The 60,948-nt window shown below is 42.3% G+C and overlaps 1 protein-coding gene across 4 annotated transcripts; it reads left to right on the top strand.

Annotated features, from left to right (window-relative positions):
* The first annotated feature begins 17,092 nt into the window (after positions 1–17,092).
* On the top strand, positions 17,093–31,754 carry rnpc3 (RNA-binding region (RNP1, RRM) containing 3). Of its 4 annotated transcripts, none has more exons than XM_078291394.1 (16): positions 17,093–17,237; positions 18,264–18,420; positions 18,613–18,660; positions 18,778–18,887; positions 19,072–19,161; positions 21,343–21,454; positions 22,176–22,244; positions 22,372–22,511; positions 22,951–23,076; positions 23,449–23,600; positions 25,749–25,934; positions 26,731–26,825; positions 27,082–27,140; positions 28,239–28,371; positions 31,238–31,315; positions 31,700–31,754. In XM_078291394.1, exons 2-15 carry the CDS (start codon positions 18,268–18,270, stop codon positions 31,304–31,306), a joined length of 1,542 nt encoding a protein of 513 aa, XP_078147520.1. In that variant the 5' UTR covers positions 17,093–17,237; positions 18,264–18,267; the 3' UTR covers positions 31,307–31,315; positions 31,700–31,754. The 4 variants fall into 4 exon arrangements, with proteins under 4 accessions (XP_078147520.1, XP_078147521.1, XP_078147518.1 ...); XM_078291395.1 differs by lacking the exon at positions 31,700–31,754 and adding an exon at positions 31,413–31,693 and having other exon boundaries at positions 25,752–25,934; XM_078291392.1 differs by lacking the exon at positions 31,700–31,754 and adding an exon at positions 31,413–31,693.
* The last annotated feature ends 29,194 nt before the right edge of the window (positions 31,755–60,948 follow it).

Genomic DNA, 60,948 nt, shown 5'->3' with positions numbered 1-60,948 from the left:
AAGCTTGCTACCGCATTAGGAGACAGCACCTTAGTTGACAAAACCACACTTGCACATGATAAAAATTTCAAATTTAATGTTCAAAAATTCCTAAAATCGATACCTGAGTACATTTCAACCCGCTGTAATGAGTGCTTGGTTTGTTTATGAGATGCTGGGAGCCCAGGTGCGTCGCACAAATATCCGGCGCATTTTTTTAAAGCAATGATGTTTAATGCAATGTCCGAAACTTTGTTTGGTCGTTGGCCATATAGTTCACTATGTGACAAACACTGCATAGGGAATAGTGAGCGAGTGAACGCAGCTCTGGGCTTTTTGGGAAACTGAAGTTGTAGAAAGGCTGTGGAGACAGAGAGAAGATAGAAGAAGTGTTAGCTGATATGGAAGATGGTTGTTGAAGATAAAATCTGCACCTTTTCACTTCAGTTAGCGATATCTGCTAAGTTCACTACTGTGAAAACAAGGGAAGACAGACAGGTTTTCAGTTTTCAGATGGAGAACGATGAATCACTGCTGCAAGCTGACAGGCTGCTGTCCAACCTGAGGGACTCACCTGTGATTGGAGGAGAGGAGACGCTGGCTGACTGTTCACATGAGAGGAGGAGACGCTGGCTGACTGTTCACATGAGAGGAGGAGATGCTGGCTGACTGTTCACATGAGAGGAGGAGACGCTGGCTGACTGTTCACATGAGAGGAGGAGACGCTGGCTGACTGTTCACATGAGAGGAGGAGACGCTGGCTGACTGTTCACATGAGAGGAGGAGACGCTGGCTGACTGTTCACATGAGAGGAGGAGACGCTGGCTGACTGTTCACATGAGAGGAGGAGACGCTGGCTGACTGTTCACATGAGAGGAGGAGATGCTGGCTGACTGGCTGACTGTTCACATGAGAGGAGGAGATGCTGGCTGACTGTTCACATGAGAGGAGGAGATGCTGGCTGACTGTTCACATGAGAGGAGGAGACGCTGGCTGACTGTTCACATGAGAGGAGGAGACGCTGGCTGACTGTTCACATGAGAGGAGACGCTGGCTGACTGTTCACATGAGAGGAGACGCTGGCTGACTGTTCACATGAGAGGAGGAGACGCTGGCTGACTGTTCACATGAGAGGAGGAGATGCTGACTGACTGGCTGACTGTTCACATGAGAGGAGGAGACACTGGCTGACTGTTCACATGAGAGGAGGAGACACTGGCTGACTGGCTGACTGTTCACATGAGAGGAGGAGATGCTGACTGACTGTTCACATGAGAGGAGGAGATGCTGGCTGACTGGCTGACTGTTCACATGAGAGGAGGAGACGCTGGCTGACTGTTCACATGAGAGGAGGAGATGCTGACTGACTGGCTGGCTGTCTGCATGAGAGGAGACACTGGCTGACTGGTTGGTTGTAGAACACCGGCTGACTGGTTGGAGAAGAGGAGGAGACACTGGCTGACTGGTTGACTGACTGGTTGGTTGGAATTGAGGAGGAGACACTGGCTGACTGGTTGACTGACTGGTTGGAGAAGAGGAGGAGACACTGGCTGACTGGTTGACTGACTGGTTGGTTGGAGTAGAGGACGAGACACTGGCTGACTGGTTGACTGACTGGTTGGTTGGAATTGAGGAGGAGACACTGGCTGACTGGTTGACTGACTGGTTAGTTGGAGTAGAGGAGGAGACACTGGCTGACTGGTTGGTTGGAGTAGAGGAGGAGACACTGGCTGACTGGTTGGCTGACTGGTTGGTTGGAGTAAAGGAGGAGACACTGGCTGACTGGTTGTTGGAGTAGAGGAGCCTGTGGTTTTCAGATGGAGCATGCAGGCTAAAGCAGTGGTACGGAGGAGGATCAGTGCCAGCACAGATTGGATTGAATTGAAATTGAATTTGTCTGCTCATATTGATTGGTGATTTCAAAATGAAAATTTGTTTCATAAATGAATAAAAACATTGAATTTGTAAGCCACACTTGGAAATTGAATGCAATGGCTTGAAATTGAATGTGATTATTATTGAATTAACCTTTTTTTTTTCTTTTTTTTTTTTTACAACTGGCAGTAATCTCTCCCCATACACAACTGCAGAATTAGATGTCATTTTTCTTCTTCCTCCTATAAATGCTGAAAAATCTCCTCAGTCCTTTGCGCTTCTGAAACAGAAGGAAAGAATTCCTTTAGTAAGAATATAGCGCTGCAATTTGTCTTTGCTTACCAGAAACTCTTAGCTAAGAAAAATAAACATAATATAAATAAATATATGCTTCAGTACTAGTGATGATCTAGAAGAGTTGACTAGGAATATTATTATAATTTTGACATGGACTGTTGGTTTATTTTGGTGACCAAAGTATGAAGAATTTTTTACACTATGTCACTAGTGTTTTCATGCCTACTAATTTGATATAAGCCAATAAGGCCTAGATCTATATTCTGAACCTGTACTGCATGCTATAGCCCATTCAGCTTTTTTTGATACCAAAGTTGCCAAATCCCACCAATTTTATAAAGGTTCTTAAATCGGTCCTACCTGAAAGATCTTTTACATTTCTCTTTTCCCTTTTAAATAAATTGATAAGCATTTTAACTAAAAAAAAAACGCACAGTTCTTCATGCTTTTTCATGCTGAATTTAAATATAGACCATTCTAGCTGACTAAATGTTCGGACAACACACTGACTAGTCAACCTTGAACAAATGGACTTTTGCACAGTAGGTCTACCTTGCTCACAGGTTCAGTCTGGCTGGCTTGGTTCACGACTTTTGTCTCTGGAGCAGCTGGTGTCTCTTTCTGCTCAGTCAGTCTGGCTGGTTTCTCTCCATGTTTTTCTCCATGGCTCTGGCTCAGCAGAGCTTTTTCTCCCTCCAGGTCCGTGCTCATCCCGGTGTTTCTCTCCATGCCTCTGAGTCAGCATGTCCAATGCGAGGAGAAGGGAGTTAAAACTTCTCCCTTTCTCTCTCTGCTCCAACATCAGTCTCAGCTCAGTCTCTCTCACCCTCATCTCCGTCTCCTGTGTGTCTCTGCTGTGACTCCCCAGCAGCGCTGCAGAGAGTTCTTCTCACAGACCTCCACAGTGAGAGCTTCGATGGTTTCCATTGCCTTCTGCAACTTCTCCTCCATGTTCTCCTGCTCTCTTTTCAATTTGTCCTCATCTCTGTCGGACGTTTTTGGTCTGCTCTCGGATTCAGCCAGAGCTTTCCTGAGGCTTTCCAGTTTCTCCTCCGTCATCCTCACCTGTGATGCCCACCAAACTGAATCACTCCTTTTTCTCTGCTCCATCTTCCTGATGGTGTTCCTCAGGGTCACATTTTCTTGCTCTTTGGCTCTGAGTTGAGCCTCCATTTTTATGTGTTGATAATCTCTGATGGTTATTTGCTTTCCTTGTTGCAAGTTGCAAGCTGTAGTTCACTGCTCAAACGTTCATAAAGAAATGAGAGAGCTGTAGAGTTCCATCAGTATGTACAGTGACATCACTCTACATACAGTATCAATAAAATACTCAAGTTTTATCAGCCAGGGAAGAGTAGCAGTAGTAATATGTTGCTTTGGCAATAAGTACCTTTGTATTTCATGCCAATAAAACCCATTTGAATTTGAATTCAAAATTCACGATTCAGTACTTTATTGTCATACCAACTTGATTGCTAGGAATTTGTCTGTGTGCTCAAAACAGAACAAGGACATCAAGCATAACATAACACCCCACCTCATAAAAAAGTGCATAAGTCCTTGGATGTAAGACTTGAAAACCCACACAGTACAAGAATAAAGTCCAAGTAGCAGATCACATTATAGGTATAATAAGAGATGTATAGGTAAAATAGAGATGTAGAGGGTAAAGTGACGGGTGCATTGAAAAGACCATTGTCTCAGTGCATTGTCAGTTGACATAAGGTGCTGATGTATGATTGGGGAGCCATTCAGTAGCTGGATAGTCTTACAGTAAGTGCTGTTGAGGAAACGGATGGAGTTGCCAAACATTTTAAAACATTTTTATAAACAGCAAAAATGAGCATAGGCCTATAAAGATATTTGCCAAGAAGATGCCAAGCAGAATATGAAAGCAATACATGATGTTGATCTATAACGTTAGCTAATGTTAGCAGTCAGCTAGTAGACACAGCTGTCAAAGAAGCACCACGAGGGATATGAAGCTTAATGTTAGAATATTACAAATAGTTAACATAAAGGCTGTTTATGCTGACAGAATTAGACCCAGTTTGTTTGTAGACAAATGTTGACAACACGAAGCAGCTAACTGCTAACATTAGCTAATGTTATGAATCAACATTATAGATGTTCTCAGCTATTTGGACTCTTCTCCATGATGATATTGAGGGATAATAAGGATAGGGTTAGGGTTAAACAATACAGTTTACTGTGCAACCTATTTTTGGAAACAAAAACATTCTACCTTATCGGACTATTCACTTTTACTTATAACAACTGACCTGTACACCAACATCACAACAATCAGGTCTCTTTTTCTAGACTGGTTACATTGGTTATATATTTAGACATTATTTGCACACATCCAGTTCTCCGCTGGACCTCCATGATGGAGCCACACATGATTGCTAGGAGATTTATGATGCAATTACAAAGCCTCTATTATATGTAATCACCATCAACTCCATTTTTATTTCAACTTTAATCACTTGCTGCAGCTGAGAATATCACTAGCCATGTCATTGAGATGCAGACTCTCACTGTGCAACATGAATAACTCTGTCTAGAACTGAGCGCTGATTTCCATTCATGGGTCTTTAACATGCAGTGGAATGGGAGCTGCAGTTAACTCCTCTTAATTCTTTCATCACATGATTACATTAACAAGTAAATTGCAAAGGCACTTACATCCATGATCCATGATCCATTTTCAGATATTTCCATGATATTAGACAGTTCAAAGTCAAGAGAGACAGGAAAGATTGGGAGAGAGAGGGGGATGACATGCGACAAAGGTCCTGGGCTGGATTCTAACCCAGGATGTCGTGTTTACATGGTATGCGCCTTAGACCACTGAGTCACCAGGACGCCCCCATGATCCATTTTCATTCATTGGTGTGTTTTTTTTACATTAACAACTTAAGTCTATTCCGAGATTCTGAGAATCAGTCAACATCCTAATATTACATTTATTGATTTTGATTAAATAAGATTTGTGACTGTGATCTGGTAATTTCTCTATCATATATGGTTGCAGGCAACTTGTACTGTCTGGTGATATACACATACATTATCTAATAGATGTTCATGATCAAATCTCCAAAATCTATAAGTAAAGGGGTAGTGCAGATAGTCCCATTTATATAATGTTTTACAGGTTTTAAAAACCTATTATATGCTTGGAGGACACAAAGTGACCAGAATACATTCTAGAAATAGAAGTAAAATGAATTGGCAATGCTGCAATTATGGACAACACAACTGTGGGTCTCTCTGTGGAGCTTAATGACGTCTTTGCTCAGCAGACTGTGCTAAATTATACGCAAACTCACAAACTAATCTAGTGCTGCTGAGCTGCAATCATGGTCTTAGAACTCACCAACTTGTTCAAACATTATCGCCTACAATCGCACGCTGCAAGGAATTTTAATTATAAATCCCTGGTTGGACTATCAGTCCCGGTGTGTGTAAGCAAACTCATTGACTCGCTGTCAGGGGACGGTTTCAAATGGGATAGGATATCATGCCGACGCTGTGTGCAGCTGCCCCATTTTGACCTTTGACCTCTGAAGGGGTTTGGGGAAAACGTGAAGAGGTCGCAGCATAGCTCGAGACGATTCATGTGGCAATCACCTCCAGCGCTATGGGGCTGCCTGTTTCTGCACTGCTCAGACCTGCGTTGCCATGTCAGGGGCTCTGGCAAGTCTTCCAACACAAGCCCCCGCAGGCTTACTTTCAGCACAGACCCTGAGTATGCTTGGGTATGCTGCAGAAAAGCGTGTGTGTGTGTGTGTGTGTGGTGGGGGTGAGGGGGGTGTGGGGGAGGTTGGTATTTTCAATGAAGAAGTTTTTGCTCTTGCAGATTTAGACAGAGTAGCACAGCTCTGTCTTTAATTTTACACATTATTACTGGCTAAATAATCTAAAAAACAAGAGGCACATAAGCTGCGTCATCGCCTCCTCAGTGTAACCCAAGAAAACAGTATTGCCTCTGGATTTCATCAGCAGAAGGAAGCGGATGGCAGTTCCCATGATTATGTGGGAGCTAAGGCCGTGGTTGTTCTGGCCAGGTTAGATATTATTCAGACAGTGGCCATGGTCACCCTCAAGACATCATGACATCAGTTATGACTTGTTTGAAATATTATCCCTATAGTTAACCCAAGAGTTGTGGAAGTTTAATTTGAGGCACGATTTGTTTCAAGTGGTTATCCACGAAATCCTGATCCTCATTGCTGTGGTGTTTCAGCACTGCACTTCCCAGAGATCACCTGTCAATCAAACAGTGTGTCCAGTACTGTGATATCTTCTTCGTTGGATTTTCTGTTGATGCAGTTTGAGTTTCTGTAGGTGGCGCTCTTTTCTTTGTCTGTTCAGCCATGGTGGCTATCGCTGTTCATGCTAACTACCTAGTTCTTCTTCTGTTCTTTCCAAGCAGAAGAAGAAGCAGTGATAAGGCATATGAATGAAAGAAGCTAAGACATACTGTACAGTGAGGCTGGAAAGCCAAAGTTTGTCATTTGTAAACTGGGTGTTGTAGATTACTCAGCCACTTAGGGATTTATGGTCATATTTTATTTATGTCTGGTCAGAGAGGCAATTCACACAATTGAGTACTGTATTCATCTTCAAGAAATAAAACAAGTGTCCTTGTAAGATCCTCTCTTATAATTAGACATCTTGTCTAAACTTACTTAAACTTTCATTTTCACCTCAGTTGTAATGAGAAATAATCACATAACAAGAAAAGAGGTTCAAAGAAGTTGAGCAGTATGGACGCTGACACAATGAACCTGTGCATGATCCAGACGAGCAGTGGTTTTGAGTGTGGCTGTGAAACATTCTCTGGAACCACTTAGCGCTGTGAATGGTCTCCGTATGTGGAGTCCTTTTGTTACCGATGCCATCGCGCTCTCGGCGGGTAAAGTATTTGGCCCGCTCAGATGATGTCAGAGGAATGTGTAGGGTTTCTTTTATTATTTATTATAAGACCTTTGTTATGAGACCTTTCATTGTTCGATAAAAGATCAAGGCAGTCTGCATCCCATACGGATCCAGTGGAAGGAATTCTTTGTAGGGATGGTAATGACTGGGCAAAGCCAAAACCAAATATATCATGGTGAGCTGACGGTCTTTGAATCTTGTCAGCTGTTAAGCACATACGTAAGGTTAGTTCAGAAGTAGGCCATTTGGAGGCAATGTCACAGTTCACCAAAGAGAAAATAAGATTAGTGTCATCTTACATGGAAATTTCTCCTGCACCCAGAGCCCAGACAAGTTGCAACCACATCACTAAACAGCTACTGCTATTAAGACATCTTTTTTAGTCACAAAGGGGACGAAAGCCTAAAATGTCCCCAGCAAACATCGTTCCTCTCCAGGATAGTCCCTGCAGTGAAGAGCGGACGACCCCTGTTGTGGTCCAGCCGCGTGGCACCGTTCACCATGTGGTCCAGTCAAGCCTAGGGTGGTGCCCGCGCATTAGAGAGATAATTTGCAGTTAGCAGAGGGCAGTTCGGCTGAACTGGTGGATTGGGGCGAGGTGGAGAGACAGAACATCAAACGGCGCGGCAAAGGAGAACACAGGGCGCAGGACTCCTCGGCAAAATTAGTGATTGAGGGATCTTTGAGCTGAAATAGAACAGCTGTGTCAAAGCATATACATTATGGTTTCTGTGAAGAGAGTGCTTGCTTGCTAACTTTATAGGAACTTGGGTTCAGTTGAAAGCTGTTGCAGTTGCAAGGAGGCGTGTGTTTGGTTCTCATTTTCACTGCAAGAGAGGCAAAAAATAAAAAATGCCAGCTGACAGTGGATCCATGAGGCACGCAAAACAGCTAAATCCTTCTCCGGTGTGGAAATGACTTCTTCTGTCAAACGATGCATACAAATCATTTGCAACCTCTCTGAGAATTCCAAGGAGATATTGAAGTTTATCACAAAAGACAGCAAAATCTAGGCTTCATATAGATTTTCAAGGGGGTGGGGGGTGGGGGAATGACAGGGCCACTCCCAACCCCCAGGATACAGATGAACTAAAGGAGTGTTGGAAAGATGGGAGCCTTATCTAAGCTATGAAGCATCAGCATGTCAACACACTCCCACTTTCAGTCAAACTTAACATGCATCAAATCTAAAATCTTGCAGTGTACTTACAATGGAATTTGATCCTTGAACTCTATTTATTGCCTGTAATGAACTTATTCTACTGTTGTAAGTAGATCTGAATATGAGCATCAGCTAAATGCCTAAGATGTAAAATGCAAAATCAAAACAAAGTTCCTCATTTGATGAGGCTGTATCACTTGATTGCAAAGTGCAAATGTCTACGAAAGACAGTGGACATGATTTCTCGAACTCCTAAAACAAATCTCTTCTCATGTACCTGGCTATATGAGTGTCATATTCCTGGATATATGAGAGTGGAAATGATTGGCTGTATGAAACCACAGACCATAAGCTTCATACGCCAGGCCACAGTGGTCTCCTCAAACCACATATAATGGTATCTAAGCAGGTCTTTAAGTACACGGACATGGCAGAATGTGGAACAATAATTTGCTGAGTGGTACTTTGCGTCACCTGAGGTAGAGAACATCATCTATCATGTTCAGAAGACGTTTGCACAAATAAACTACGGAGCGTCTTCACTGCAGAGCTGTCCGGTGACACTCCCTAAAACAACTTCCCTTCATTTTGCACGGTTATGCTTTTGGACCCTGACACTCGGGTAACATTACTCATCCTGTAACTTTGACCCTTAGCCATTACTCTGCAACTCCTTAGATCATATCTGTCCGTGGTCGCTGGGTTTCTGCGCTCGGGTCTGCAGGCAACATTCCTCGCATTCTGCCTTCGCGCTGGATTCCTGACCTCCCGTCACCCTCGGCGGAGTCTCCTTCCAGAGCGGGTGACACCGTGTTTGATCCCTCTCCACGTTCCTACCTACCTCCACCCAGCCTGTTCCTACGTGGCCCGGAAGAGAGCGGACAAATAAACACATCCAATGGTTTAAGTCGGTCCATAAGGAGAGCGGGTTACACTAACAGAGGCCCCTCATCATCATTAATCATAGAGACCAGTGAGACGCAGAGGGTCTAGCACCGTCCAGCCGTAAATTGTCCAGGGAGTTGGAAATCTTTGTACCTGCATCCCAAAATGGAAGAGTTCCTTCTTAAAGACTGTTGAATTCTGCGTTAATTTCCACCTGTAGAATTCCAGAAGACTGCTACTTCATCTTCTCACACAGAACTTTCTGATCATGAACAGACAATGATTGAACGCAGGATATACAATAGACCCTTTTCACTAACATACTGACGTACATCCGCATGGTGAGAACCGCAGATCGGTTCTCACCATGGTTTTCTTACAAACAAATCTTGCCTTGTGCAGCTTTAAAGAGCTTCTTCAACTCCTCTGCTAATGTTTGATGTGCTAAATTAGAGGATATATCACTATCAGTACATCGACATTTGATGTTGAACCTGCATGTCATGTAAACCTAAGGTGTTGAACTTGGCTGCCTCCTCCTCTTCGTCGTCCGTCAAATGTTTGCTGGGAAGTACTGAGACAACAAAAATAATTCATATTATTTATGACTCTGCCTGGATTCTGATCAGCTGTAGAGACTTGAGAATTAGAGGTTAGCTCTCTGCCTGAGAGCCACCCTGCGCCATGATTATCTACCTCTGTCCTATCTGGTCTATGCAGCTGTAAGTACATGCGAGTATCTACATGGCTCCTCCCTTTTTTTAAGCATTGTTTAGGTTGAGAACAAAACAGAAATTATCTTGTATTCCATCCATGGTTTCTCAGCAATTTCATTTAGCAAAGAAGAGAGCAAGCAAAGGTAAGGAAACAAATGCACAAGGTGACAAGTCTACCTTTCTGTTTAACCCTAACCCAACAGAGACAGATAATGATGATAATGAAATCATTATAATGATAATGAAATGCTAATTATAAATTAAGAAATTAAACCCAGGATGGATTTTATTCCTCCATTCAGAATAGGGCACATCTGTGGGCCACATTGGTCTTGGAGCACTCACACTTCATATATCTTTTAGCTGGACTGAGATTGATTAAATACAACATGGATACAAGCCTTGTGTAAACAGCATGCCATTATATCCTGTCTATGTTCATGTAAATAGCCTGTAATGTAACGGAAATGTGGAACATTTCTACCCTATCTCAGGGAGAAAGGTGTTTATTTTATAGCAGTAGGCTATAATATAATAATATTTACACCTGTGGCCTCTCGTGCTTTAAAATTCTGCACTTATGTTATGGTAGTGTGTAACCAACCACCAAATAGCTATGATTGTTAGTTATTGATGGTTATACAAGGCTTTCAGGTGATGTAACAGACATTCTGGCGGCCATATTGGAGGTCCTCAGCTCTTGGGTAACAGCAGCTGTGGACAGGCGGTTGCGTTTCTTGATGTACAACTTTCCACCCACCACAGACATTTGTTAGATTTCATGTTTAGATCATGCCTGCTTGTTAGCTTGCTAACCAACACTGTCTTCTTGTAAACACATTTGATTTGCAAACAAGCTAGCATATCTAGTAGAAGCAAACATTAGTGCTAGTAGTGGCTAGTAGTTGCATGCTAACATTAACCAGGCGCTCGCTAAATTAGCCTGCTGGCTAGTTAACAAAGCCAAAAAACAACAGTTTGTTCAGGTTAACTGAGCTGACTCTTCTCAAGCTACAACTCAGAGTGTTTTGGAGTAGAGACTAGGGCTAAAGACAAGACAGTTTACTGTGTCACAGTAACATACATTTCAAAACAATCTACCTTATTGTCCATTCCCTTACTTATAACATTACTGATTGGACCTACAGTCACACCACAGCAAGCAACATACTTTTTCAGGCATCCTCTCTATTGATGTGACCAGTAACTGGTGGTATGCTGGTTCTCAGCAAATGTCTATTTTCTGTAACCCATCTGAACTCAGCCTTTCAGTTTTGGTCTCTAAAGACTGACTTGTTGTCCAGGTTGTGACAGACTAATACAATAATAATAAAAGCAAGTACACTGCAACTGTACAAGGGCCACATTATATCAGAGCAGTCGCAGGCATTGTGTTTATTTCACAAATAAACCTGGCCTGATGGCTCATCTCTTGGGAAGGTTTCTCAATTTGTGGAAGCCACTGTTCACAACGGCTTACTTGTGCAAACGTATAAATAGCCTGGTCAAACAATTCGCTCGGCTTGAATGCTTCTGTAACCAAGGCCAGTTACAGGCCAGTGTTGAAGGATCACTGGCTCTGAGAGGGAGGAAAGTGCAGACTTGAAACCCAAGTCACTATGCACTGGCATTCCACACCAATCCGAGAGATGGGCTTTGTCAAACACACACACACACACACACACACACACACACACACACACACACACACACACAGTCAAATAGACAGACAAGGGAAAAGTCAGGGATGCAGCTGCCTCCTGCTAATATTATTGGCAGTATAAAAACTATCTGGAGTCCCAATTAAATACATATTAGACTTATTTTTTATTATCCTGGATTTCAAAGGAGAGTTTTACTGTCCCATGATGGTCTAAATGCTGTTTCAGAGGCTTTTCCACCCTGACAATACAATTCTGGGTGAATGAAAAGGGTCAAATTTAAAGTTATTGCCTATCGGCACAAAATATTAGCAGCTTCAATCCAAAAAATATTGTTCACAGCCTTCAAAAACCCATACAAGTTGAACCCTGATACATAACAAATCACCCCCCCAAACTCCAATTTGCCAGGAAAATAAACCAATCCTTGTCTTTGACACATCTGTAGAGGCACAATGGAAGCGTGATATACTCAGGACCTGAGTGCTTGACTGCGTTTTCCATGCAGGTTGCTGGAAACACACACTATCCCACCACTGAGGCCCCACTGCCCCATTCAGAGCCCCAGTCATGAAAGGGTCCATTTAAAACCTAGGAGGCTGGACATGACCTGAGTTTACTGTCTAGGGTGGTATTAGCCTTCCCTCTCTGCCCAGGCAGGGAGTATATAGGCCATGGGGAGTTGATCAAGACTATAGGAGCCTGTTGAAGGTGCTGAGTCTTCTCTGAGGACCTTCTCTAAACCTCTTCTTCTAAACCTCTATAGACATCACTAGATCAACACCTCAGCGTATACTATACATTTTGTTCCTTAAAGGTTCAGTATTATTCAGTTTACATTACTTTGTTTTCAAGTATATTATGGCTCAGGATAAGAAAAATGTTCTTCAAGATTTCTGTAATTCTGTAGTGAGGGAGCCAATCAGGACCAAGTCCAGCTGTGATGCGTTGACTGTAGTTGGTCTGAAGCTGCCTGTAAAAAAGAAATCCAATTCAAACATTTAATAAAAAATCATTGCAACTAAAATCTGATTTTGTCTTCATTAAACATCGTTGATCGTATAAAAATAGAAGAATATTTGAATTCCTATAACAGGGCCCCTTTAAAAACAGACAGAAGCAACTTTGACCTAATGACGAATTACAATATAAAGGGATTATCGTGTTGATATATGTGCATACAGTATGCATGACAGACATTCTGTACAATACCGGCATGAAAACATGATGAGCATCACATAGATATTATTATTAAAACCAAACTCTTTGTTTTGTGCTGCTATATCTCCTTTAGAAAATACGAACAGAGAAAATAGAAACGTGGAATTTTCTTTTTTACCAAATTATTTTGAATGTGGGTGTTCCAATCAGTTAAACGTGAACACTTACAATTTGTAGCAACGAGATGTCATCCCATTGTTCTGCTGCTTCCCATATGACATTTGCGTTATTCCCACGACAGACATTTTGAACACTACTTCAACACGAGTGAGGACTTCAGATAGACCAAATACTACGTATAAACAAACTGCAGCAGTCAGTACTCACCCAGAATTTAGATTTTTGTCTTGGATGTTGACATCAGTGGATATTTACTGCTTGTGTTGACAACGCCGCAATTTGTGACGCCAAGTGGGAGAAATCGAAGCACGCAAAAAAGTTCCATTTAGCCTATATCCTACTTGTAATTGGTTGACATAAATTGTTTTTTCCCTGTCGGCAAGTCATATTTACCGTAAATCCGATACGACAAGCACGAGCAAATTAGCTAGAGATCTCAGAAACTACAATGACTGCTTGAAGGTTAGCTAGCTTACTAGCTGGTTAGCTGCTAGCAACCTATGGTAGATTCTGGTAGCTTGCTATAGTGGGCAAATATAACTGTGAGCCTATATCCCTCAGGATTCTTGAGATACATTCGTTTCTAATGTTTTTCAATGGGGAATCTGTGAAATGATAAATGTTTGTCCAATTCCCAATGTTTGTATGATGTGCATCTTGGTTACGGTGACCAGACGTCCCGGTTTGTCCGGGTTAGTCCGGGATTGTCCCGGTTTCAAGATGGGTGTCCCGAGTCCCGACAAATATCTGTAAAACACTAAAATATCCCGGTTTTCAACATTCACTACCAAATTGTCCCGGTTTTCACCACAATTAAAATAATAATAGTATAGTATTATTATAATAGTATTATACTTGTTTTCAGCGCTTACATAGACGTTTATCATGTTCTGTCCCACTCATTATTACCTAACCCAATCAAAAAACATAAACAATGCACCGCGCGTCTGAATTCAACACTGATTTGTCTGTATGTGTGTCAATCAATCAATGTGTCGTTGTCAAGGCTGTTGCTAGCCTATGACGCTTGTGGCTCTGTCTGACAGAATCTGTCAGTACGCTAACGGTTAGCTGTCATGCCGAAGAGAAAGTCGGTCTTTTCTAAAGACCTCCAGAAGGCTTACTCTTTTCTTCGTGAAGCAGCCGGCAACGAAAGTGCTGCGTTCTGCACACACTGCAAGAGTACATTTTCGGTCGCGCACGGTGGAAATGGCGACATAAAAGATCATATTAAGACGGCCAAACATAAGCGGTGGCTTAGCGGTGTTATAATATATATATAATATAAATAAACTATGTTTTGGTGGATTTTTGGAGACAAAACATCATTTTTCGTTAGCTGAGGCGCTGTCCATGGTGTTGAAAGGTGCAGTCACTAGGTGTGCTAAGAAATAATTGTCCCCCATCCTGATGAAAACGCCTATGGTGCGTGCATAAGCACATACATGTGCGCGTGCATGAACGTGCGGTACACTTAAGGGTCCCGGTTTGGGGGTTTGAAAATGTGGTCACCCTAATCTTGGTACACAGCAGTAGGACATAGCTGGGCTGTACTCGCTCTTCCCAGGTAGAGACTCCCACCCCGAGTGTGACGCAAGTTCAAAATGGCCGCCGTAGTCATAAGCTCTATGGTCTAGCAACCAAGCCAATTTCTAATACTGTAGGAAGAGCAGGTCTTCAAGGAGTTAAGTCTAGAAAGTCATTTCAGAAAGTAATCAGTTATGTGGGCTCACAACCTCTCAGGACATAAGTTGACAGACGAGGGAGAAGTAATTGCTAACACACCCAGACTCAGAAATAAGCCATTACAGTTTGACTGAGAACTGAACCAAACCAGCTATTAAGACACGTTTTTGAGTGTGAGTTTAGTGAGGCTAGAGAACTCCCTTTAAAGTAATAATCTGCTGAGTCATTTTCATTTAAAATTTTCATATAAATAAATATCTGTTCTGCTGCTCTCTATCTGATCGATAGAGCCAGTTCATGAAAGCTTTTATATTTGCTGTGTTTGTATGTTAGCCTTTCTCCAGTGAACCTAAGCCAATTTAGTTGTCTAATTGTCAAGCTACTGGGTTTTTGTGAAGTCAATTTTAAGGTCTGGAAAAAGCTACTGATGCGAGCGCCATCTAAATGACTGAACTACAAACGTCAATGTTCATCATGGTGACTGATTTGTACCTTATAATGTCTTGCTGACAGGATCAGAGGCCTTTCATTATTATTATTTTTTTAACTCTATCATTACCTCAGCTTGCCGACAGAGGCAGCAACAGCCGCTTGTCCGTCTCACCGCCTGAAACTCTGCACTTGTCCAGTTTCCACTCCCGGCTCTTCTTCTCCTCCACAGTCCAACCCCCTTTCCACTTCTCCTCACTTGTAAGGATAGACCGATATGTCGGGTTGATATTAAAAGTGATCCAGCTGTTTGATTGATTACATATTTATTGTAGAATTGATCAATACTACACTGGTTGTCTATGGGAAGACCTTAACCAGAAATGATTCTAATGAGGCATTTTGATCAGATTCCACACAAGTATGCAGGAATATGCTTTATTTTTACTATTATTGTTATTAGGAGTAGTAGTAGTGGTAGTAGTAGTGGTAGAAGTAGTATCCTGAGTTTCCCCTACCACTGAATAGGGGAGATGGCTCATCCTACCCCTGCTAACCCTAAAATAATTGGATTTCAGTGGAGTTTTAGTGCCCCATGATGGTCTAAATGCTGATTCAGAGGTTTTTCCACCCTGACAAGAATACAATTCTAGGGGAAAACACTGAATACATGGAATTGTTGTTTTTTAAAACACAAAATATTGCCCAATCCCAAACAAATCTCAGTATTGGCCTTGAGAAGCCGATATCGGTCGAACCCGAGTCTCCTCTCCCCCTCTCTCCCTGGCCGCCGCGCTCTCGATCAGCATCTCCCTGCCTCTTCCTCTCTCCCTCCGCCCGGCGCTTTACGTCCGCGGCGGGGAGGAGGATCGAGTGTCCGCCGGTCCTCCCATCACCTGTGAAATTTCAGAGCCGGGCCACGCTGAAAGGGGGCTATTGTGTCCCCCCGATGAGGAATGCCCCCGCGTCCCTCCTCAAAGAAAAGGCTTCATTTGCCCAGGAATTTGGAGGCATCTCGAGAAGTGTAGGGGAGATTTTTTTTTCGGGGGGTGCTGGGTGGGGGGTGGGGAGGCTGAAGACCTTCATCAGGCCGGACAGGAGCGGGACAGTGCTTCCCTAAGTTGGCCCACATTCACCCCATGATAAAAAAGAACCTTCCTTCTGTCTCCAGGAATTGATAAAGGCCTAGAAAAATGATATAAGGTTAATTTTATGCTCCTTTCACTCCTGTAGCATCTACTAATGTATGTAGAAAGTGAAAGAAGAAGGGAGAGAGAGAGAGAGAGAGAGAGAGAGAGAGCGACTTGCACCTGCACCTTCGATCGTCCCTCGCTAATCTAGAGTCACCTTTGTTCCACAAAACCCAACAATATAATTTGATTTTTTAATAAAGGTCGTTTGAAATTGTCATTGTTCACCAGGTTTAAAACTTTATAATGTGATTTGCATCACTTCACAGGACGTTTTGATTAATTCATGATTCGTTTTTTTAATATGACATTGGTTGAGGAGGCTAAGTGATGCTGAACAATTTGTTACTCAGCATAATTAGAAATGTCAGTCGCAGCTGTTATTTTGTGTGCTGAGGTTGACACCTGCTGGTGAAAAACAAGAACTACAACGTTGGTGCTCTAAATAATGGGTAACGTAATGCTGCATTCAAGTACTATGGGAAAAAAGGAATTGCAATCTTTATGTTTAATAGCAACGGTTTTTGGGGTCCATCGTCAAACCACATCAGGACTGCTGAGAGACTGACGCATATTCAGGCTCATGTTGAGGTAATTCTGATCTTTAAAGGAGGGCTTATTTAAGTCTAATGCATTTATACCTTAAATTTAATACAGCAATATTTCTTCTCAAAACAGCGGGTAGTATGCTTGTAGTTTTTTCCCAATTCAGTCCAGTAAGCTAAGCCTTTATGTTTTCAGCTTGCATGAAGTATTATTTATGAGCTGGAAGCTGAGGCGAACGGTATTTTCAAGGAGTATTTATTATTAGTGAACGTTGTTTTCTAGAAGGAAGCTGGTATCTACAGTTTTTCTCATAGGACTTGAATGTAGCATAAATAACCAATCATCGATTGTTTTGGGCGGAAGTTGCATCCGTGGGTTTGTTACCAGTTAGTTAGCTGCATGCTATTTAGCAGGCATGTATGTTATCAAATAAACCTAAAGCTCTTTAAATTATTTAGTATCTGAATGTGAGTTATCTGCAGCGTACTGGTAGCTGCATTTTCCAACGGTGAGAAAAGATAACGAGGTAAAGACAACTTGCTGCTGGCTTTGTGCATCATTAGCATTGAGCTAATATTAGCGATAGCATTGCGCCGAACTCTGTTAAAAAAATAGGAGTTTAATGCTACCTTTCTTATCGGCAAAGTTACATACCTGGTAGAACATGACTTACGTACTTTTACGAACTATTAGGAACCCCTCTTCAATTCGGCAGTACTAATTTCAATAAAAGCCGCATGTATTACTATATGTCAACTGTTATATTTGGTTCGCCTGCTGTTCTCACAATCTTCTTTGACCAAAATACCCCATGCAGTGTAAACCAATTCTAATTCATATCATAATTCCTAAAACCAATAATTCATATTTACCTACTTTACCATAAAACCCTAATGATTCAGAAATCCTATTGTTTTATCTATCTATTGTTGTAAGTCGTAATGTTATTACCATGTACTTATGCGACCTTAAGCTAACAGAATTTTGCATGGGGTACGGCGTGGAGCACAGAATGTATCGGCTAAAAAAACAATTTAATGCTAACATTAGCCTGTTAACGTATCGTTATGAAGGGCTAAGCTATATAAATTAAACATAGTTGTGGACTGTTATAACATTAGGAGGTTGGTAATAGCAGCAATACACAATAACTTAGTCCAGTGTTCCAGCAAAGTCAGTAACACACAGGGACATATGTGGCATTATAAAAAGCAGTAGTCATGCTTGCATCCACATTGAAGTTCTTCATGTATCCATGAATTCATTAAGTCAAACGTAGTTTAATAAGTGCTGCAACAAGGCAATCTTGGTTCCATTCCACTTATCAGTCAATTCAGTCAAGTTGGTATCAAATTTGAGAGTGGAAAAAAATGTGGTGCTCTGAATGAGTCTAAATACAATCAAAGCCACTATTGGGGCAACAGCATTTCAGCAGATGGTGCAATTACAGTTAGGGGCTTTAGATGTGGATTTTGAACGAATTCTTAGAAAATGGCTAGTAATGAATAAAACTAGTGGTGTTTAACTATGGTATTCCTCTGCCCTCCTGCAGTGAAATGGACAAGAATGAGGCACTAGTCCAGACAAAACCCAGCAAGACACTGCTTATCCGCCACTTACCAGCTGAGCTGAGCCAGGACGAGAAGGAGGACCTCCTGAAGTATTTTGGAGCAGAGTCGGTCAGGGCCTTCTCAAAGAGAGGTCCTCTGGTAGGTTGTGCCTGGCTGACACCTTGTGAGCCAGAAATTCATTTAAGTTTACCTATTCTGTTTACAGGTAGTTGCTTGAAATCTGTTCACATGTAGAATTAAATGACAGAAACAACCCACGCTATACTGGGCTGGCCTGGCTTATCATTTTGTGCAGACAGTATCATACAAGACATTTTTATATTTCCACAGAAACATGCAGCTTTTGCATCCTTCAGCAGTGAGCGGTCCGCAGAAAAGGTGAGTTTTGTTTTTATAGTGGTTGTAATTGGATTAAGTTTAAGACATGCTTGCATAGATGTATAGACAACATCACACTTAATCTGAATTGTGTGCTCCCCCTTGCATCTCTTTTAGGCTCTCAGCAGGCTCCATCAGCTACAGATTCTTAATCATACGCTTGTTGTGGAGTTTGCCAAAGGCCAAGATCATGTCACAGTATTGAAGGACCCACCAGTGTCAGACAGGTAACTTTCCTAAACCATCCAAAACAATCATCAAATGGAAGTATGACACTCTTGTTCTGCACAGGCTGTAACTGTCAGTCTAGTTTTTCTTTTTGCACCAAGATGTATGAGCTATGACCTTCATCTGAGATAAATCCAGATGTTGCTTTCATGTAGGAAAAAAATATTTCTTTCTTTTTCCCAGTACTAAACGTAATAAAGGAGAGCAGAAGAAACGGGAGAAGAAAGAGCCAAGCATTCCCCTCATAGAGACAGGCGTTGCGCCTAACCTTGGGTAAGTGTGGCATGTATGTGCATAGATTCAGTTAGTAACATATGCTGGTGTGATGTGTAACCTGTTTTGATTTCTGAACTGAGCGGGCTGTTTCAAGCCAGCAGGGTCAGCTGTCAAATGGCAATAAAATGTGTCTTTGGTGGATAGTTCAATAAGATTCACCTGCCACACTGGCCAGTAACTTTTTGAGAATATAACACTTGAATTCCTTGGTTGTATGCCTGCTCTCAAACTTTGTCCCTTCTTACCACTATACACATTCTCTGACTGTGAGCCAATCAAATCCAAGCAAAACAATGCCCCGTATCGATCAGGCTCCTGATTGGCTGCCTGTTAAGCTGCTCTACACAATGCGTCAGCGTCTGGATGGGTTAACTAGCCTAACGTTAATTGAAACTTAATGTGATTCCTGTGTGGTGACACATAGCAGGCACTCACACACTCAACCTTATGACATTTAGATCAGGTGGCTGGTGAGTGGTGCTGCCTGTCTGATGGTCCTGTAGATTTATGACAACATAGCCTGATGCCCTCTATAGTCACTGTTTGTGGGTTAGGACATCATTCTGTTGACATCTGAATTGGGTTTTGGACATTGGCACAAAACATTATCGGCAGCTTCTGTCTAAAAATATGAGTATCAGCCTTCAAAAACCCATACTGGTTGAACCCTAGAATGAAAGCTCGCCCAGGAATGTTTACATCACATCCCGTGTCTTGGTAATTGAACCTACCTCGATATTCCTCTGGGTGTGCGAAGGAAGTCATAATCCACCCAATTTCTCCCCCTCACAATCAAGTATGCATGTGCGACACATGCACTCCAAACCTGGTTAAAGTGCTGTCAGGTTGGGTATACACTGGCCTCCAGCTTGGCTGCTGCCTGCCTCGCTGCCTCCCCGCTGCCTGCAGGCTAGCTGACAGTGTAAGTCTGGATGGGAATCTGAGAGCTGTAGTCAGGAGCTGTCAGCGGCCTTGTGCCCAATTAGACGGCCAGGCCGCCACCGTGCGCCTGACAGGCCGTCTGTCCTGCCAGTTGGTGGCACCAGGTGGTCTTTGATACCCCTCGCTCCAAGGCTGACAATCTGCACTGCGCCAGCTACGGAAATCCAATCTCCTTCCCCTCGTATTAAAGAGCAGCATATTCTAATATTGGTTCCAACAAGGTTTTAGGTAAGGGAACGTGTCGTTTAGTTTAGGTTAGACCGACATATTGGGCCGATATTGGCCATGTACTAAAATTTTGATGTCAGCCAGTCACTGTCGTCCACCTCTGATATGATGCTGTTAGTTTGATTACATGTTTACTGTATAATTGATCAATACTACACTGGTCTATGGAAAGACTTTAACCTGAACTGATTCTAATGAGACATTTTGATTGGATTCCATACAAGTATGCATAAATGTTTTTTTCTTCTTCTTCTTTTTCTTCCTATTATTGTGGACTTCAATTGAGAGTTTTAGTGTCTAAGTGTTTAAATGCTGTTTCAGAGGCTTTTCCACAAAATTCTGGGGGAACCACTGAATACTTGTAATGTTTTGACATTAAAATAGTCATACCTAAAGAGGTTGGATATCAGAACAAAAGGCGGCAGCTTCAGTCCAAAAATATTGGTGTTGTTATTGGCTTTCAAAAACTCATATTGGTCGACTATTACATAATTAAATTGATTAAATCTAATGCTAACTGTCTTGTGACTGATAACTTTTGATTATTCTTCCCAATCCCAGCAGGATTGCTGTAACACAAGTCTCTCTGTCATCCCACATTACATCCACTGCACTCACACTTCCAGTCTGGGCTTATTAGACCTGGGCTGAATAAGATTTGTCCTCTTGTGCCGTGCCCAGACTTGGCCCATGAAAGTTATTATTACATGAGGACAAGCCTTGGTGCTGACGTGGCACGCTGGTCCCAATGTCCCTTAATGGCTGGATTTTACATTTTGGTTGCGGAGTGCTCGTCATTTGAAGAATAAGCCACCTAGCTAAAGCTCACTAGCCTGCTCACATATTCATGTGTCCCCATTATTTTGACATGTTTTGTGAGGTATTGTTCTTAAGGTAGCGAGTTGCAACTGCAGATTTTCCTGTAACCAACTCTCCTTTTTCCCTCTCCCACTCTCTCTCTCTCTCTCTCTCTCTCTCTCTCTCTCTCTCTCTCTCTCTCTCTTCCAGGTTGAAATTTCAATCAAATCCCACTTTGAAATATTTATACCCACCGCCTTCAAATGGAATTCTGACAAATATAACACATGCCCTCCTGAGTGTGCCAAAGTTTTATGTTCAAGTGAGTACATCCATTCATATTATTTTTAGTGCTCGGCTAATACCTGGAAATTTTGCATGTACAGATGTTGGTCACCTCTATGTCTTCATTGGCACTATTCATGTTTTGACACCGTCTCTGAATTCATTCTTTCCTATTTTTAACCCAATCTGAAAAGTGGGAGTTTACTAAAAATATGCAAATATGACAGCATTTCTAGGCTTCAGATTGAAATAGTAAAATGGAAATCCCATTCCAGAATAAGTGTCCCAGTGGTTTTTGAACTGCATCCAACCTCTTCAAGATCAAACAGCAAACATTTGCCTTGTAAATTTCAATTTGGGGAGCAAGTATTAATAATAAACCATAAGTGGGAGGCATGAGTTATGGGTTTAACATTTCCCTGGGAGCTGGGCCGCCTGGATTCTCACCGCTGCTACATCCTGCTTCGGTGTCTTGGTGGCGCTAGTGTGTCGCAGAGGAGCTGCCTGCATGCTTAGCCACACCAGCAGCATCTCCCTTCAGCCTCAGTCTCACCTTGATCCTTGTGTTGTAAATGAAAACGCAAAAGCTTAGCAATCTGGTTTACATATGGAGCCCAAGTTACATGCTGTCTATTTGAGATCAGCAGTGTATTTATATTACCAGTTCCCACACAGCTCTTGGTATAATTGAATTTACAGCTATAACTAAGCCTGAGAGTGGTATCACTGTCCTAACACTTGGCTCTCCTATTACACAGGTTCTTCATCTGATGAACAAGATGAATTTGCCGTGTCCCTTTGGCCCAATCACAGCTAGACCCCCCATGGTAAGCCCATATAATACCAATACCAATGAATTCCAGCTTTTAGAGAAACATTTTGTCTACAATTTAGTGCTCGTGAAATCTGTCAGAGGCATTCTCGGGCCAAGCAATGTTGCTCTGGTCCCTGCAGTTTCAGCTGCCCCCTGTGCCACCCATCCCCATGCCTCCCCCCTTGCCTCCCGACTACCCCCCTTTACCGGAGGAGGAGATGGAGCTGTCCAGTGAGGAGGAGTCGGAGTACGAGAGCGAAGACGACGAAAACAAAGAGAGGTGAGGCGCAAATAACCGCTGACATTAGAGAGGACTTGACTCCGTATGAGATTTTTCTTGGGGCAAAAGATTTGACGTTCATATTGTTTGGCGTCATATGGCAGCTTTCATTAGAGCCGATGTGTTCACGTGTCATTCACCAGTATTAATGTGTCTCAAAGCAAAAGTGGTTTAAACAGGCATTAAGTGGGAGTGTCTTGCAATTCCAATGGGTTGAAAGTGTTTGGGCCAAAACATTACGGGCTGGAAAGTGAGTTTTGAAAGCAAGAAATCTCAGAATCCTGCAGATATATTATGGTTATTTTGTGCTATGGGGCAGTAAAAATCTTACTTATTGCCCCTTTTAAACTTGAAGATAAATGCATGTTCAATATTCAGGTTGCGCTTGGATATTGGAGTAGAAATTGTTCCCTTTTTCCTTATGCTTGCTTTATTTCAGGATTGTTCGTTTGATGGGCCTGGTCAACCAAGCGTGCAAGAGACCCCTGAGAACAAAAACAGCCTCCAAGAGAAAGAAGCCCAAGATCAAGGATCTACTCTACGCTCCCAAACCAGACTCTCAGAGGTACGCCAAGGCACTCATGCACGTCCCAGTCCTCACGCACAGCTCCTCTTGAAGACACTGTTTATAAGCACACTAAAAAAGCAGGGGGCGAAAACCTCCAGACAATATGCCTCCCTCATAAAGATAGCCCTGTGTGACCTGGGGACTATTGTTTCTGCACGGCACATACCCTCCCTTAATGACAGCCCGTAACTCGGTTTCGAAACTATAAATACACACACACCCCAGTGTCTCTCGGCCGCGTGTTGCAGACTGGGAAATATCTCCGGTTGACCAGAAAACAAAATATCCCAACTCTTAACCCAGAGTTTATTGTGGCCGGTTTTAGAGGCCGGTGGTAAGGGAAGTGCTGATTGTCTCTGCCTCCCTCAGCGCTCCGGTGTTGCAGCCCTCCGACGTCTTTGAGCAGCCCCAACCCGCCGGACCAAAGAAAATTGAATTCCACATTTCGGCTCCAGAAGTGGCGGCCATATTGGAAGGCAGCGGTCCAAATCAAGGGGCGGAGTCTGCAGATGAGGGCGGAGGTAAGGGCTCCACTTCCCCAGCTTCACCTTAGATATTCACTTCCTTAGTTCATCATTATGAGTAAAACCAAGTTCTCCTCTGGCTTATGTGATACCGTATTGCTAGAACTAAACCAGCGGTCAAAGTCAAAGAAGCATTTCTATTTGCCATGAGTTGATAAGATATATTCAAACCTTTTAAAGATATTTATTTATGACTATTGCCATCCAATCAAATGTGATAGCACACTGTAATTCTAGCAACAATAAAGTGACATAAACAATAGTCTCAATAAGCTGATTAACACTTTAAAAGTGGAGGATCTAGGAGAGTTTGTGTCTGATTTGCTCCTAAATCTCTACACTACTTTTCAGTGGGCTGGTAAGTTTCTAAACCAACAGAGTGGAGAAAGCCAGGATTTCCAATGAAAAGCAGGTCCGTGGGTAGCAAACAAAAATTATAATGCGTCATATGGAACTCCTGTAGTACATTTAAATTAAGATGACACACTGTTGCTGCTGCATTTGGGCTGTATTCTGCCAAACAGCATGAGTAAGTGTGCCTAGAGATAGGTGTATGCTTCCACTGGCCTTGGATCGAATCCCGCCACAGCTCTCTGACCTGAGTTTCTCTCACTCTGTCACCCTTGCTGCTTTCCCACAGTCTAAATAAAGAATAGAAAGACTTACCTTGAGTGGACTGTCCACCCTCCTGGGGGAAAAAGCAGTATAAGGAAGAGGGGGGTTTGGGTATCACTAGCGTACATGACATTAATTATCACGATGAGACAGGAGGTGATTCCACACATTCAATGCTCCCGTTGACATCAGTTGAAGCCCTTACCGTGGGCGTAGTCAAAACAGAGTGTTAGACAGCAGTGTATCGCAGGGGGAACTTGCACTGTAAAGGCTCTGCCATTATCTGTACGAGGAAATTTCATTGGGGGCACAGTGCGTGTTACCCGTCAGCCGAGCAGCTCCCCGCTCGCCTTATCTCCCTTCTCTCTAGCTACCTGTTTCTACGACTTCACTCCCTGGCAAGCCCCTGAGAAGTAAAATAGATCTCAAAGTCAAACACAAAAGATTTCCTAAAGGCTCGGGAAAGATAAACTATGACAGGTGGCTTTTTGGATTAGTCTTGTTTTGGGGAAGTGGGGGTGTGGGATCCGATAAACAAGCTATTTAAATGAAAAAAAAGGGGAGGTGGGGGGAGAGAGATAAGGAGGAGGATAATTTTGAAAGGAGTGATCTAGTTCTCTGCCGTGAGTGTATCAGAAAAGCTTCCCAACGCTTCTTGCTCCGCTGCACACACACATACACCATATGTGGATGACAAGTTTTTTCCCCCCCTCTGGATTTGTACAGGCTCACTGCGCTTAGTAATTCCATCTACTGTGTGTGTGTGTGTGTGTGCACTCCTCAAAAGTCCGCCACCGAGTTATTTTCCCCACTGCCTTTCAAACTCATGTTTGCAAAACAGGAATGGATTTTGAATTGATTTCAGTTCTTCGTTTGAAGTAGACTGAATGCGTCAATAGTCCACTCTTTGCACAGTTTCTCCTTGATCCTCTCCTCTTTCAATTATCAGTGCGACCAATTCTCACATCTAGTTATGTTAATATTCCTACCAAAGGACAGTATCCATTGTATCAAACCATGACGAAACATCACCGATGGAGCTGTAGTAATCCTTGACCAGTTTCTAAAAGTGCTATTTGTAGCATTTTTAAACATCAATATATCATAGTCAATCTAATTGTGATATAATTACTATAAACACAAAGAGAATGTTGCTTCCTGCCCCCCATCCTTGGCGTCTCTCTCTTTACTGAAGAGGATAAACGTGTTGGAAGTGATTCTTCCATTGGCCTTTCACTCTCTTCCACCATCTGTCATCGCCCGAATCTCTGAAAGCGTTGGCTCTGCTTGTGCTGGAAGAACAGCGCCCTCTTCCTGTGTTGTAAAGCAATCCAGCAGATTTCCCTCCAAATCTGACTCGGTGGCTCACAATGTAAAATGGCAGTGTAGAGGCCAGTAGAGGCTGCCAGTCTTCTCAGTGATAGTCTTGTTTGTTTACAGTAATCATACTAATGTCTCAAAATTAGTGTGGTAATGATTTATTGATGTTAAAATGCTACATGTAGCAGCTTGTAACATTGTCTCCATCAGCAGAGGATGAGAGGGAGCCAGTCGCCAGCAGCAGTCAGGAGGTGCCGGGAGCTGAAGGCTTTGGGAAGCTGTACCCCAGCGCCCAGGCCTCCCAACAGCAAGAGGAGGACAGCGAGGAGGAGGAGAATCTCCCCTCCGACGTCATCTCCAGGAAGGAGCTGGAGAAAGGACGGCTGTCCAGAGACGGTAAACCTCACCTATGCAGGGGCATGGAATTCCTGGAATATCATAAAAATCTGAGAGGTTTATCAGGGGATTTGATAAATTCTCTGGGGAAGTCTGGGAATATTAGGGGATTTTACAAATTGCTCACACTTCAGGAATACATCAGAATGTATTTTACTACTTGTTTAACACATTTATTGCATGGCATGGTGGTTTTCAGCTGTATCCATAGCAAGCCCGAGTGGAAACCAGACTGTTCACGCTTTTAGAAATTTTATAAACTGAAAAACACTGAAAAACCAGAAAGGAATACAATTTTCAGTTCATGGAAGCACTAAGTTGCAACTTTTTCATAGAAATAAATGTCCCTTTTGATACTTTCTATCACCAATTGATACCATACAATAGCATATCTAGAAACCCCTATCTTCTTCTACCTTATAGCATCCATGATGAGCAAGACGTGGCTGTTCATCAAACCTACCATTGAAACAAATCACAGATGGCATTTTCCCCATGCAGATACAGTATACGCCAGCTGAGCTAGTATATGTTAACGTCACAGCTAAAAAGAACTAGTTGCTAGGTGTTGAGATCAAACATTTAATCGTCGCTTTAATGTAGCAGCGCATCTCTTAGTTCTACAGTCCATTCCATCTTAAATAAAACAGACTGAACGGTTGGCATGGAGTTGAAATGACTTTGAATTTGCCTTCATGTCAGTATAGGCAGGCCCTGTGATCCTTTGTACCTATTTTTGAAATGCATCTTGCGTCTACTGAGTTTCCCCCCCCCCCCCTTCTCTCTTTTAAAACAGAGATAAAAAGGATGTCTGTGTTTAAAAATTATGAACCGGGCGAGCCAACCTGCAGACTGTACGTGAAGAATATCGCTAAGCAAGTGGAAGAGAAAGTAGGTGCATTTATAGCATTTGACCCACTTAAAATCTGTTTGTGGTAACTGCATATAATGCCTATTTTCGAGTATTAATTTATTGCTTAAGTCCATTATAAATCATCAACATTCACGTTTAATTTCGCCATGAGATGTAAATCCCAAAACTGAATATTGCCCAATAGATCCCACTTTACTTTACGCTTTATTGTATCAGTAACATTTTTACTTTTTCTTTGACTTTTTCTGCTGTTGTTCGTCATTTGTCTTCCAGGAGCTGAAGTACATCTATGGAAGATACATCGACCCTTTGTCCGAAGACGAGAGGAACATGTATGTTGTGCTGTCCTTTGTACAGTAACAGTAACATTCTCTATAAAGGGTTTAACTTGTTCATTCATGATCAACTGCTTCACCACAAATTTATGCAACGTGTTTAGCGGAGTTTAAAGTAAAAGTCCCTCTGACCAGTTGAATTTTCAAACTAACGTGGTTGAAGATGGACTCAATTGATTCCTCCTCCATCTAAAACCAGATAACCAGCCTCTGTGTTAATGTCAGCTTGCAAGCAAAAGCACAGGATCAAACCAAGCACCTGCAGTTACAGAAATGCAGTGTTGATGATCTTGACATATTTCTTCCTCTACGTGAAGCTTATTGACATGGTTTGCAAGTCACTTCACACCAGGAGTGTGTCTGTTATGTGATTTTCATTAACTATTTTAGAATCTAGCACTTTCTGCCACTTTCTCTTGAAAAGTTTGGGTTATCCACGCCGACTGTACGTAATGTTATTTGTACATAACTAACTTGAGGTGCGGATCATGACGAACATTCACTCTCACATTTGTGTGTCAGCGGCGCCTCACGTGAATTCTCCACCTGAGTCATCAAACCAAATGCTGAACAGAGGGTTAGGCTCTTAAAACAGATGTTGGCGATGAACTAGAAGAAGCAACTCTGCTGATTAAACATTTGGGTGTTTACTGGCCCTCAATCGTTTTCTGGATCAAAGCTTTTATTTGCTGTTTTAAAGCTATTACAGTCTGTTAGTGAAGTGTGAATGACTAAACATGCTGTGCATCTGAAAGAAATTTGCAAAACAAGTAGGACTAACAACACTTTCTACCAGTTTCCTAACTTCTATCAGTGGTTGTCAGTGGTTGTCAATCATGTGCCACTACAGCAGCTGATTTCACTGATTAGCAAAAGGAACTAATCAGTGAAGTCAGCTGCTGTAGTGTTTGGTTCGAATGAAAACCTGCAGACTCTTGGGCCTCGACGCCAACGCGATTGAGAACCACTATTCTATGTGGTTATAATAGACGTTTTCCTCACTTAACGCTGAGCGGCTGCGTCACGCTGTCGACTCGGCCGAGCCACAAGTCGCCGGCGATAACGATGTCTTCCCTGCCTCCCTTTCTCCCTCAGGTTTGACGTTGTGTTAATGAAGGAGGGCCGGATGAAAGGACAGGCCTTCGTGGGGCTCCCCAGCGAGCACATCGCCGAGAAAGCCCTGCGGGAAACCAACGGCTACGTTCTCTACGACAAACCCCTCGTCGTCGTATCCTTTTCATCCCCTCCCAAGAAGAAACGGGGGTGAGGTGGGGGCTGTTGGGTTGTGATTTCATTTCAACTTGATGTATGATTACGTGACTTTTTGATTATGTAGACTCCACTAGCAGCTGGGGTAATGTCACTTCGTGGACGTTAAAATCCCAAGTTCAACATTGGACATACAAAAGTTAACCATTATCTTCTGTTGTCGAGGTGATATCAGGGTTTTGTCAGAATCTCCATGCAGAACACAACTTTTTTTTTTAGGTCACACTGCGCCCTTGTCCGTCTGGCAGATGATGTCTGTCTCATACAAGCGGATGAGGACAAAAGGCATTTGTGTGCGCGGTGTGTTTCCAAGCAACAGCTGAGTGAGCGCTCGGCCTCGCAAGATTAGATTAGATTAGGTGTGATAGAGAACATGACATGATGCACACCTTCAAGGTGTTAGAGATCAATTTAGATCAATTTCTATACATTGACCAGCTTTTTAGTTTGACATTTGATTGGAAAGAATACTCATTTGAAATCTGCTACTGCCACTGAACCCTGAACTTGAGCAACATTTCATTGCATAATGATCTTGTTGGTTCTACTTAAATATTTATGAGGCCATGCATCCACCTTTGATTGAAAGCTACAAGTTCACGCGCTCTCTCTGGGGGTTGTTGAAAGGCATTCTGGGATCACCAAATTAAGTTGAAGTAGTCGAGCCATGTGGAGGGAAAGTGGGTTCACCAAAAAAGTGAATTACATCACTTCATCACAAAATAACTCAGTGAACATCACAAATTGATGATGGAGTATCTAAGGGTGGAATTTTCCTTTAAATCTTTGCTAGCTTGCTCATATTGTCCTCTAGTGACATTTCTAGTTCTGTAGTTGGTCTAAAGGCACCAAGCAGAAAAGACAATATTGCCAGGTGCATTTTCATGCAACCGCAAATAATAGTAATCCCCTTATTTATACATTCTACATTGAGATTTTAGGCTGATCCATCTTAAGATATAATATCACACAATAGAGCATATTGCATATGAAAACGTCATACCACAAGTGACTAAGGTAATAAAAAAAGAGGTTGTATGTGATTAGTGTTATCAAGTAGGCACCGCTCATCACAGATGTTTCGTTGGATTTGGCCCACAACACTTTCAGAAGGATCAGCAGTCCTTAACAGCTGTACCTGCTCTCCCAACACCCATAATTACACATCAACTCTTGAACTTGTCAAACGGAACAAGGGTGTCGATTTTGACGGTCTTTTAACGTTCATCCCGTGACCAATTAGCATGGTGGCAGCATAGCGGCCTTTCCAAGTTCAGAGGATGAGTGGTGGATTTTACAATGCGCTATGCTTTGAGATCTCGTCCTGCATGTGGTTGTAAGTAAGTAAGTAAGTAATCCGCCGTTTTTCTCCAAAGCAATATGACAGTCTAACCCTATCTCACCTTCCAGATAGGGTTAGACTGTCATATTGCTTTGGAGAAAAACGGCGGATTGTATTCAAAGGCAGCATTCAAAGGTAAAGCATGATTTATGTCTGTATGAAAATCCATGGAGAGTTGGAGTGGTGCTAGTAGAGCAAAAGCTTTAAATTGTTTTTCAGACATAGATTTAATTTAGATGTTAATCTGCCACGCATCTTGTCGTCAATGCTGAGCACTGGTTTTTAAGCTGCGTAAGTTTTAGCCAATCAGAAGAGGTGTCTTTTAGTGTTTATCTCAGCAAGCATTCAATGGACAGTGATGTTCAGGAGGCGGCGAAGTTCAGCGTCAACCCAAACAAGCACAAAAGTTTCACTATTATTACGGCACAGTAAAAAATCATATCAAACCAGCTTTGAAAACTGTTTTGACTTAACACCAGAAAGACAATTAGGACCTGATTTCACAAAACGATGCAGGTAGCAGCTTTGGACACATTCATCTTTTTGCTATATTTACTTGGGTGTTCAATGTTGGTGAAGGTTGTCGTATCAACTTACATTCAATGTCAAAATGTTTGCTTGGATGCATTGTGCTGGGCTTTAATTATTATGTAAGTATTTCTAAATTCTGTGTTTTTAAAAGGACAAATCAAGGCTATTGCCGCATCATGCAAGGACTGCTCACTAAAGTTAACATTTTTCTAAATAAAACAGGACTGCGCCCTTGAAAGTTTGATACAATGATCCTTAATATAATGTGGAAATATACCAGAGGAAGTGTGCTTGTAATGGTTGTGATTGTCACTCGCATGTGGTAAGGTGGACTCAGATTGGTTCTTGGTTTGATTCTCGTTGGAGTTAGAAGAATCGAGAAGTTGCGCGAGGTTCATCTCAGTACAGATGTTTTTTTAAGCAGCCAGAGGCAGAGGACAGCCAGTCCAAATTTAGATTCCCTATAATGATTATTTCAGTGCTAGCCAGAGACTGCAGTGTGACCAGTAGTGCCAGTGAAGCCTCTTAGCTAAACAGCCATACTACAAAGATTGGTGAGCTGAAAGAAAGACTTATGTTGAATTGTTGAATGTCAGTAGGCGTCATTGAATTTATTGAACCGACTGTCTGGGAGGATGAGGACTTCGGGGTCAGCAGGAGAGGCCCAAACTCTTATAAGGTCCATTTTGGCCGCTGGAACTCTGGCATTTATGAGCAAATAGCCAAGACATTTTCTCAGATTAAATTCATATGAGGTGGGGAGTGTGACAAGAAAGAGGGCCTCCCTGGCTTAAAGCTGCAGTATGCAACTTTGACATTAAAATGACTATGAATAAATGGGATATATTATACATTATCAATCTGTAACCCAGGGTAAACTTTTACCTGTTGTTTGAAAAGCGGTCTGTTTGACCACGTTTGCTGCTCCCAGACCTTAACTCCGAGCTCACAGCAATTCGCCAGGTCAGCCAGACCCAAGCAGGACGGCACAGACGCCAAGAAAGGACCCAAACAACGCTGAACTCGACAGGTGAGAGAGGTTCCTATCCTGTTGAAAGAAAATATCGAAAAAGTTAAAACAGGCTTCATTGTCATTGTAATGGTATTTTCTTTTTACACTATTCAAGACGTCGAGCGTTGATATTGTGGCCCAGCAGAACCATTTGTATCCTTATTCTGGCATATCCTTTGGAAAATATTTTTGGGCAAACCTTTTAACCTAAAGCCACTGAAAATATATTGTAGTTTAAACACAAAAAGATTGAGTCGCATGCCTTGTGCTTTTTTTTTCTGCAACTTATTGTATGTTGTTTCCCATGTGTTCAATTCAGTTTACCCCTTTAGTAAACTTATTTTCGAATATCTAAAACTTTACTTTACAATGCTCTCTACCTTGTCTGACTCTTAATTGCAGGTGAAGATCGTCACACGTCTTTCTTTATTTTTTAAATAAAAGTATTTTATTAAAACATTTGTCGTGTTTTCAGTTTTTTTTGCAGAACTATCACAGGCCTGAAACGTATGTCACCATTTTGCGGGGACACTTCAGTATAACCATCATGACTGATTATCTTTAGTCCCAAACTTAAGAAAGCACAGACAGCCGAGTAAATACAGAGAGGGGAAGATATATGAGATCTAGATTGGCTCAGCAGCAGATGGTAGGGTGTCAACACAGTGGAAAAACCACAGTCCTGAAGAGACGGCAAACAAACCAAACAGACTGTGGTCTGTGGGAAATTGCTGGGACTGGGTTAGTTTACCTGTACAATCCCTGGCTGGCCCCATCTGTGTGATTATGGAGAGTAAACCTTGAAGTTTTTGGAAATCCAATTTGTTTTTGTCCCCTCTGTTGGAAAACGCACTGGGAATATGTCAATCATAGCTAAATTAAAGTTTGTAATGTCTATAATGGGTAAGACATTAAAAGAGGAAAAATTAAATTCTGGGTTCTCACGCTCCCGGAAAACCTGGAAGTCATGGAATTATAAAATAGTTTTGTCTTCCTGGAGAAGTTCTGAAAAATCATAAAAGGGTGAAGAGTTTTAGAAAAGTCATGACATTTGTGAACTTTTTTTTTTTTCTTGTATCCTGTCAAATGTCAAAAAGCTGTGGCTGGCTCCAAAACAGTCTAGACCTGTTGGGAGGAAAATGCTGTTGGTTGCAGACTGTTTTGTTGTTGACAGAGTTAAGTAATATTATATTAAGTCATGCTTAAAGTAAGTATAGCTGATGGTTAATTTTGAATGCAGTCTCATTAAAATTAAGTCATGGAAATTTGAAAAGGGGTCATGGAATAGTTTTTACTTTTGTAGTAGTAACAGTAAGTGCCACTGGAATGACTGTGTTGTGAGCGAGAGTGCAGGTACTGCAGGATGCAGATCTTTTCAACAGAAGTCCCATTTCCACGCACCACTTATTCCAATCATGAATGTATAATCTTGTGCAATGATGTATGCCTTAATATTGTCAGTTGACATGGGACAGGCAATTCGTAATAAAGTATATTTCATTATATTTCCCCTCTGAGTGAGAGGGTAGTGGTGTCTAAACCTTGTAGGTCAACAGCCGCATTCTTATAATGTTGATGCATCTTAATCCACAGATATACTCTAATGGTTTAAGAGGAAACAGTGGCAGTGTCATTTGGTAAGACTCCTTTAAAAAATACTGTCCACTTCAGATTGGTTGTGTAAAATTGTAATCAGCAATGTAATTCACTGCAATAGTGAAATGTAGTAAGGCAATGCAATTGTTACTTTTGGGTTTATTATTTGTCCAAAATCTGTAGAATATGCAGTTACATTTTTTAAATTTTAGATATAATTTATATAATCTTACAGTCCAAAGACATGCAGGTCAGGTTAATTGAAGACCTTAAATTACCCATAGGAATGAGTGTGTTTGTGTAGTATGGTATATGATGGTATATGATGTATATAATCTAGTAAAATGATGTATAGTATGTAGTTAATGATCTATATGATGTGTGTAATATATGTAGTATGTATATATGATGTTGCATGTATATGACATATACTGTATATGATGCTATGTAAAGCCCTTTGACACATGCTTGTGATAAAGGACTATATAAATAAACAAGACTAGACAAGACTAAGCCTCTTGTCACCATATACAACCATCAACCACTATTTCCACAAGTGTCTATAATCTCACAATGCCCTTTTCTCTTCAGACATGTTTTCTAGTAACCTATTTCAAGTGTGAAATCAGATCACTGTGTATTTTTTGTACTAACGGTTTACAGACCTGCTGTTGTTATCCGCTGACTCCCAGCCCTGCTCATGAGTCCAGCCTCCCGCTCAGGTGAAGCTCTGAGCAGACGCGGTTATCAATCACGCGCGCTCGTCTGCTCCGACCCGCGGCTCATACGTCAACGCCAGCGCGAGGGAGGAGTTCCCATCTGTGCCCCACTCCGGCCGCCGCCTCAACGATGACAAATGTGCCACCCGCAGCGGAAATATTGAGAGTTACCAGGACATTTATCAGGTAACATTTGAACAATATGAAAGATAACCTTTTGTAAGTAGACACAGATAAAGATGTATGTTCTGCCCTTCCTCCGCGCGGCCTCCCTCCCCCGTTTAATAGCTAACCCAGAAGTAATACCGCGATAATGTCTTGTTTTATTTTGGGCTCGGCCAGGTGTGCAGCCGTTTGCCCGGTGGGTCTGCTGGACCGAGCTCATGGGTCGCTGGGTACATGAACACACTGTTGGATGTGGCTGTTGCAGGCTTTAGGGCAGATGCCGGTAAGCAGATGTGGCCAGAGGACTAAAAGGACATATATTCACCGGCCACTTTATTAAGTACACCTGCTCCTCCAAACGGCGAATCATGTGGCAGCAACTCAACATATAAAACATGCAGACATGGTGAAGTGGTTTAGCTTTTTGTTCGACCAAACATTAGAATGTGCAAAATGTGTGATCTAAGTGACTTTGACCATGGTCTGATTGTTGTGGAATCTCAGAAACAGCTGCCCTCCTGGGATTTTCACACACTACAGTCTCTATAGATTACAGAGAATGGTGCGATAAACCAAAAACATCCAGTGAGCGGCAGTTCTGTGGCCAAAAACAACTTGTTAATGAGAGAAGTCAGAGGAGACTGGTTCAAGCTAACAGAAAGGCCACAAATGCTTCAACAACAGTCTTTAACAACAGTGGTGTGCATAAGTGCATCTCGCAACACACAAGTTGTTGTTCCTTATGATAAATGGGCTATAGCAACAGATGACCAGCCACTACTAGATAGGTGTACCAGATAAAGTGGCAGGTGACCTTACAGCAGGTTACACGACTTCAACAGGGTTTGCCTTGGTCCTGAACGTCACAACAGACTCGTAAAATCTGACAATTTAATGCTGCCTTGCTTATCAGCAAAAGTACATACCTCATAAAGATATTTTCTGAATCAATAGGAGCCACTCTTAGACATATGCATGTTGCGCTGCATTCAAACTCCACAGCATTTACTCCTTTACTGCGGTTCGCTTGGCCAGGTGAGAATACTGCCACTCGAACTCGGGTGGCACCAAATAGCCGCACCGAGACGCCTGAAAATGCGAGTCTCAGCCCTTTTCCTAGCGAACTGTGCTGCGGTTCGTTGGAGTGAGAAGGTAATCCAACCAACTACAGGAAACCACCCCAAAACACAAGGATTTATGGGAATAAGGAGACAAATGTTGACATCTGATAGCCAGCAGTTCCTCATGCTTGGAAAGCCTAGCAACTTAACTGGTAACACCAGAGGAGGGAAATTACAGCAAAGATAATGGACAAGTCCATCATGCTGAATATGAAATTATATTTATTATTATAAAATTATTTTTAGTGTCCAAAACTCTAGAAATTCATGAATGGTTAGTGTAAAAAATCTAATTCTAACACAGCTATAAACAGCTATAAACCAGGTAATATTTCATTTACTGTCGCAGATCATACTTTTCATGAGTTAATTTTGCCTGTTGCAGTTAGCTGGGAACAAACCTGAATAGTGGTAGTGACAGCAGATCTACAGGGGAGCTAATGTTAAAGGTTGACTACTGCTGAACTTGTATAGAGGTGTGCCTGTTGAAAAGTGAACATGTTTAACCAAAGAGAAAGTGGAAAATTGGTTTAATTAGATTTTCTATTCAGCAAGAGCATTTTTATTAACAGTGGCATTACTAATATTGTATCCCACAAAGCTGTAATATTAATTTGCTGCTTGCCATAATGTTAGAATGCGGCTTGCTAGAATGGAATATTGTGTAGCTTTTCTACCATGTGTCGGACACTGATGCAGTATTTATGAAGTAAAAACTGGGTCTATTTTATCAATATTTCTGCTTGTGTCAATCTTAAAAGATGCTGAAATGCTGGGCCAAATCATTTTTAATAGATGACACAAGCAAGCCAAATGTTTTTAACGCTTAATAAGGTCTAATTTGCCGTAGAAATATTTATTGCATGTATCAAATATGCTTTCTGTACAAATTTGTTAGTACTTGCCTTGGAAATTTGGCTCAGCCAGAGGATTTCAAGCAAAGGAGTGTTTTCTGTTACTTGATATTTGTGCTAACAAGTGTATTGATATCAGCGTATGTGTGTTTATGCACATATACAACTAACGGATGTTTTTAGAAATACCCTATTTTAAAATGCAGCTTCATGTTTGTTATTTCTCAGTTATTAAATCAATTTGAATTTCAACCAAAGAGCCAATAAGAAAGCTAAACTGTAATTTGGGGCATCACAGCTTGTCTGTTGTAATGAGCTTTGTCTCTTTCAACCTTCATCACGCCATTTCATCGCCACTGAAATATCAACTAGTTGCACTGCACTTACTTCATCGCTGTACTAAATTGAGCACATTGACATTTTCTTCAAGTTGTTGACCTTGGTAGCGAGCCCATAAAAACCAATGAGTACTTTGGGCTTGGTCTCATTACAGAGTTCAAGTATGGGGCTAAGCTGGGCTCTATCATCCACAAGTTGAATGGGCAAAAGCTGTCCGACATCAAGGAAGAAATGTTAACTGAATTATGGCTTGTCTTTGCTGTGTCCTTCCACCCTGGCACATGGTATTTGGGACATTGTGGCGTCTGTGTTTCTGTCTGTGTCTAGACTCATTCTTGTGAACACAAAAACTGAAGAACAACACGACTTCTACAGTATGTGTGGTGAAGGTTGCGGACTGAAACAGCAGGTCTTTGAGGATTATCATGTCAAGCATAGGGCAGTGGGTCCTTACATACTCAAAAGCACATTACCAAAATTTCTTTAATACTAGAGCGATAGATGAAAGAGCTCTTTAAAAAGATAAACTCTTTCTAATGAGTTCAATTTTTTAAGCATTTAAGCTGAAGCAGGCACACTAACGGCTGCTTTTTTTTTGTTCTATCAGGATGTGCAAAATGGCGGCGGTGCTCATGCTAGCTACATGCTACAGACACACCAGAGTCATGTCAAGCCGCCAGTGGGATTGAAACATTGTGAATGCAAAGGCTGGTTATTTTTTCCCACCAAGCAGATGGTGTACAGTGGATACAATCAAAATTTCTAGGTTTTATTGCCTCGAGGCCTGAAATAAAAACATATTAAATCAGGCATTTTCACTTTCATTTAGATACAACCAGCAAATTCAAAGTACAAACAAAAGGCTACTCGTTTCTGACAATGGATTAAAAATGGATTTAAAACACCTCGGCTCTGTAATCTGTACTGACAGTTTAACGGAAACACATTTTGGGAAGCTTTTGTCGCAAAAATAATGCATGCAATCTTTCTGAATGTCAGCATATCTTTGTCGTGTAAAACAGTGAAAAGCTAGCTGTTGTTGGATGACATTAAACCTGACATTGAACCTACGCTTGCCAGTCTTTGGTGAATTATCCTCAGAGACGCAGTGTGCTGAGTTTGCTCGCGACTAGCGATCGGCTGTTGGAAAGCACAGGCCTCTTGGGTGCCACGACTCGCTTTGCATAAATTTCTATATGAATAAGATGGAAACTCAGCACTATTAGCAGCCAGCTTGATCCTTTTGTGGCTCTATTCAGTTTTGTTTTAGGATTGAAGCACAACGGATTTTAACCAAATCAAATGGTAAGTAGGGCAACAATCAGTTCAATGGGGATACCTCTAAGTGTTCAAATCTGGCACCGTTTTCCTCGACACGCATTACACCAAAGACTGTGCTTCATTCACTTCATTCTCTTCTTAACATAACAGTGGCCAAATCCACACTCCCTTGGCCAAACCTGAAACCTTATTTAGCCTCTAAAATATGTATGATTTTATGTCACTTGCCTTTTGGCCAGAAATTTGTTTATATGACTTCCCAAATAACTCTGCACAATAATCTTAGTGAATCGAGTATTTTCACTTTGACAATGTATGGATTTACATGATTAGCAATAGTTTACAATAATATTTGATTTGAGTCTTTGTCTACCGGTACTGAGAAACATGGTCAAGTTCCATAATGATGTGGATCGGGAGCCCTTGTGTAACTAGCTGGGCAATGAGAGGAACCAGATGGCCTTGGGACGAGGAAACCATGGCAATATAGTCATCAACAATGATGGTTGGTGAGGTATTATTAGCATTATTATTAGTATCTATTATATGCTATGTGCATTTTTAACATTTCCCAGACTCACCCAAACAAATACTAGGAGGTCCTCATAGCTAAATGGGCATTTTTCCATGGTATTGATTTACAAAAAAAAAAATGTGCTCAACAATTGCTCTCTTTCATCAGTTATGACTAGCATTGGTTTCACTGAGGAAGACCCACATCAGTACTAGTCACTCCATTATATTCATCCACACAGACACCAAACTAGGGCCTGTCTACAACAATCTACAGCGGTAAATCTATATGATGCTGCGATGTGATTGAACTATAACCGCCTGTGTCCTTTTTAACCTTTATTTATCCAGAAAAGGCTTTTACCGAGCATGCCTCTTTTCAGCCTGTTTCACATTCAAACAGTTCCACACACTGACCCCTAGGAACTGCTGTATAATCACTGTTGGCAACTGGCAGATTGGGCTTTTAGTTATACAAAGATTTCTAAGAGGCAGAGCTCCTCTGGAGGCAGAAATAATCTCATTGGTTGAGTTAAATCTCAGTGGACGGGGCCAATATACCACCATTTTGTACCAGTGCAAATTAACTGGCTAAATTGAATAGCAAAGAAGGACAAACAATAGAAAACATATATAAATAAAAAAGTGCTTTGTTTAAAGACACCTCAGTAATAGAGGTTGAGGGAAGGGAGTGCATTAAGTGGGAAGTATACTTTCTTCGTACACTCCTATAGACAAAAGGACACATTTGTGGAAAAAACGAAGCCCCATATTAGCTTCAGAGTCTGCCATGTGAATAGGCTTGCTGGCCCAACTAGCCAAATTCTTCTCATGCTAGTCCCCAGTGTATGACCGACTGCAATTGGTCTAAATTAAATATCACATGATTAGTTGTCTTGCCTTGTGGAAAAGTCTCCTTTCCTCTTCTGATTCATTGCCGTTGTTTATATCTCTGTGCTAACATCTCATGGTAAACTCTCCGTCTTGTCCCCTGGTTTGATTTAGTGGAAAAACACACCATCTCCTTTTTCTTCTTCTCTTCCTTTATTCAGCACAAGATATAATATGGCTTTGGCCTGCTAAAATGGATTACGTCTCATACGGTACATTAAAGGCCATAAGTAATCCAGGTACCTGCCAAATTAAAGGTAAGAGTAAATATTGGATATAAAAGTACTAAAAGCAGGGTTCAGGCGCCTCTGGTATGCTGTGAGGTGCATTTTCTTGCTTTACATCCACTCAAGCCCTTAGAGCCTTGCAGGCCAGTGCAAACATCAATACATAGAAAGCCATTCTGAATGTTCACCTATAAATGATGAAGCATTTCTAGGTCACGGAAAGGTTTGATGGTCGTGTAAATTAAGTACACTATCTCAACCCAAATGAACATTTTGTTGGAATTTATGACACAGGGTCTTCCACCACTATGACTTATGGGCCTAAACGTGAACTTGAGTGGTGTTGCATTCATTCCAGACTACAATGCGTGCCATGGTGCGTTGCAGCTGTTCTGGTGGCTTGCTGAGACATTTATTGGTGTTTTCCTTAACGCTGCTGGTTATTTATGCGATTCATAAGGTTTATGTCTCAAAGAGACTGAATCAAATCTGGGCAGACAGAACAAGCGGTTTGTCAAGTCAAATTAGAGCACAGCACGTACATGAGCACTTTCTAAAACAATCACTGTGTATCTCTAGTTGACCTCGGTCTGAACCAAAACTGGTATAAACAATTGATGTCACTCACTGACATTTTCCTCCTGGCTGACCAACTTAGCCGGTAGCTTTTGCTGACTTTGAAGGAGCGAATAGTGGGAAGACACACAGTGCTTAGTCAACTCGAGAGAGAACGTACGCTTGTCAGTTTTTACAAGTCTTTCCGAGAGCAAATGTGTCAATTCTAAGGTATGCTTATTCATTATGAAGGGAGTGATGGCTTGACCATGCATATTTCATGCTTTTAAACCTTGCAACTTTCATGAAGTTGTCCAAATGAGTAGCATTTAAAACTGAAGTGAAGTAATGTGCTTGAATAATTAAACCGTAATGTCTTTGATAAGAATTACGGCCAAGGTCATCAGTTTTACTCAAGCCTTGAGTTTTTTTTAATTAATACCAATAACATAGTTTGCTTGCTTATGTTAGAAGGAGCCTTATGGATTGAATTACGTTTATTTGGCACATACACAGTCACATAGAAACATAATATATACTGTACAATCCACAGTTATGCCTCTTCAGCACTTAAGCTTTTTCAGGAGAAGACAAACTCTCCTCAAAAGTTAAGCCTGTCCTCGCAATATAGTTGGTAAAGCACAGTATTACAGTTCATGCAGCCCTACCATAAGACAAAATCACATGTCCTTACCTTCAGAATATTAAGTAGTAACCCTATAGATGTGTTCAGAGTGCAAGATCTTGATGTTATCATAGTCGGTTATTGCGTATCCCTGTAAGCCTGAACCTATATGTAAACACACCCTGCATTGCTATAAAGTTCTCATCCCCAACGCGGCCCGCTTCCCCCCGTTTCTGACATTACACCCCTTTCCTCATTGCTCTCCCCTGTGCTGTCCGAGTCGCCAACTAAATCTCGGCCTCATCTTGTCCGCCGTAACCTTGTTTATTCCCAACAGTAGCATTAGCGGCGCTGTAAAAGTATTTATGGGGGTACAAATGCGGGAGAGCCAATCTAAGGTAAATCTATAAATCCTGGCTGCTGATTTCTCAGGGCCAGGAGGTGCAGGCCGGTGATCAGTAGAGGTAGAAAGTATTCCCCGGGTGACTCTGTGTGACTAACGCACAGAGGCCGAGCAGCATGCCAAACAGTGTTATGGCGACGCCGTTGTGCTTTTAATACGGCCATGCTGGCCTTCGCCTCTGAAGTGAGACGCCGCCTGGCTATCCATCTACCAAGAGCTGGTATCATTAGCTAACACCCAACAGGGACCTGACTCAGCGATTGGTGTGTTTGTGTGTGTATGTGTGTTTGCTTTTTCACTCTATCCTTGTCCACACAAGTAAAGTGCAATTGCAAAATACCCACTTATGAAGGTCTCGCAAAAAGGCTTCTTGGGGTTTGGAGTTAAGATAGGGGTTACAATGAGGCAGGAGTGGAAAGAGCACTAAAATTTCTTGTAGAAGTGCTGAAATTTTACATCAGCAGAAGTAGAATTACTGGCGTGAAAATCTACTTAAAACGTAGCGCATTTAAAATGTGCTCAAAGTTAATGAGTCAAGCTTAAACAAAAACACTGTTACGTGTTGTTTCCAGTGCAATGTCAAAAGGACGAGAGTTCAATATGTGATATTACACATCTTGTTATTGACTCTGTTGACCATGAGGTTCTGAATTTAATGTCATTACTCAATCTGTTATTAAAAAAACTGAAAGTGTCCATCCCAATTCTTCAGTAACGTTATTAGATTGATGCTTCTTTTGCTACTAGCTAACCAAAACGCTAGCAAGGCGAACTATCTAGACAACAACCAGGTTAGCACAAACCAATACGCTGAATGGATGGCTTTTTGGCTAATTTTAAAGTGATAATTCACAAGATTCTTGTTTGCAAGATGTGAGTGCGCGTACATGTGCATTTGTTCAGGTACATTTTATGGTATTGTTAGTTTATAGTTTATGCTAGTTATATGAAGACTGATATGAGAGAGGTGCTATGCATATCAGTAGTCATTTGAAAGCCATTACAAACACATTTAGAAACCTAATGCATAAATTGTTGCTAGACAAGCCAACATACCTGCTGTTTCTCTATGCATTTCACTAGTTGTTTCCTAGTTTGCTAGTTTGCTCCACACAGTAGCCTACTTCACTCAACCAGAGGATTTCTATTAAAGTGACACCACTGAACCCACAGGCTCAAATGACTGAATGACTTGAATGCATTTTTCTAGCTTGAGAAAGCAAAATGTGTCTGCTTTTAATGGGATTAATTATAAAATGTGCATCCTAGCAAAGGATCTTTGGTATTTGTTGCGCTTGACTGTGTATTTGCACAGAAATTGGACAAAAAGCTACAATGTTCTGATGATATGCTTGGTATATGCTTGATATATGACAGCTGGAAACCAAGATGAGAGTTCTACCTGTGATTGAATTAAGAGTTCCAGTATATGAGATTAAATAAATGCATTAATGACTTTCTTATTAGAAAATAATACAAATTACTTCATTTGTTAGATATTTCTGATATTTTGGTTAGATATTCTCTCATGTAATTAGATAGTTGTTTATAATCAACTTAATTCTTTAGACACTACTGGGAGTTTAGAAATAGGTGTGTCATTTCTGAGAATGGGTCCAGAATAGGCTTTTAAAGAAGAATCTGGATGACTGCACATTTGATATATAGTGGAATACAGCCAGTGGCCAATGAGCTTTACTATCAAAAGAATATTAAGTCAAATAATTACCATGATCTCCTTTATTACTCTAGTCAGATACAATCTCTCTGTGTTTGTGCTGGTATTTGCTCAAGAGAGACAAATGAAGAACTGAGTTGGATTGCGTTCAAATCATGTGACATAATCATGTGACTTATTTTTTTTTAACTTTATTTTGGTAAAGGAGACATTCAGTATTACTAGTCCTCAGAGCAATAGCAGCTCAATGGTACCAAATACAATGCATTAATACTGAATTCTGCTATCAACTCCTTCATACGTGAGATTTCTCTACCATTATATTTCACATTTCCTACCTTTCTGAAAGCACAGGTATGCTTGCTCAACCATAGTTTAGTTTTAAGAGGAACAGATTGAACCACTGGAGCTAAACAAATGCTGTTCACATTCTCCATTTCATCACATAAAAGTGATATTCATGCTTGTTTAGAGTCAGCTTGGGTAAGTATTGCTCTCTCTTATGGCACGGATAACTTGAAGACCACTTTATTTCAACCTCAATCGAACTTTGCTCTTCTTTTAACCTTGTGCTCTTCTCAGTACCGCGCTGGGGAAGAGCTTCCATCAGCTCCCATCTCTAATAAGATTTACAGAGAGCATAGGAGGGGAGAGCAGGGTGATGTGTCTTGGGAGCTCTACCCTCAATATTGGCAAGGAAATCAATGTGGTGAGTAAACCTAGCAGCACAGTTTGCAATCAGCTGCTAGGCCAAAAGTAATCACTTGAATTGAAATAATCCAGAAAGGTTTCCCCCGCTGTAGCAAAGTTAATAACAAAAGAGTCATCCAGGCTTACACCTTGAATTAGATATTAATCCTTGTATCAAGAATAATTACGGCGAGGGTTCCGAAACAGTGACCTTGCAGAGCGAGCCTCTCTCCGCCCGTCCGCCCGGATTCATTTCAGCATTCAACAGGCGTCTCGGTTCCTCGCCGTGTGTGTACTCGGTGGCACGGTTTGCGATGGGACAATGTAGTTCCTCGCAGCTTAATTTCTTTGTGCTACATTGTCAGGGAACGGTCCCTCAGCACCCAGGAACTTCATCGTCAACAATTTCTCACTTGTTTACATTAATCACATCTAGTCATCCAGTCATCCCCACGGCAGCTCTTTATAATTCTGCTCTATTGTCACGCTTTTGATAGACAGTCAGCCAACACTCGCTAATTAGCTGTGAATATTGGCTGCGTGCGGCTCAGGAAATGTTCTTCTAATGCCTCTTAATGGGAGTCAGGTCATTTGCTAATACTACCACGGCTGATTGAAAGGCCTTACGTGTATGCACTCCCATCGAGCCCTTGCACATAAATCCTGGGTCTTTGCTGTTTTATTATTTAGGAGCCAGCCGGCTCAGTCAGACGCTCTGTGGGGGGAACCGGTTGCACATCACTTCAGGGGTGCGATGAGCCGACCGCCGCTGTGCTCGGGCCTGTCTCGGTTCGGGAAGATACGGCGTACCCTGCAGCAAAGTTTGTCCGTCAGTCAGCTGTCAGCCGGCCGGGTCGGGCTCTTTGTCAAAGCCTCAATCATGTGAGAGGTCAAGTGGAGCGTTTGGCTCAGTTGCGAGCCCCTCTTTTCTGGCTGATTCCGATTTATTTTGCAATACTGAAAACGAAAAGCTTTCCCGTGGTTGCCATTTGTCAGATTTCACGAAAAACCTGAAGCTATGGCAAAGTTACTGGATCTAATATCATTTATCACAAAAACATTCCAGTTTCCAGGGACTAATTGGAGCAATAACTGATGATGATTGACAAGATATTATTATTTGGTCAATCTGATAAATTATTAGTCATAGGTCACCAAACGATCATCTTAGAGGGAACATTGGTCCTGAATGCTGCCCTGATGTGATTTGTGCTTGATCTTTGATCTGTAATATAATGATAAAACTACAAGATCAAATTTGGACTCACTTAGACAAAGGTATGGAAGTGCCCAACCTCACCATACCCAATTGACGCTCATGCATCTTTATCAAATTGGCATTGAAGTGAATTGGACAGGAGAGCAAATCAATACCCTCTGCCTGCAAATATCCTGTTCTTCTAGGCCTTTGGCAGAAAGGCAAAGCTCTGATCTTGTCAATTCATAATAGCAGCCTATAGATGCAAACTCTATTGGTCTATGCCGTTTGATACCTAAGCTGTATTTTCTCAGTATATTAAATCTCTCAAAAAGTCATGAAAAAGTCTTGCAATTTTACATCAGGTTCACAGTGAGAAAGCACTTAGATAATGTCTAAGATAAGGTTTCGTCACAGAGGCTAGTGTATCTTTTTTGGAACTATTTCAGCAACCACGTATTCATCCACTGTGCAGTGATTTTTAGCTGTACAGTGTCCCATCACCCACCACCTTCACTTTCTATGGACACAAATAAAGCCATGCTCCCAAGTGTTGTGGACCCACAGTGGAATTAGTCCCTTCTAGTTCAAAATAGTACTGTATGTTGTATTTCTATTTTGTGAAAATTTTACCCATTTATAAATCTGCCAGAATTAGCCGCATATCATTTAACATTATTTATGATTTAGCTTTAGCGCTGCTACAAGTTCTCACTTTTGAGATAATGCTAGCATCCTACTATGACTCAATAGTGTACGCTAAAGTGTTAGCATGGAGCCTACTGTCACTCAACATAGTGTATGCTAAAGTGTTAGCATGGAGCCTACTGTCACTCAACATAGTGTATGCTAAAGTGTTAGCTGGAGCCTACTGTCACTCAACATAGTGTATGCTAAAGTGTTAGCATGGAGCCTACTGTCACTCAACACAGTGTATCCTAAAGTGTTAGCATGGAGCTCCAGAGCCAATGATCTACCGGGGACACATGGATGATTTTGGTGTCTATGTTCTCATCAGTTAATGTATAAGCTGACCAATAGGCCAGTCTCTCCAAAACATGGTGTATTCCTTTAGTATGGAAAACGTACTTGGCAGACGGGACTGCTTATCCTTCACCGACTCCAATAAGGATTTACCTCTTTCCTGTACTGATTGTGTGAGTGTGCTTGTGTGTGTGAGAGAGAGAGATGTCAAGCTCAGCCCCCACCTCTCCTGCCTCCTGTGATACTGATGCAAGCTTCAGGTCTATCCATCAAGCATTCTACTCATTGCCCATAGCCAGTATCTCCACCGGTGTGAGCCCTCTCCTTGGCCCTGGGTCTTTAAAGCAGCAGTAATGATCATGGAGAGCCGGGGCAGGAGATCTATCAGGTCCACCACTGAACTATCAGCACATCAGACGAACGGCCATTCCTTACCCCCTGTCCGGTGGTGTTTGATAGTGTGTGTGTGCATGTGTGTGTACATAGACGCCGCTGCGCAGAGCTGTGGATGCATGGTGGGGCTCGCTACATGGTGCTTGCCGCAGTAGGTCCCAGTGTGATGTGCAATAATGACCTGTCAGAAATGCAGGCCTCTGAAAACAGGGATAATCCACAGAGGCTATCTGACTAAATGAATTCTAACAGGAGCCAACCCAACCCCCCGAGACCCTAGCAAAGCATAATCTATTCCGCTAGTCTCTTATCAAAACTGACAAGAAAAAAAAAGAAGAACTGCACCAAAAATAGTACATGCTTGGCTTAAGGAAGATTTCTGTTATGTGGATGGTATTGTCGTTTGGAACAAGATAATTATGACATTATATACAACAATGATGCCGTGTTCATTAGTTATGCTCGGCTAATAGTATAATCTCTTCACTTAGACACATTGCTTCGTGCCTTTTTGAAGTGAAGATCTTGAAAGGATGTCTTTATGTGGAGATTTACCTTGAAATAGAATTCACATCATTTGCATTATCAACTTAGACAGCTCTTGGACAGTTCTGTCTCGGATTTTGTGCTTAAACAAGTCTCTCTCAAAGATAGAAACACGTAGCCTTGCAAGCCAAAACTCACAAGGCATTGTGTTTTAAGACGCTATGTCACCATGATATTAGCATGATCTTTCTGTGGTTACTCAGCTGACGATGAATAGGAGAATTTGTAGACCCTGTGACAGTACCCAGGTTAATTCTCCTGGGATACAGGCATGTTTTCTGGTTCAGAACTGGTAGTGCAACTATAGCATGAAGCTTATTTGAGAGTAAAAGCTTAAACATTTTATATGGACCCAAAAAGCCAGTGGTCCAATTGTTGTCAGTGGAGCAGATTCAGAAATGCTCTCCTGATGGCCTCACAGGTTTAAGTCTAACAAATATTTATTAAAATTTGTAAGTTTTTAAAATTTAAGATTTTTATGCAAAACACACCTGTCTCATCACCCTAAATCACAAACACCCACTTACTGAGACTGCGTGGATTCGCCCTGTTTACCCAAATTAATTTCTGGTGTCAGTAGGGTCACTGGTGGGAAATGTTGTTGGCGCACATGAAGTGATGAATAGAAACTTAAGAGTGAAATTCAAACAGCAGCAAGTGCTTCGACTCGCTGGACTCAACAATGGCTGAACCTCTTCACCTCCTCCACCACCACCAGACACTAAGAAGAAGACATTTAGCTTCAAAGGGTGCACAGTTTACTGACATCACATTACATGATTTCTGGGTAATGAAGTCCTTCTAAAGGGCTTTACACACAGTACGTGATGGCCACCTGAAGCGGGCATTACCATAGCAACGATCCACTTTGACCTTGCTAGGACGGCTACAAGCAAGGTTGTCTCACTGAAGACGTGTTTGTGCACTCTTCTCTTTGTTATGTTCCACTTTCATAAAATACTACCATAATACCTAGCAGGCCTATAACAATTAGAAAACAAATGTTTATCAGCCCTATATTTAAAACGTATGTGTAACTTTAGTTTACTTGTTACTTGTTGGAAAAATGTTTCATGGTTTTACTTATAGTCTGAGAACAAAGACAAGACACTATATAAGCTGCTATGGTCATTATGCTGGGTCATTCAGCTTTTGATGAGGGATCTCAGCTGATTCTGCAAGGTTCAAGACCTACATCCGTCTCAGCCCAGAGCTTTTTGATCAGCTCCATGTCATGGTGGCCCCAACGATCCAGAAGATTCACACAATAAATACAGAACCCATTAGCCCAACCCTTCTTATTGTAGTAAATGTATTAGAAGAACTATAATCAAGAGTATTTTATTACAATATACTGTAAACATACTCTAAGGCAGATATTGAATGCCAGGTGAACCAAAACATTGCACTGAATCAAAACGTGTGTGTAAGTGAGAGTGTGTCTGTGAGAGAGAGTGTGAGATAGAAAGAGTTGTGTGTGTGTCTCTCAAATGGGTTTGTTCAAGGGGATTTAAAACCCCAAACATTCAGGGACAGCTAATATTCAAAAGTGTGTGTGTGCAAGCGTGTGTGCTGAGAGGCAAACGTTCACCTAACTGAAGAGTTCCATCATCAAAGTCAACAAGGTTACTTTGTAGCTCAAAATCTGAAGCACATTACAAACAGTTCTAAACATTCATGCACCTTGTACTGAGGTGACCTCATACATCAAACTCTCAAACTCTTTTGGGAAGAACTTTCATAACCTCTATTCGGGCCTTTGACTTGAATCCTGACCCTGGGTATCCTCCATAGATGGTGTAGCCCTTGGGTGGCGACTAACCTGTAGGCATAGGATCTACAATTACCGCCTCTCTCATGTCAGATGCATTGCACAGAATTCTTTTGGAATCCTGTCCGCTCAGTGTCGTGTGTACCGCCGGGTGCTAGGTGGCAGAAGCGATTGTCAAGGCCACCTGCATTCTACAAAATTTAATGAATAATGGTGAAGAGAGTACACCCTACCTTGACACCTCCAACACCCAACCAGGACCAACTGGTCTACAGCACAGTTCCCAGGTTGGGTCCAACACCACAACAGAGAGACAATGTCAATAAGAGAGAAAGTCGCTGACTATTTCTCTTTTTCTGCAGGAGAGGTGTCATGGCAATGACTATATTGACAAAGGGTAACTGCTCCTCTGCATTTCTGACACCCACAATCACACAGCATAGGGCAGCGATTACAGTATCCAGGGAGCAGCTGTAGGGGTTAGACCAAGTGCCTTGCTCAAAGGCAAACAGAGTTGCTGGTCTGCTTCTCAAACATCTGGACCATCACCAGAGTTCTGGATTGAAAAATAGGTTTACCATGTTCTTTTAAATAATTAAAGGTTTATGTCCTTTTTGCTTTAATTATTAGTCTTCTTTGATTTAGCTAGCTAATAAATTGTTTATTCTAATAATAAATTCTAATGAACCCCGGTTGTTGTTATGTTTGATCAATTACAATAGTTCTCATGTTGCCAGTTGGTTTATCTTGAACTGAAAAGATCTAGCAAACTAGCTACCATTCATTGCTAGCTAGCTTGCTGACAACGGAGCAAGCCTGTCTTGAACTTGAAAGAGCAAACTACTCTAATGTGCATCATCATTTGAAGTTCCTGATATACCCACTCTGACCCCAACAAGTTCCCATGCTGCAGCCTTTCTATTGACATCTCAATAAAATCATTACGTATGTTAGGTCAAAGAGCTCTGGGAAATCATGCTACGGCTGTGGTTAACATTTCCTCTGTACCTACTGTACAAATCCGTGTGACGATTGTCCTCAAAGTTGAACTGATTTGTACTCTTGTGTGTGCACGTAGTGAGCATAAGGGCGGCAATTTCACGAGTTCAAGCAAGTTAGCAAGTTGCTGCTCCACCAGGGAGAGAGTCCGCGAGTCTTTGCTCTTCACCCTTCTCTCAGTAAAGATGAATAGCATCCTCGCAAGAGTCACGTACCGTGTATAAAGCCCTCAACTTTACAAAATGATCTCAAAGTTATCTCTCGCTACCACTTGGGGCCGCCAAAGTGCAGATTTATCTAATAAAACTTTAAAAAGTCCAAGATCAATGGAAAAGCCCGTGCAAATTCTCTTATGGGGTTTTGTCTTTTAACAAATACCTGTCAGCCATGTCAGATGTGCTTCCCTGTCAGATATTAATGACGATGAATCTCACCCCCCAGTCTGCCAAAATTACTTTTTGATGGAATCTTCACCCCATAATAATCCAATCCAGTCAAATAATCAACTTGTCGGTTTGAGTGTGAGTGAACCTAAACTGTCAGCATTCAATTAGGCGAAAATTTTGATCTCCCCCTGACACCGCTTGTCAAGTGGAATAATAAAGCCGTCAGCCCTGAAGGTGGAAACCGTCCGCCGCGTGGATTGAGACCCACTGTCTGGAGGATTGACAAGGGTTGATGCAACAGGCTAAAGTGAGTTAAGACGCTCACACACACACACATACGTGCACAGACACACTCCCTCTGTCTTCAGCACTCATCCTCCTTCCATCCCCAGAGAGGGTATTTTTTTATGCTTTCAAACCACCCAGCAGTGACAAGCCTCTGACAACCTCTGCTTACTGTGACACCTTTGTGGGTCCAGAGGAGGTTTTCACCACAATGCCTCCTTTGACGGGCGTTCTTGAGAGAAAACACACATTATCCAGCCATAACGCCCGACTTGATTGATTGGCACAGTCAAACTTTTAGGAGTGAGAGATGGCATGGAAGACTTTGATGTAGATTTTTCTTTTGAGTCACTATGAAAAATTGAGGATGGAGTCTGCGTATAAATTCCTGATGTGGCTTCATATGGTAGAGCTGTTCCTTCAAAAATGTTAGGTTGCATTAGCAAGGTTTATAGACTGATTGAGAATATTATTTACAATCAGCAATACACAGACAAGAACAGACACAAAAGCCTAATAGCATTTACAGTTGGAAAATTCAGTCTGTTTACCAAAATCACTGAAATAATCAGTGATAACTTGTCAAAATGTGATAAATTGTCCCTCTACATAGTTTGAAAATATAATAAAAGGATAATGTACTACATCTTCAGATAAGAAAAAGTTGCATGCAATTGCTGGTTAATATTAAGTATGATGCATTACATTATCAGGGAAGAAATAATTACAAAATCAGTCATTATTAAATTAAGGTTTTATTACATATTCAACTCATTTAGAGGAACATTTTGACAAGTTATTACTTATAGTATGAAAGTGTGTTCCACTTCTATACTCAAAGTTCAAACTACAAGAGATTCCTTGGGTGTGTAAGTCAATTGAAAACAAAGACACTAAAGAGATGAGACTCGCACACCAGCATTTAAGGGTGAAAAGCCTCTGTCCTGTATGTGTAAAGGTCCACAAATTGTTATTTTATTTTGACACAAGATTGAATCGAGTCTTTTATTTTCATTATTTCATTATTTTCTTTATTTTTCTAGATCTCTGCTTGCATTGTCATGTTTACCGGACCCTTCATCTTCCGGCTGCTTAACCGGCGTCCCGTTCACACAGAGACCCGCACCCGTACGCTCGGGTGTTGCTGTTGTTGGTGTCAGAGGGCAGCGCTCCGCCTTCACAAATAGGCCACGTCAGTTTCAGCTGACTGCAGTTGTGGCACTCGCCATGTGGGGCCGGGGGGGCCGACCGGATACCTGCTTTACAGCATCTCGCTAAGTAAATCCATCCTCCCTCCCTTTCCCTAAACCCTGCAGAGGGACAGTCTCCCAAGGTCAGTCAACCAAACCCCCCCTCCACTCCTCCCTCACTTCTCTCCGCCGACACCTTCTCCCGTGAAATCGGGAATCTGTATGGCCGTGAAGTCCTCGTTCGCATGAGGTTAGACAAGGGTGCAACACCGGCATGACATCCCAATTTGTCGTCATGGCAACCCCGAGCCACGATGAAAACCTGGAAGCAAGACGGAAGCAATAATAACATATCACTATTTTTTTTTTTCCAAGTGGGAGTGTGGTGAAAAATCTGAGAAAAGAAGAAGAAGAAAAAAAAAAAAAACTGCTGCTGACGACAGGCGCTTTTGGCGAATCAAGCGGAAGGGAGCATGTTTCTGGAACCGCAAAAAATGAGAGGGAAGTACTCTGACATTTTCCCCAAACCAACATTTGATGACTTTTACCCCAAGCAGAGGACACTGCAGACATTTTGGAAGAGTCCTCCTGTCCCCTTCGCCCCCCCCCCTCCCCCCCACTCACCCCCCGCCCTGCCTCAACATATTGCACCTGTTCAATTATTTAGCTGCTACTCTGTGGTTCGGTCCTGAGCTGCAGTGAAAGCTGTACCTGCCGATTAGAACAGGGCTTGTCACCGGAGCCGGCCAGATTTCTTCGTCTTGTCGCACTCAGAGAGAGAGAGGGAGAGGGAGAGAGAGAGAGACAGAGAGAAAGAGAGAAAGAGAGCGAGAGATGCCTTTGGCCACATTACGGAGAAGGAAATGTCATTACCTCATTGCAGGCTTGTCATTTCCAGCCGTTGGTCTCCTAGGGGCAGTGAGGGTTTGTGTGTGTGTGTGTGCGCGGAGGTGAGCGGAGGAGTGTGGAGGTGTGTTTGGGTGTGTGTGTGCGCGCACGTGTCAGTCACCCAGCACAAATGTATTAGGCCCACACTGTGTGGGGGATTCACACTAGGGTACGACTGATTGGGGTTTTTGATACCAATACCGATATTTTGGGGTTGAATCTTAATAAATTATTTTATTCTTGTCAGGGTGGAAAAGCCTCTGAAACAGCAGTTAAACCATGGGACACTAAAAGTATCCACTGAAACCCAGGATAATAATAATATTAATTATTAAATAATAAAACATTCATGAAAGCTTGTAAAAGTGTCAAAGTGTTGCATTAGAACCAATTCAGGTTAAGGTCTTCCCATAGACAACCAGTGCAGTACTGATCAATTCTACAATAAATATGTAATCAAACTGCATCATATCCATCATATCAGAGGTGGACGACACTGACTGGACCATATCTGATTTTTAACCAAAATGGCAATATCGGCCCCGTATATTGGTTTAACTGTAATTCACACACAAGGGAATGAACAGGCTCACGACCTCCTGAGGTGTCAGTAAGTAAAGAAACACAAATACACACACAGAAAAGCATCAAAATCATAATATGGTGATGGGTTGAAAACTATTATAGCCTAGTGTGTGTCTGTATAGATCATGGAAGCTCCACAGCTGTGCGGGTACAGTGGAATTGAAGAAATCTTACCAGTATCTTCATGAACATTTACATCATATCCTTGAGATATTATCTGCAGATTTCAGTGATTTGATGGTGAAGCAGGCAGGAGTCATGAAGAGCCCCGTCTCTGCTCCCACTGGGGGGCACTGTTGACGTAAATACAAGCCTCTGACGCCTCGTCTGCCCCGGCTGTCGAAGGAACGGTTTAACCAGAGCTCTGGCTCGGTAATTTTGGGGGGTTGTATCTTCTTAAACTACTGTTTGTACCAGGAACTGCTGGAGTGGTAAGGTCTCCGTTTTCCCAGCCCTTCTTTGTTTGGCTGGGGCCACGGGCTCAAGGAAAGGATTGGAGATGGAGAGTTAGAGAGTACCCTGTAAGTGTGTGTGTGCATGTGTGTGCGTGTGTGTGTGTGCGCGCACGTGTGTGTGATTTCACCTAAGAACATTCCACGTTCATCCCATTCCCTGGAGATTCCGTGTCCCACCAAAAAAAACCATTCGACAGTTTGTTTCTTGCTGGACCGTATTTACCGCGCGAATGTCTGTCCTCAATTTCAGGCATAGATATGCAAATCACACTGGAGTTATTAATCGGAGTGTCACAGGGATTATGCAAATGAACGAGGGAGAGGGGTGAGAGACGGAGAGGAAAGAGAAGAGTCTGGACGTCAGCAAACTTGTGTTGGCATTCACCGGCGAGAGATAGTTTTGTTTGAAAGAGTGGGACCACGGCTAAGACCGCCATCCCCTCGCTCTGACCTGAGGCAGGTGATCCGAGAAGTCGTCTTCCCGTTTGAAGATGTTCAATGCGGAAGGAGTAGAGGCCTCTCAGAGAAATGGGGAGCCTGGCGTTTGGCAGGGGAAAAGCCAGAAAGCCAGACTACCTGTTAATGTCTATTTTACTTGAACATTTCCTGCTTGCTTGGGTTGACGTTGAACTTGGCCGCCTCCTGCACGAAGATTTGTCTTCCTGTCAAAACAAATTGTACTGTACCTTTGGGCCCAAACTTTCACAAATTTCAACTCGATCACAGATCATATATTCATAATATGTCCTTTGACAGAACAGCTTTAGAAACTGTTTTGAACTGACATCAGAAAGATGTTTAGGTCCTGATTTCAAGCAGCTATGGACGACAGCAGACTTTCATCTTGGCACTATATTTCCAGGCCGTCATATCTACCTCTATTCAATGTCATGAATGTTTGCTGGGATACAATGCATTTATCAATGCTATAATGTGTTCCTGTATTACATTAAACATTAGCAGAGGCATTGACATTTATATTTTGGACTAAAAAGCTCTTTAAAGCTGCACTAGTTACAAGTGTCTTATCAGCCAAAATCACAAAGTGCTGCTACAACAGACAAAAAAGTCCCATCCCCACTCATTTACATGTTGTAGATTCACCCTGTTTGCCCAAATGACATTCTAGAGTCAGTCTGGTCACTGGCAGGAAATCTTCACACAGGAATGATGAATCGAAACTTAAAGAGTAACTAAACCCCAAACCCAAATCTGTTGTGAAGCCTGACACCTAATGGTGAAAAGTAGGGTACTGAACTGGCCATCTGCTGTTGGCTGGTCTTCGGTGGCAGGTGATGTCACCACCTGTTGTACTCTATAGAAGGTGACATCACCTGGCACCGAAGATCAGCCAATAGCAGATGGCCAGTTCAGTACCCTACTTTTCACCATTAGATGTCAAGCTTCACACAGATTTGGTTTACAGTGCAGCAGCAATTATCTGCCCTATGTGATTTAGTGTTGATTTATACTTTACTTTGTTTTGATTCTGATGTATGAAGTCATACAAAAGATTCTGTTATCCCCAAAAACGCATTCATCTCTGTTTCTCTCAAAAGTCAAAGATTTCATTCCCCTTCTGCGACGAACATGACTTATGAACAGCAATATTCATATTCCTGCGCGGTCTTGTCTTCCGCAAGTACAGGATCCCCCGCCGTCGAAGACCACCGCTACTCCTTCAGACCTGTTTCCACTCGTCCGTAATACCGGTGGGACTTAACAGATTGGAAAGAGATCACATGAGGAAAGCGCGGCTACCTGCAGTGATTCTTTCCCACCCCGGGTGGACGATTATTGGCAGGTTTTGGGGCCCTACTGCGAAGGGTGAACGAATGCATTTCTGCAGATGACTGTGAGGCAAGGAAAGATTGAATTCTCGCTCCCGTCTATCGGTGTGTGTGTGTGTGTGTGTGTGTGTTCGTGTTCGTATGTGTGTGCGGTGGGGGAAAAGGGTGAGTCTCCTAGAAATAGGCAGTGATAGATGAGGTACATGGAAGAAGACAGCTACCCCTGCTCTCCAGCCCGGCTGAATCAGGAAACTGTCTGCCAACTAAATGCCTCTCTCTCTCTCTTCCTCTCTCTCTCTTTACCATTTTCTCCCTGTCCTCTTTCCCTCCTCTCTCTGCTTACGACTCAATCGTTTTGTTAGTGCTTACCAGACACAACAGATCTTTAGTCATTATGAGATTGCGCTTTATATCACTGCTTAATGAGCACTACACCCACTGGCAAAGCATTCTAGGCAGTAGCTAATGGTCACCTTTTTTTTTCTCTATGCGTGCATCTAATTCTACCGTTAATGAAAATGTTTATGTCGATGATGCAACTTGATGTAATTGTTTTCTATCAAAATAAATTCACAAATCATCAGGCTAAAATGTTGACAGAAGCAAGCACTCGAATGGCATGCATGTCAGAACTGCGACTGTTTTCAATCTGTACACCGTCTCACCGGAGTTTCCCCTACCATTGAATAGGTGTCACCCTGCCTTAAGGAGCTGCTAACCCACCTAAATGACTTTCAATAGAGTTTCTATGGAGAGTTTTAGTGTCCCATGATGGTCTAAATGCTGTTTCAGAGCCTTTTCCAACCTGACAAGAAGAAAATTCTAGTGGAAACATTGCTTCTCATACAGATTCCTCCAAAAAGACATAGAGATTGGATATTCTATATATTACATGTACTTGCTACTATTACCGAAAGTAATAGTACTCCCAATAGATTTCTTTTCATTGGTGCCTTTCTTTAAGTCTCTTGGGGAGGTGGCCAAGAAGCTAAGGTCCAGTGAGCGAGGCCACAAGCCGGCCAATGACAGGTGGCCGCCATCTTTGACCTTTGACCTTTAAACAGGCCGCTTCTTTAGGCCCGCTCCGAAAGGTAAATGTTGTTTTCTTCTTTTCAGCCACGGCTACGCTCAGGCTTTATTCCAGCCTCTGGGTGCTTCTTTATTCATTGCTTGGATAAATGTACATGACCCCTTAAAATAACAGGAGCTGCCCCAGAGGGCACACTTGAGCGATGTGACATTCCGGCTAACCTGAAATGACTTTTAAAGAATGGATAAGTGAAGGACAGGAGGAGGGTGGAGGGTGGAGGGTGGAGGGAAAGGACACGGGATGAGGAGGAAAAGCAACATGGACAAAATCAAATCAGTGTAAGCAGATAGGTTAAGCAGAAAAGGTTATAGACAAAATATGAGACTTAAAAAAAAAACATGACTGAAAAAAAAAAATCCATGCTTTTTTTGCCGCTGTCAATTTGAAGATCTCTGCCTAAATTTTTGGTTTGACAGTCTATTGCGTTGCCTGAAAGTCCTGCATGCGCTCATTAGTCCTCCGAAATATGAAGAACGCCTTTTCCGCAGTAATTGAGACATATCTCACTTGCCGGCTCACTCATCACTCAATAAAACAACTAAATGCAGTGGTAGAATTTGCATGCCGCCGAGGCGAGGTCCTCCGTCAAGCCCGTCGCTTCACAGACAAGCGCTCATCGCGGATCCCATATTTAATCAGCGGAACTTAATGCTTTACAAACAGTCTCGGGAAAATGTTAACCAGAGTTCCTAATTAGCCTATCGCGCAGTCATAATCACTTCAGAAACAAATTAAGCTGAAGGTATTTCAGCGGGCTAATGACCTGCGCCGGTCCTCCCAGCCACCCTCTTCCGCTAAGCTGTCATGTTCAAAGAGGAGCCATGAATAGCACTTGCTTTGCTCTTAACCTCTTGCTCTGTGGGTAAATATGAAATAATCTGCGTATGTGCCGAAGAGCTAGACTTCAAAAACGCGCGTTCGTATGTGCTATTTGTGTTTCATGCTTGAATTTCAAACGAGGGATCACATGCTCCTCTACGGGTTGAGGAAAATTACATAACTCTCGGACTTATGAAACGCTTTCTAACTCAAATATGCATGGTGGTCAAGCTAAAAACATGGCTGATTTTCTTAGTTCTTGAAAAGTTGACATTTCGGAGATACGAGGTTTTCACCCATCAGCACCCGACTGCTTGCATGCTGTCAAACTGCATGTGTGTGCATATGTTTGTCTTTTCGTTCTATTGTGTTTCTGTGAGTTTGAATGCGTCTCTATTTGCACACTCACGTGGCCGTGTTTTGTTCGCATACTTGAAATCTGATATGTATGTGCATTTAAGCCATTCTCTCCTACAAAACCCTGCTTCTTCTTGCTGAGGCTGACCGATGTTCTCATTATCACTTCAGGGAATGTTGTCGAAAGCCAACATGAATGAATAATAGCGAGGGGGAAGAGGAGGTTGTCAGAAAAGGGGAAGGGGGGTGTGTTGACGACATTGTTGGGAGATGAATTAGCATGTAAAGCCGTGGAGAAAGAGTGGAATTTTGCAACCTGCCAACTCGTCAGTGCCAGGTGCTGCGCGGAAATCAAGAGGATAGGGTCGAAATGCTGCAGGAATCAAATGAGGAGCTTCATCCCGGTGTGCAGGAGTCTCTTCTCCAACATGAGGTCTTTGGAGATGAGCGTGCACACTGGCTGAGGTACGAAACAGTCCCATGTCATAGATAAAGTGAAGGAAAGTGTCTCTGTTTTATACTTTTTTGGCCCATTTCCATCTGCACAGCCCTTTTTGACTTTATCCATGTTGCCATCTGTGACAACTTCCCCTAAATTCAATGTGAAATAAAGGTTTACAGCGCGTAATTTGAACACAAACTATGTTATTCCTGCTGAGGACATTGGTCCAAATGCAACTTATCCTGCAACTTGCTTCCAGCTATCAAAGTTATTGCCTGAAAGAAACGAGAAGGCAATTTTTCTAAATGACCGCACAAAGTTTTTTGTCAATACGATAATCAATGGAGTTTCAAGCCAAAAGGAATCCAATATGTGATCGGTAATACAACATGGAATAAAACACATCACAGCATGGTCTATGCATTAAAAAACAGCAGCGAAAGTGTAGTTTCCTTTAGGAGAATACTCAAACACTCATTACACCATGCGTGTCAATAACGTACTATGAAAGTTATCAATATGCCTTTGCGCCAAAGCCATTCCAGCACATTTATTGCACTGGGAAAAATAAAGCGATTCTTGCTCTGATATGTCAGACAGCAATACTCACTTCCACAGCGTTTTTACCCCAAGAAGGAAGCTGAAGGCATTTCTGCTGAAGTGACAAATGGCAGCAGTCGTGATGTCCAGAACCATTTCAGAGGGAACATCAGAGCCGCCTCTAAAGCTTTGGCCTGTGCTTTGGCCAACGCAGAACGAATGCGATGGCTGCACTTCCTGGAAGGCCTCCTCCCAGCATCCCTTGCCGCTTGATTCATACATAGCACACACACACACACACACACACAGAGAAACAGTCGAAAAAGCTTTGATTAGCCGGGAGTTGGATCGCCCTCTGTTGTTCAGCGCTGACTGTTACTGGCGTCCACTATAGAGGGTTTTGGCTGGAGGAAAGAGCTCTCTCACAAATGAAGGACGGGCCTTTGACAGTGATTTTCTGTAAAAGGATATGTGATACAGGCCAGACATTTGAAGTGGCAGTTGATGTTGGGATCATACTCCACACTGTAATGATGTGGGTGGGAAATGCTAATGGGATATGTTTGTTTCTTTGGGGAGGAGACGGTGGGACGGGATGAATGGTCCATCCCTAATTATTTCTGTTTTTACTCACTCTGCGTTTTCAGAGGCACAGTTTAATTTTAGGGAGCACATATTGCGATTTGGTTTGACCACAAGCGCAACACCGCTTCCTCTTTAGATGAATGGTGACGTTCGCATACTTTGTTTGAAGCTCCTTTTAATGCATACCTTTTAAAGGCATTTCAACAACAAATTAGGCTCCCATGTTTCATATAGTGATTAATGTTTGCTCTTCAGATCAGGGGTTCAGTGTAGCAGTGTTTTACTGGCTTTGCAGTTGCGTGACAAATCTACGGTGGATGGTGTCATCATGGAGGTCCAACTGCCATGTGCAACGGCTAAATATGTGGGTCAAGTTAAAGTGAATAAGGTAGATTTGTTTCCAATACTGAGACACAGTAAACTGTCTTGTCTTTAGCTCTAGTCTACTCCAAAAGATTCTGAGTTGTAGCTTGAGAAGAGTCAGCTCAGTTAACCTGAACAAACTGTTGTTTTTTGGCTTTGTTACGGCCCTGCTCCACTACAGCCATCAGCCGTCAGCCATCGAAGGAATGATTCCTTTATCAGCACTGAAAGATGCTCCACTGCTCGCGTTGCGTCCAATGGCTGTGTCCAAGCTAAAAAATCCCAGAGGTTCAATTCTCGATGGCTGACGCACGTGTTCTCCCTCCTTGAAATAAAGTTGAATTGATTGTTTTCTGGTGTATCCATTCAAAAGTCAACGCGCTCTGTGGAGCAGGGAGAACGTCATGTTAGCACAATGCTGATGGCGACACAACGCTGGTAGTGGAGCTCTAACGTTAGCTAGCTAACTCACCAGCAGGCTAATTTAGCAAAACAACCGATGTTAACTAAAACAATTGATAGCCAATTCTAGTGCTAGCTTCTACTAGGTACGTTAGCTAGTGTGCAAATGTGTTAACAAGTTAGCTGACCAGATACTATGGTCAGCTAGCTAACAAGCATGTAAACACAAAATCAATCAGATGGATCACTGGTGAAATGCAGTTCCCAGTCAAAAACAGCACAGAAATGAACCGTTTATTCAATTCTATCAAGACAGCGAAGACGTACGTTTAGACATGCAATGGACAGTTTTCCCGGCATGTTGTGCCACCTGAAACCCCTCTATTTCACATTGACCAATATCTCATGCAAATTTGTATATTTTAAGCCTAGCTGAAGTGAGGGAAAAGTTGAAGTGAAACCTACACCCCTGTTTCACTGTTACTGGACGCAGTGGAGAGAGGCTGGACAAGGCTGGAAGTAACCACCTCATCATGGTACTATCACTTTTCATTCTTTACACGCACGCACGCCCCACTACACACACTGGTCGCGAAAAAGATGATTTAATTTTACACCAAGGATTTTTATCAGCACTTGCCGCTGACCGACACTGCCATTATGGCGCTGATGATAATCAATCTCAAATCAATTAGGCAGTAATTGCTGAGTCAATGGGGGAGGCTGGTTAAATATTGATAAGTGTCTAAAAGGCCCATCAGGCTCTATTGACAGCTCGGGGAGAAAGACAGCACTGGTTGAGCTGAAGAGGGAGGGAGGGAGGGAGGGAGGGAGGGAGGAGTGATGGAGAGATGGCTCAGGGGCTCGGGTCGTATTCTCCACTCCAGCTGGCCTCACTGGTAATCAGCGCAAGCTTGCTCTCTCTCTGGCTGTAAGCTCCGTCCATATCCTTGATATTATTGTTAGAATTACCTGCTGTACAGTTGTAATATAGCCATCAGGACCACAACCTTGATTAAACTGTCACAATAAATCGACCTTGCTTGTGTGTATATGGATATTGCAGTTGGGAGAAGAGGGGGAGGTGGGTGGGGAGGGGGGGTGCTCAGCGCTCATTGCTGTAGTGTCTCTGCACTGCACTTCCGAGAGATCACCTGTCAATCAAACAGTGTGGGCGGTTCTGTGACGTCTTTTTCCTTGGATTTTCTGTTGATGAATTTTAGTTTCTGTCAGTAGCGCTCTTTCCTTTGTCTTTCATGAACTGGCTATAGGTTGATTTATTAATCAGCAATAGGGAGTAGCAAAACAGACATTTACTTATATGAAAATGTCAGAGATTATCAGTTAAATTGAAGGATTACCTGGCTCTCTATTGGTTGGGAAAAATCAATGATAAATCCTTTGAAAACACATCAGATAACCTCAAAAATGCAATGGCCAACAACCTAAAGATGACGCTGTTTTTTTGCTGCAGCTCCTAAAAAGTTGACGTTTTGGAGATACAAGGTTTTCATTCGACAGCGATGATGTGTGTGTGTGAGAGAGAGAGAGACAGCGAAGAAGGATATTTTGATCACAACATCCCCAGCCTCTTTCTGAGCATTAGCACTTCTCCCTTCTCCAGAGGATGTTTGCTGTGTGGGCCACCGCCGCCTGCCTCCCCGGAGACTGTGGGGGGACAGTGTTACAAGGTTGAGGCAGAGCATAAATAACTTACCTTTTACCACGGAAAAGGCGGTCGCTAACCTCAACCGCAGCGGCGCACTCGGTGTCTTCCGCGGTCACGCAGGCTGAATGGCCTATATTTTTCGTGTCTTCAGACCTCCAGCCTACGTGCCTCCACTAGTGCTTTGCAGTAACTTCTACTGAACTGCGTCAGTGCTTCAAGGTTTGAGTTCACGCTTGTATTGAAAAGACCAGCGGCTG

The sequence above is a fragment of the Centroberyx gerrardi genome, chromosome 22, assembly GCF_048128805.1.
Source record: "Centroberyx gerrardi isolate f3 chromosome 22, fCenGer3.hap1.cur.20231027, whole genome shotgun sequence".
Taxonomy (NCBI): Eukaryota; Metazoa; Chordata; class Actinopteri; order Beryciformes; family Berycidae; genus Centroberyx; species Centroberyx gerrardi.
Note: the sequence above shows the minus strand (reverse complement) of the source record. Positions and strands in the feature narration are given on the sequence as shown.

Bases quoted from the DNA above. Each gene is read 5' to 3' on its own strand.
- rnpc3 (XM_078291394.1), top strand. From the start codon at position 18,268: ATGGACAAGAATGAGGCACTAGTCCAGACAAAACCCAGCAAGACACTG. The intron at 19,162-21,342 runs GTAAGTGTGGCA...TCTCTCTTCCAG, and splicing joins GGCGTTGCGCCTAACCTTGG to GTTGAAATTTCAATCAAATC. The intron at 21,455-22,175 runs GTGAGTACATCC...CCTATTACACAG, and splicing joins TGCCAAAGTTTTATGTTCAA to GTTCTTCATCTGATGAACAA.